Genomic DNA, 62710 nt, shown 5'->3' with positions numbered 1-62710 from the left:
GTGAGTTACAACCATCCTTTTGCACTTGGAAGAAAAATGATGTAAAACTAGATGTAGTGAAGGTTATGAACAATTCAAAGTTGAAGAAGAAGTTGTAAAATTGCTGGTTTTAGTTGTTGATTATGTATGATGTTTATGGATAAATTGTAATAGTGAAAAAGGTAGACCATATTTGATACTTTTTGTCAATGGAGATTCTTAAATTAAGTTTTCATTATTAATTTAATTGTTGATAGAAAATTATAAAACAGGGCATAATTAGGACATTTTAATTTCTGGGCTATTAAAATTTTATATGAGATAAGATGACGCTTTTTTAAAGCGTCATACTTGACTTGAATAAACAGAAGATGACACTTCTCAAAAGCGTCAAGGTTGATGTTAAAAAAACATGGCATTTTTTTTTTAGTGTCAATGTATAAAATGCTATACGATGACACTTATTATGAGTGTCAATGTTGCTCCTACAAATAAAAAAGCTATAAGATGACACTTATATTGAGTGTCAATGTTGCTTCTACTTATACAATGACGCTTTATTAAGTGTCAACGTTGCTCCTACAAATAAAAAGTTATAAGATGACACTTATATTGAGTGTCAATGTTGCTTCTACCTATACAATGACGCTTCATTGAGTGTCAATATTGACATGAATGAAATTATTAACATATGATGACACTTATAAAGCGTCAATGTTTCAAATAATGACACTTATTATGAGCGTCATGGTTGATGTGCAAAGAAGATGACGCTTCTAAAAAGTGTCAACGTATGCGATTTAAAAAGATGACAGTCTAAAATATGATGCTTTTAAAAGCGTCATCTTATATCTATCTTGACACCTAAAAAGCGTCATCTTTTGACATTTTCCTTGTAGTGTGTTTTCACTTAGAGAGTCACACAACTTGCAATAGGCAAAGATTAAATCCAAATGGATTTTGAAGAAAACAATTAAGAATTTGAAAACTTCAATTACTAGCTAGTTCATATAATAATTGCAATAATATTAGTAGGTATGCTTATGTGAGAAGAAACAAATGTTCATTGATGATGGAAGGTTCTTTCTCACATTTGCTAAAAATGTTGTTTGAAAACAAACAAAAATAATCCATAGTCTATTGCTAAAATGTCTGTAAAATATATAAGAATGGTGTTGGTAGATTTTTATTCTCTAATATAATACATAAAGCCAAAATATAAATTTAATATCAAGCATCTTGTGTTTGCCCAAGAATGAGGCCTTCCAAACAATTGACTTAGCAATCAATTCCTAAGCACTCTGAGCAACCAAAGGTCCAGAACGCCTGCAACATGGGCTGACTTTTGTTTTTTTAATAATTATTGGGGTCTCACATCTCTGGAAGAGAATGGATTTGAGAGCTTAGGTTAGGAGGAAGGTGAGCTATAATATTGGATCTAAAAATGTAGAAACTCGATTCTGCATACTTGTTAATTTTGAAATGCATCCAGAAGTGATTATTACCAGTACTGCAATTTTAAGTTCAATCATTAATTGCATTTACCAGTTCTTGTATATAATGTGAGTATACAGAAAGTAAAGGGTAGGGTCGAAAACTGATCTGTGATCCAATATCATAACAGAGGTAATGAGAACCACAAGAACCCATCACAACCTTTCAGTATTTTCTAGAATGAACATCAGAAACTTTTTTCCCTCTTTCTGGCTTTTTCTCCTTTTCGGGTACTTTGTTTTTAGACCCAGAACTACCAAGAACTTGCGAATCACTGCCCTTATGGAGAAAAAAAAAATCCCTAAATCTTATAAACCCCAAGAAAAAAAATCCAGATTTTCTCAAAAACCGAACAGAGTAACCAAGAAGAAGCATGCTTGAAAACTAAAAGCCCTACGGAAATTTCATGATAAATTTGACAAGAGCGAAGCTAGGGTGGCGAATCGCACCTGGGATTTGCGTCCATGAGAGGCATTTGATAGAAAAAAAAAAAAAAAAGAGCGAATCGCACCTTGGTATCGTGCTGTTAGAGAGACTCGTAGTAGACGTGTTGGAGGTTGCAGACGTGTCGGAGGAAATATCACAGGGACAACACGGAGAACACCAAATTGAAAACACGGAGAGATGCCGTTTTTTCTTTGTTCTCTGAACAGTAGGAAAAACAAGGGAAACAACTTTTTGTTGTTTTTTGAAAAGGGAGATTAGAAAACACGGAGAACAATGGGAATCAAGACAACAGCCACTTGCCAAACTTGTTTTTTGTGTTTTTTGTTTTGAATAATAGAAAACATTTCTCATAACAGATCCTTATTTTTATAAAATATTAAAAAATTGTTTTTTATTTTTTAATTTAAAAGTAGTTTTTGAAAGCAAGTTTTAGAAAATATAATCAAATAGGCTGTTAGTGATGAACATTTCAACAATAGTCTGGTCATTGTGGATTGTTTTTTATCATCAACAATACCGCACTTATTATTGCCAAAATAAACTGATGAAGAAACCTTTTTGTGTAAGCTTCCTCCCAATCAAAAAGGTTTTGAGTTAAATTAGGTACAAAAGCAAAGTCTCTAAAGCAGGGATTTTCTTACAACCATCCCAAGCCCAGCCCAATAAATTCATTGGGTTGTAAGTTGTAATCCATAATAGATTGTCGTAGGGACAGAAAAATAATAAAATAGATAAGTTTATTAAAATAATGGCTGCCCTTGATTTTTTTTTATTTTTTATTTTTAGGAGCTAATTCATGAGGTTGGGTAGTTAAACAAAAAAATTTAAATAAGAGGATAATAATTGATAATTGGATAGATAACTCCAACAATTAATGATGTGTTTACTCCATTTCTCGTAATAAAATCAAAAGTTTGATTCCTACTTCAACCATTACGCTTACTTGGTAGATGGTGAAATGGGGTGCATATTTATTATAGACTTAAATATTTAGAAATAAATACCTATAATAATTTAAATATTATAATTTGATCTTTTAAATATTGAAATATTTTTTAAGTCATTCAACTTATCTTAGAATTTGATATATTTAAGTATTTTTAAACCCATTAAAATTATGAACATAAAGATAAATGAGTTATTAAAAAAATAATCTTGAAATATTATTTAGAAAAATAAAAACAAAGTCATAATAATATAATCATTAAACTAAGTTATATAAAAAACAATAAAAATAGATTTTTTTTATAAGGCTATCACGATAAATGCATACATTTCTTTTTTATTTCCTACTATGAAGACGGGCATTTTATTTAGAAATTGAGCTATCAAGATTTTTCTTAACTCGAAAAACCCACTTGCAACCAATGAGATTATGTTGAGACACAAGTAGGTTCAATAAGAGAATGGGGTAAAGAAATGGTAGAAATAAAAAGGGTTTTAGGTTTGAAAATATTATTTTAAGAACATGTAACCATGGGGTGAGTATGAGTAGGAGGATAATAACATATCTGTTGTGGTACACTCTGATGAATGAGAGGTGGGCGAGGTTTAGTGGAAAAGGGCTCTTTATGAACAAGAGCATCACTAGGGGAAGGAGTAGAATCTGACAATGATAAAGATGGCAAAGAGAGAGATGGGCAAGAGAGAATGTGGGAGCCTATAGGCAATGAAGAGAATGACCCAAGGGATTTGTGAATAAGGGAAGAAGAAGAATCAATGAGGAGAGGTTGAGAAGATAAGGGTTGAGAGAGATTAAGAATCACAATGGAAAATAAAGGTGTGGGGTTGACTGGTTGGTACCAATTCTGAACATTGTTCATTGTTAATATGGACAAGTTTTGGTCAAACAAAGAATAAGGAAAGATATTTTCAAGAAAATCAACATGTCGAGATATGTACAAACGTTTCGTGGAAGGATCAAAGCAACAATAGGCACTTCGATTCTTTGAGTAACCAAGAAAAACACATGGTTTCGACCTTGGGTCAAGTTTATGTTTAATGTATGGCTTCAACCAAGGATAACAAAGGGACTCAAAAACCCTCAACTTTGACTAATTCGGGGAGCAACCAAACAATTTTGCAAAAGGAGTGTGAAAAGATAATGTGAAAGTGGGCATGTGGTTGATAAGGTATGCAATAGTCATGAAGGCATAAGACCAAAATTGAAAAGGGAGAGAGGCTTGTGTCAGGAGTGTGAGACCAATTTCTCTAACGTGGTGATGACGACATTCAAAGAATCCATTATGTTCAGGTGTATATGGAGGCATGATAAAATGACTTATACCATGAGATTCAATTTTTATTTTTATTTTTAAGAGTAATAAACTCACCTCCACCATAGGAAATGATTGGTTTTTGAAAATATTTTTCAACTACCAATTTAAACTTTTTGAACACAATGGGAACATCTAATTTGAATTTAGTTGGAAACAACCATAAATATTTTGTGAAATGGTCAATGAACACAACATAATAACGAAAACCATCAAATGATTGAATAGGAGATGACCCCCAAACATCTGAATATATTAATTCAAGAGGTACATGACTTGTCAAAGTAGAAACATAAAAAGGAATTTTATGCAACTTATTACATTTGCAAGCATTACAAGCAACTTCACCATGTAAGGAAGAAGACAAAGGTAACTTATCAGATGAGACAATTTGTTGGAGAATTTTGATGAAGGGATGGCCAAGACGATTGTGTCATTAGTTTAAAGAGGTTTCAAGATGGCAAACGCAAGGATAGTTGTCGATGAAGTCACACGTGATGGTCATTCATAGACTCCATCTCGATTACACCCTATCACTAGTGGTGCCCCGTTTGAAGATCTTTCACCACAAAAGAAAAAGATAGAAACTCAACTAAGATATGGTTAGATTGACAAAATTTAAAAACAGATACTAAATTCTTTTTCATTGATGGAACACAAAGGACATTAGAAAGGGTAAAAGGTTGAGAGAAATTAGAATAGGGAGAAAAAGTGTGGTAAAACCAGTGTGAGTTATGTGCAAACTAGTACCATTACCGATCACTATGTCGTCACTACCATGATATTCTGAGTGAAGAAACATATTTTGCAAGTCAGAAGTGACACGATGAGATGCACCAAAATCCATCAACCATCCTATATTAGAGCCATTTGATTGTGCTACAAAGTGAGCTCTTAGTTGGAAAGAAAAGAAAGGTGGTTGATAGTTGAGTAGAGGTCATGAAAACTGTTGAAAAAATTATTGCAATTGTGGCTACAATGACGATGGAAAGACACAAAACCTTAGGCAATGCTTAGCTGTATGACCCTATTCATCACATAGATGACAATACCCTTTATAAGGCTTTGGGTTAGAGTTTCTATTTGGATTTTGACTTTATTTAGTATTGCTATTACCGCCAGTGTTGTAAAAACTACCTTACTTATAGGGGATGTAGTTGCTTCAATTATTGGGATTCTATTTGGTTGCTATATATGCAGTGATGTTGTTTTGTTTTGTTTCAAGACTTCTCTTTTGAGATAACCTGCATGAGCAAGTAGTTTGTCATGAAGTTCCTTAAAGGTAATAGAGGTCTCACATGCTCTCACAGCAACAACAATCTCCTTGAATTCACTATTGAGACCATCAAGAATGTGTATAATGAGGAAGGTTTCACCAATCGGGGCATCAACAAGTGCTAGAGCATCATCATAATCTTTTGATTGTTGCATGTACCGAGTAATAGTGAGAGTGTCATGTGAAAGATGAGTAAGATTTTCCTTTAGATGATGGATCCGAGTATGGGATGGTTTGGCATATGTAGTGGCAAGTTTCTTCTAGGCTGCTTGGGATGATTCAGACAGTGTAATGAACAGTGTAATGAAAGGAGAAATATATTCAGAAACAAAACCCAAAATTGCATTAAAAATGAGCTAGTCTTGACGAATCCAAAATAGGTAAGCAGGGTTAGGAATTTTAGTATTATTCTTAGTTATGGTTTTTTATGGACAAGGGGTTGATCCATCAATATAAACTTTGAGATTAAGACCAACAACCAATGAGTTGAATTGTGCTCTCCAAGTAGTATAGTTGTTGGAATCATTAGAAGTAGAAATGTGATATTTAATTAACAGGTTATGTACAAGGACAGGTCAACTGTAGTGTCAGATGTTACAGAGATAGATCAAAAAAAATATGAGTTTGTCAACTTAGATGAATTGACTGAAAGTACTGTCCAAAAAGGGGGTAAAGAAGATAAGGAGAATGTAAATTCACAGGTAGATCTAAGTACACTTGTAATTAAAGTTCGCAGATCTTCTAGGAACATTAGACCTCCACAACGTTATTCACTTATTTTAAATTATCTCCTATTGACTTATGGTGGTGAGCCAAAGTGCTATGATGATGCCTTGCAAGATGAGAATTCAAGCAAGTGGGAGTTAGCCATGAAGGATGAGATGGATTCCTTGTTAGGGAATTAGACATGGGAACTGACTGAATTGCCAGTAGGAAAGAAGGCTTTGCACAACAAGTGGGTATACAGAATAAAGAATGAGCATGATGGTAGTAAACATTACAAGGCTAGATTAGTTGTTAAAGGGTTCCAGCAGAAACAGGGCATTTACTACATAGAGATATTTTCTCCAATTGTGAATATGTCAACAATCAGACTTGTCTGGGAATGGTGGCTGCAGAAAACTTACATTTTGAGCAGTTAGATGTGAAGTCAGCATTCCTTCATGATGACTTGGAGGAAGACCTTTACATAATTCAACCAAAAAAGTTCATTGTTCAAGAACAAGATAATCCAGTCTGCAAATTGAGAAAGAGTTTGTATGACCTTAAACAAGCTCCTAGACAGTGGTACAAGAAGTTTGACAGTTTTATGCATAGAATTGGGTTCAAGAGATGTGAAGCTGATCACTATTGCTATGTTAAGTCTTTTGACAATTCTTACATCATATTACTGTTATATGTGGATGATATGCTTATTGCAAGGTCCGGCATTGAGAAGATTAATAATCTGAAGAAGCAATTGTCCAAACAGTTTGCAATGAAGGATTTGGGAGCTGTAAAGCAAATCCTTGGTATGAGAGTCATTAGAGACAAGGCTAATGATACATTGAAGCTTTCATAGTCAGAGTATGTGAAGAAAGTTCTCAGCAGGTTCAACATGAATGAACCTAAACCAGTGAGCACACCCTTAGGTAGTCATTTCAAACTAAGCAAAGAACGATCACCGAAGACAGAAGAAGAAATGGACCATATGAGCAAGGTGCCCTATGCCTCAGCTATTGAAAGCTTGATGTATGCTATGGTGTGTACAAGGCCAGACATTGCACATGCAGTGGGAGTTGTGAGCAGATTCATGAGTAGGCCTAGAAAGCAGCATTGGGAGGCAGTCAAGTGGATTCTAAGATATCTAAAGGGTTCATTAGATACATGTCTTTGCTTCACAGGTGCAAGTTTGAAATTGTAGGGTTATGTAGATGTTGATTTTGCTGGTGATATTGATAGTAGAAAGAGTACTACTGGGTTTGTTTTTACTCTAGGTGGTACAGCTATATCATGGGCTTCAAATTTACAGAAGATTGTTACTTTGTCTACTATAGAAGCTAAGTATGGTGCAGCAACTGAAGCTGGAAAGGAGATGATTTGGCTACATGGTTTCTTAGATGAATTGGGTAAGAAGCAGGAGATGGGCATTCTACATAGTGACAGTCAGAGTGCAATTTTTCTTGCCAAAAATTCGGCTTTTCATTCAAAGTTGAAGCATATACAAACAAAATACCACTTTATATGTTACCTTGTTGAAGATAAACTGGAAATACTTGAGAAGATTTGTGGATCTAAGAACCCAGCAGACATGTTGACTAAGGGTGTCACTATTAAGAAGTTGAAGTTGTGCGTAGCTTCAATTGGTCTTCTAGCTTGAGGACAGGAGGATGAGTTGCAGGGATGAGGGATTATTTCTTAGAGGATACCAGTTTGATGTTGGTGATTGAACTAGTCTCCAAGTGGGAGATTTGTCGGGCTTTTGTGGAGCCTAGTTTTGTTTCATCCGATTTGACAACCTGACTTAAATAATATTGCGTGGTTTTTTAATGGGAGATTTACTGAGGCTTAGTCCATGGAGTGAAGGCTTAGGCCAATAGGCCCAAGCCGAAGCGCTCATGGATAAGCCTCCTTGGGGTTTGGGGGCAGCACCCTCGGAAAAACTTTTGGGCCTGTTTAGCCCATTGTGGAACCGTCTTTTGTAATTAGGGTTTTTTAGTGTGGTGTTATTGTCGAGTTTTATACAGAGAGAAAATATAATAGCTGAAAGGAGTACTCTATATTCTTCCCTGATAATAGTGATATCCCTGCAACTCCGTGGACTTTGGCAAATTGTCGAACCACGTAAATAATGTCTTGTGCGTGTGATTGTTTTTCTTTGACGTGTGTTTTTCTCTATTTTTTTGTTTCTCATAGGTTGGGAATTCAGCTTAATTCCTTTTAACATACACATCTATGTTATTCATTTAATATTTTATTTCCTTTGTTTTTTTTTATGTTTTCATTCTTTTCTTTCTTTTATAATATTAACTCCAGATAATATCAGAACAATTTTATAATATTGGCTCTTGATAATATCAAAACAATTTCTTTCTGTTTGCACTCTTAGATCATTACCTCTTCAATCTCTTATTTTTGATCAATTTTAGTGATCAAAATTTTTTCCAATATTAAAATACAGGTACACGTATATGTTATTAATTTAATATTTAATTTCTTTTACTTTTTTATATATTTTTCTTCTTTTTTTTCTTTTCCAATATTAACTCTTGATAATGTCAAAACAATTTTATAATATTAACTCTAGATAATATGAAAACAATTTCTTTCTTTTTGCATTCTTAGGTCACTACCTCTTTATTCTCTATCTTAGCGATCAAAATTTTCCCCAATATTATAATACATTTTCACATATATGTTATTCATCTAATATTTAATTTCTTTTGCGTTTTTTTTTTTACATATTTTTCTTCTTCTTTTTTTTTTTCCTAATACCAACTCTAAATAATATCAAAACAATTTTATAATATTAGTTCCTTATAATATCAAAACAATTTCTATCTCTTTACGCTCTCACGTCATTACTTCTTTATTCCCTTATCTTAGTGATAAACATATGCACATATATGTTATTCATTTAATATTTAATTTCTTTTTTTTCTTTTTATTTCTTTTCTGATAATAATTCCAAATAATATCAAATTAATTTCTTTCTTTTTGCACTCTTAGGTCACTATCTCTTCATTTCTTTATCTTAGCGATTAAAATTTTACCCAATATTATAATACATATGCACGTATATGTTATTCATTTAATATTTAATTTCTTTTATTCTTTTCATGTTTTTATTCTTCTTCATTTCTAATATTAACTTCAAATAATATCAAAACAATTTTAACATTTTATCAATTATCTCACATTACATATTTAATTTATTTTAATCCCAAGATCCACATATGTATAATTTTATAATTTCCTTAATAAATTTTCTTTTATTTTTATTTATTCATGTTTCAAGCATTTATATTTGTAAATACCTTAGTTTCAATTTACCACTCATTAATTTTATTTAGTTTCTAAAATACTATATGACAACTCTATACATTTAATAATTTAATTGAATCTTATATTACAATAAAAATATATTTCTCAATACTTTCTTATTTAATACTCTATTTTTCAAAAGAAAACTTATTTTTTGGGAGGCCTTTTTGGAAATACTTGGGTTTTCAAAACCCAAGATTTGAAAATATGATATTCCCCATTAATGTGGAAAATAATATGGTTTTTGTGCACTCTAGGGTTAGGGCAAAATGAGAGTAAGAAGTTTTGGGAAGATGGGCATCGAGTTCGAGTGGTGAGAAAGTGAAGAGAGAGATATAGATGTAACCAAAATTTTAGAGATACATATTTTTTGTTTTTTTTTTTTAAAACAACTCGTTAATGTGGCAACTAACATGGAGATTGGGTGAGGGCATTTTGGGCAAAAAAAAGAGAGTTAGCACAGAGTGCACAAAAATCATATTATTTTCCACATTAATGGGGAATATCATATTCCCAAATCTTGGGTTTTCAAAACCCAATTATTTCCAAATAAGCCTCCCAAAACATAAGTTTCTCTTTTTCAAATATCTTAATTTTAACTAATAATCCACTAACTATAGGTTACTTAATCACTTAACTTATAATAATTAGATTCTTAATTATTCATAATGACATTAACTTAATCTACTTCATTTGTCAACTATACCTTAATTAAATCAATCGTTCAAAAGTTAAATCCACTAAATAATAATATTTTCATTTAATTAATTTTCCCTTGTGTATACATTTGTAAATTCATATATCATAATTTAATCGTAATTTAATTTCAATTCAATTCTTTTTCATGTTTTGAAATTCTATAAAGTTTAATTTCAATTATAAAAACTAAATTTATTCGTTATAATGTTAAATTCAATTTCTTTTAAAAATTTATTATAACAATTCGATATATATAAATTTTACTAAATTTTTCTCATTGAGGTTTTTTTTTTTTATTACCCAATAATAAAATTAATTCTCTACAATATACTTTATATTGAAAATTTTAAAATCTAATCTTAATTATTTGAAAGTTCATTTTTTTTCCAAAATTAAATTTAATTCCTAAAATTCATACTCTTTGATGTGGCAATTTTTTTTTTAAATTATTGAATTTTGAACAACTTTTTTAAAATCTCTCCTAATTAAATATTGACACTGGATTTTGTGCAATGAAAACGCAAGTATTACAATATATGAATTATTTTTCCATAATTCTTCTTTATATAAATTTAACAAGAAATTTGCTTGTATATAAAAATGAGCATTTTATTTTATTGAACATATTTCATAAGTATTGATAATTTCCTTTTGGAGAGATTATTTGTGTTAAAAAATTGCTTTTATTTATTTATTTATCTCCATCATAAGTCGCTACTATAAGACAATAAAAATTTTCATTTCTTTTTTTCTTCATATTCTCTTAATAAATATAATAAAGACATGCTTGGTATGAGGGAATAAAAAGTGGGAACTGACATGTAAACTTTCTCATCTATTTTCATATTTGGATAATCTAAATGATAACAAAAATATAATCAAGAATGATTCTAATAGGAATGAAGTTCTACTTATAAATGAAATTTCAACGATCTTTTATAGGAGGTATTTTTATTTCCTTAATGTAAGAAATGAAATAAAACATCTTAACATTACTATTTTATCCCTATATTCCATTAAGTGTGTAAGACTTTTTATGGTTTATTTTTAATGAATGAGTAAATATTATTTTTCTTAAATATTATCATTTAGCATATATAAACTCAAAAGATATTCATTTAAAATGAAAATAAAAAAATTATTTTAAAATATGTGTAAGAGTATTTTTGTCAATTTTTTCTTCATTCACATTCCCATTATTAACAAATATTAAAATAGAACAAAATAATTTTACGTGCCTAGATGCATTCAAATACAAAAATTAAAATCACCAAATTCATTCATATTGAATAAGAAATAAAAATAAAAATAAAACATTAATTCTCATTCTTTATTCTCACTTAACAAACATAGCATAAATGTATTGAATAATTTTTTTTTTCCTGCATCACCATCACTATATATCTATGTTATCTTCTTTACAAATTGGAAAATCCACTTTTCCACTCAATAGATGCTTTTGTTAAGATTAAATACCACATAATATATCAGAACACTTGATATCCTCTATTACCATGTAACTAAAGAAAACATAAAAATAAAATATCATTATTTTTATGGGATGTGATTGATATTTCCTATATTTAGCTTTTATATGTTATTAAGAAATACAAATATTCAAGGTGATCCTTGTTTCCTCGTTCGATATACATTTTATTTAATATACATTTCCTCAATATAAAATATAATAATCCTTATAGTGGATATCAAATTTACGTATACTATGAATCATAAATTCCTTTTTTACGTCTATTTTCTTCCTTTTTTTCATTTATTTTCTTCGATTTTTCGTTTGTTATATGAATTACTTTGAAAAACGGTAGGTAAAGGAATTAAAATTTTAATTTTAAAATTAAAAATTACACAATTTAAATAATATTAGTATATTTAACAACACAATATAGTTAGTATTTTTATTTATAAAATTTTAAATATTTTAATAATAATAAAAATGAAACATTTATATATTAAAATATAGATAGTGGAAAAATCTTTAAATAATTCTAAAAATAAACATGAGAGATATTTTACGTTTTATATTATATATTAAAAATGATACATATTAAAATTATTATATTTTTATCATTTACTTAAATTTTTTTGTTTTGCAAAATACGTGCCGAAAAAAAAATTATAAAAGATGAAAGAGAATGAATAAAAAAGAATTTATGATCCATATAATTGTATTATTTTCAATTTTCATTCCACAATCAAATAACATTTGTTAAACCAAAGTTTTGTTAATCTTGATTTTGATGATAACAAATAAGGTTTAAAACTAATGAATTTTCCTGAGCGTGTTTAGGCAAGAAGATATCTAAAGAAGTAATCAAATTGTTTCATATTGGGTGCATTAGGTTCATCTTGCATTTTACTTATACTAAAGCACTTAACATTTCCAAGTGTTAAATTGTTTTCAATTCCTTTATGAATTGGATGAAAAATTGAATTGAGAAAAAACATAAGTTTTATTAGGGTTAAAATCTTTTTAAAGGTTTTTCAAAGGTTGAGGAGTTATTAGCCAAGATTTCTTAGTCTTAACTAGTCTTAAAAATGTGTTTACAATGCAATCAATTAAGGCAAGGATGATCGGTTGAGTAGGTTAGGCTTGACCAATTGAGGTGTATATTCACACACTCTCTTCTAGTAGTATGTATTCAATTAGATAAAGATTGGTTAAGGACCGGTTGAGGATTGGTTAAGTCGATTGGGCAACAGTAACCTCGATGCTAGTAGCCAGTTTGACATGTTGGTTGGCCTTAAAATGTGTCTAACCAATAATTTATGCTCTCAACTTTTTGATATTATTTCAGCCTCAAGGGAGTGCTTTTATAGTGCACTTACTTTCAAACTTGCATTTCATATTAGTTCACCATCAAACCTAGTTTCTTTTGTATTCCATTATGACAAATTGTAAATTAGGAGTTTTATTCTTATTAAATCTTTTCTTGTATACCTTATGAGGTGGGCCTAAGAGTGGGGTATTACCTGGAGGAAAAATTTAAGTGCAAGGTATTACTTAGGGTTTGTCAAGTATGGGATATCACTAGGGGGGTTCAACAGTAAGACATCTCTTGAGGAAAATTGTAAGTGTCTATTGCAGTCAATTAATCCAAGTGTAAAGTTTGAAGGCTTGGTTTGGAAACCTTGTTATAGTCGAACCTTAATCTTGGGATTGAAGTTAAAAAAGACATTTGGTAAAGCAAAAGGGCTTATAGTTCAAAGGGAAGATATAAAGAGTGAGAAAATGTGAGATGTTTTGGGATCTAATAGTTTATCTATTTTATTCTCTATAATATTTTTTTATCATATAATGGAATGTTCTCTCTCATCCATTGGAAGCATAGTTGGATGAACCATATTAAAATTTTATGTATTTTTGTGTGTGGTTTGCTTTCTTTTTGTGTTCTTTGATTATTATGTTTGTATCATAGCTTCTGCATGCACAACAAAGTGGTATTAGAGCCTTGATTGAAGATAATTAGAAAAGTCTTGGTTGAAGATGGCTAAAAGAGTCTTAGTTGAAGATGTTTTAAAAAAATATTAGCTAAAGATGTCTAAAAGAGCTTTGGTTGAGGAATGTTTGAAAGAACTTTATTTTAAAGATTCCAAGAAAAGCAAAGAGAATAAAGCACAAAAGAGAATTAAAAAAAGAATTGTAGTTGAAGGTGAAGTCAATTTTCTTCTTATTAATGATATAATTGTTGGGATAGAGCTTTAGACAGCATAATGTGATGTAACAAATGGTTGATTCATTAATAAATTTATTTATATATCTAGTTCCTTTTTTTTTTTATCCTTTTTTGCATTAAGAGGTTATTTGAGCATACACAGTCATATCACTTACATTATATATGACTTGGGTGCATTAAGAGTTGCATAGAGGATACAAGTCATTGGTTTCTTGTAAGATGATTAGTTGTTCACAATCGATTCATAGATTTGGGTAATCTAGTAGATATTATAATGTAACATCTCTTAATTGGATAGATGACTTGTCTTGGTCGTTAGGATAGGTTTCTTGTGTGAGTACACTAATGTGTATGGTTATACATTGAATAAGACCTATGGTAAATCATGATATAAGGCTATCGATTATCATGATTTACTAGGCTACTTTATTGCATAGACTCTCAACCTTAAAATACTATTGAGTTTGTGTCAAAATCAACATGAAGCTTTGACCTATGGGTGAGACCTTAATGTGGTCATATATTTGTAGTAACCTGCCCTAATAGGGGCCCATTAAGAGATAATAAGCCCGCTCCAAATGGGAATCTAGAGTGGAATCACCATCCCAAGAAATAAATGAAGTATAAAAGAATGAAACACAACTAGATAACCCTAATAAAACAACAATTAGATACAATTATGGCGGAAGCAAGGTTTGTAAGATAAGCCACACAATTAAGAATAACTAAAATTGAGCTAAAATACATAATGGAAATAGACTAGACATCTGACAAGTTTAATAAGGAAAGAACTAAAGTTAAATGCCTTCTAAAGTCAATTTTATCTCCTCAATAAGAATAAAAGAGTCCTCACTTGAAAAAAAATTAATTAATTATATGAGGTGAACATAAGGTCCAGTGAATAGTCATGATACACAAGTGTTCGAATGGTTAGTCCACATTAAATACAGTTCTAAAACATATATATCTATAATAACTTTGGTAATTAGAAATTATCATAGAATAATCATAATAACATTTAAAGAACGTGTGAGATGTAAAATATGTAATCGGTTTCGACATATCTTTGGTCAATCGATTGGCTATACACAAGCCTACTACCTATGAACCCCCACATCCACATGGTGTTTAAGGTCTCACTATCTTAGATCATGATACCAAAGAGCTCATTTCTTGGTCATCCCATTAGGGGCACAACAAAGCATACTTTGTTGCTTCAGACTCTAGCCCCTAGCTTGACATTGGAACCTATAATCCCATTTTGAGCCTCGCCTCCCCCCCACATAAGTGGTGTAGAGTTCCAAATCAAAACTATACAAAACACTTTGTTGGGATTGCACCACTAAAAGTGAGACATGATGTAACAAAATTAGACTTGGCCATCCACTTGCTATCTTTTTTTATGGATTAACATTGATTTTAGATTCAACCCATATCTTTTATATTGTATATGACTTAGATGCATTAGGAGTTGCATAGAGGATACAAATCATGAGTTTTTTTGTTAATAGATAAGTTATCCATAGTCAATTCATGGATTTGGGCAATCCAACAGAGATTGTAGTACACTACTTCTAAATTTGAGAGATGATTTGTCTTGCTATCAGGATTAGTTTCTCATGGTGAGTGCACTAGCATATGTGATCGATGTAAATAGGATAAGCCTTATAGTGAATCATGACATAAGATTATCGATTGTCATGATTTACTAAGCTACTATATTGCATGGACCTCAACCTTGAAAGGATATTGAGTTTGTGCCAAAAGCAACATGAGGCATTGACCTGTGGGTGAGACTCTAAAATGGTCATATATCCCTAAGGATTAGGTCACTGTTGATGGTGACTAGTGGCAACAAATATTCTTAATAGAGACATCATGATATCTCATGAGTTTGTAACAACGTGTACCTTTGGGTGATTCAAAAGACATATGATCGTGAAATTTATGCCCATGATAATTCCTTTAGGCTACATTTGATTGACGGGATAAGATAGGATAAGATATGTATGTCATAGGCCAATAGAATATGACAATTTTTTTTATAGACATATCCTATGAACATGATATTTTAAGGTAATATATCTAATGAGATATGTTGCATTATATTATATTTATATTTAGTTTGTGAAATGAATAAAAAAAATAATATGAAATAAATATTATTTTCAGTATTTAAAATATAAATTATATCACATGCCACTATTTTCTATTTAAAAATTGAAATTTCTCTTATATTTAACAATATTCATGATTAAAACATTAAAACTTTACAAATAAAAAAATTGTATATTATGTTATTCAATATATAAAAATAATTTATATATTATATATTAATATTAGTTTATAAGTTTTGTTTTTTTAGTTTTTCTTTTTTAACCATAAATTTAATTTATAATATTTTTTTTATTTTACAAAATGAGCATATAAAAAAATAAATAAAAAAAATACATTTATGATACATGAAAAAGAGGGTGGATACTATATCATACTACTTATCCTATCCCATGGTTAGTTGAACATAGGATATGATAAGTGATGAGATAATTTATCCTATCCCATCACCAACCAAATATAGGATATGATATAATATCTCATCTCTTATCCTATCTCATGTTATATTTGTTTAAGCAAACTTGACGGTAGTGAAATTTGACATATACACTTTGGAGTTAGAGTATATTAGTCGATAACATTATAAGTGAGATTTGTAACTCAAGAATTGGAGATGTAATCTTTACATATGACAATATTACCATATTAGATTATGAAGATTAGTTCATGGAGAGTCTACACATAGTGGATAGTAAGTCATAGGTCAAAGCTTCGTCTTGTTGTTATTTTTATTTCTATAGGATACTAGAGTGCGGTGGATTCTTTATAGTGAAATGTTAAACTAACTTCAGAATTGAATTGAATTCTAAAGGAGCCAGTACTTCTATGGGTTCAAATAGTCCCCGCTTTGAGCTCATGTACCATTATAGTACGATTTATGAGTGTTGAATTGATTATAGGTTTACTCATATGCATAAGGGTGTTTTGATAGTTATGCAAGGTTGGACAAAAAATAGTAAACAAGTTTTTTATATTAGACTAATTGATTAATTAGATGATCATATGTAGTTAATTAATAAACTAAGACCTGTTTTGGGTTGAATTAAGTGATTCAAGCTTATATGAATATAAGTCAAATAAGTTTAATAAGGGAAACTTAAGTTTAATTTTATTATATCATGTTTTGCTTTTAAGAGTTCTATTCCAATAACATAACCTAAAAAACTGCAAGAATATTAACACTCTTTTTCCTTTTGCTAGATTTTTCTTATAAAATATGTTTAGTTGGTCGGATATAGTATAGAATAAGATAAAAAAGATATATTATATCTTATTTCATGTTTGGTTGATGATGTGATAAGATAAGTTATCCTATCACTTATCATATCTTATATTCAATCAAACATGGAATAGGGTAAAGTGGTGGGATATATTGTCTACCTTCTTTTCTTTTCTTTTCTTTTCTTTTTATCCCTTTCACATGGGATATGTTAATCCCATTGTAGGATATGTATCAAAAATTTATATTTTTTTATTTTTAATATACTTAATTTACAAAATATTTTTTTATTTTAAATTAAATTTATGATTAAAAACAAAAAACTAAAAAAAATATTTATAAAATAATATTAATATATGATACATAAATTAATTTTACATATTAAATAATATAATATAAAAAAATTATTTGTAAAGCTTAAATATTTTAATAATGAATACTACTAAACATAATAAAATTTTCATTTTTTTAAATAAAAAAATTGAATGTGATATAATTTTTATTTTGAACATTGAAAATAATATATATTTCATATTATTTTTTATTCTTTTGAGAAAATAAATATAAATATAAATATAAATATAAATATAATATATACAATTGGGTATGTTACCTTAAATATCCCATTAAAAATCATATCTTAGGATATACATATCCTATTTAATTGAATATGATATTCTAAGATATACATATCGTGTCCTATCCTATCTGGCCGACTAAATGTAGTCATAGGGTCTTTTACCAGTAAGGCTTTAATAAGACATTATTATGATGAACATCTAAAAGGAGAGTGTCTGTTAATACAAATGATGGATGCCACTACATTAAATTATTGTATTATGCCCTTATTAAGTCATCACATATTAAGTCCTCAGTTAATATTTATCTTTAAGATGAGTAACTAAAAATATTAAAATTTTCATTTTTGTAAGGTTATAAAAGGTTTTTGGAAAGAAAAACAGATTTCCCAACTGAGAAGAGTTTCTCTCTACTCTTTCTATAATTCTTTCGATTCTCTTTTTCACATTTTCAGTAAGTGGAGGTTGGAGGTTGTTTTTACAAATGTGAAGATTAAATCGTCGCAAAAAAAAGTCTGAGCCCATCTGCTGACTTTACGGAAAATGGTCGTTATAATCTCAGTGAGATCGATCGCACCAGATCCCACCCTCTCTCTTACATTTCAAGCGCAGAATCTCTGCCCTTCACCTGGCTCGCTGTTCTTCCAATGGATCTTTCTCTCTCTTCGTTTGCTCTCTCTTCCATTCCACCTCCATTGAAATCCTGCAATCTCACTTCACTCTCCAATTTCCCCAATTACAGTTTCAAATCCAGGAATTTTTCCCTCACGCCGTTGATTTCGCGCCAAAATCGGCGGATCAGAGCTCAATATTCATGTAATTCCGGCGGTGGCGGTGGAGGTGGAGGTGATGATGATGGTTTTGTTGTGGATGAAGTTCCGCACTTGACGAATTTTCTGCCTGATTTGCCGGTAATTCGAGCTATTATTGTTGTGATCCTTAGAAAGTAAATGTGAATTAAGTAACATCCCTTTGTTTTTGGATAAAGGATTGATTTGGAAAACTAGGAATCTGTTCGGAACCAAGGAAAGGGAAGGAGAAGAACTGGATTAATTTTCTTTCTTTTTGTTTGGAGTTGCGAAAGAATTGAAGTAAGGAAGCATTTTTCTATTGGCTTCCTTTATGCTCAGCATTGTGGAGGATAAGGTTGAATAGGGATAGATAGCGGAATTCAAACATTTATGCTAATTCCTCTCCTTTCCATTCTGACTATCATTGGTTCCAAACGGTAGTATCAAAGAAAGAAAGCTGGCACTCTGAAATTACAAGGGGAACAAATAGGCAATAGAAAGGACTATCAAATTGTTTTGTTTGGTTTGTCATGGGAGTGTACTGTTTAAAAACTTACACCTGTGCAAATTCTTCAAGCTCTCTATAAAACGGAATTTGAGAAAGAATAAATTTGCTTAGCTCATGCTTTTTATTTATTTATTTATTTTTTAATTTTTGTAATTTTTTTTTTCAAACTTTTTTTTTTCATTCCCCTCTCTCCCCCCCCACCCACCCACCCAGCCACACACACTTATTGTGATCCAAATCTGAGGCCTGCTTTTCCTCCAAATCCATTGTGAATGTCATTAAAAGCTGTTCTTTAAGCTGTGTTCTGGGTGAAAAATATTGATACATATTGTATCAATATGTTTAATGATAAGGCAATTTGGGGAAATGAGATTGTGACAGCCCAGTATACACATATTTTATCTATGACTTGTGTTGGGTATTCACTGCCTGGCTAGGAATAAACGAGAGAATATATTCTTGAAAGGACAGACAATCAATTCTCTCTTTGAATAGGCCTACTACTACTTAGGGAAGACAAAATCCAAGTATTATGATATATTGTGATTTCTAGAATATAAAAAAAATTAGGATCTTAGGAAATTGTGAAAAAGGTCTAGACTGTCTGTATCATACTTTAAAGTAGAATAAATATTCTATTTATATTGTTCAATCAATTCCAATATTAAATATTAGGAGTCACAATGTGAAGAACTCTTATTGTGTTTGTTTACAATGCACAATTATCTATAGAAAAAAAACAATGACCTGCATAGGATGCTTCCTGTCTTAGTTGATTTAATTCATTCTATGATTGGCTAAAAGAAAATATTAATTAATTATAGCATGAGCTAGAAGATTTTAGAGACTTTGAACATAGTCTTGAGAACTTTTTGTCAAATCAAATATGCTAGGCACTTGCTGATAGTCTACAAAACTCTAAGTGACCTTTCCAAATGAGGAACTCTGAGACTGAAGGACAGTTTAGAGGGCTCTTAGTGATCATTGGAACTGAGGAACCTAGAGAATTGATGCATACTCTGGAGAGCTCTTTGTGACCCTGTCACTACTGTTACCATCTCCTATGCTTCCTTTAATTGCCTCATTCTTACCTAAGCTAAGAATCCTCTTTTCATCCTCTCACCTCACTATTGAATGGCAACACCGCCACTGTAACATTAGGCTGTCATCTTAAATGGTGGCTCTCAACATTGATAGATTGCTTTAGTCTCCCATATAAATGACCCTAAAGCAGAGATAGAACAAAGAAAGGCAATAAGGATAAGGTTTCCCAGGCAATCACACTTTGGAAAAATACACCCAACAAGCTCTTTATTTATTTATTTATTTATTCTATTCCTTATGTTTGCTTAAAGGACAGCTCATTCAATTTTTTTTCTTTTTTGTTTTCTTTTTCCCTTTTTAATAAAATGCTGTTTTCTATGGAAAAACTACACCCTCATTAACTGCAATTTCTAAACAAGAGCTTGAAACTGCAATTTCTTAATGATCATCCGTTAACTTTGGAAGGAGATAATCATGATGCTTTTCTAAACAAAATGAACCATTAGTTTCATCTAAATAAAAAGGCCAAACACTTATTTAGTTTGGTGCTGCAAGTGCATGAACATGTCATGCTGCAACAGTTTGAATCATTACTCGCCACAGTAGCAATACCATTGAACAGTAATGCTGCAATAACATTACGTCACTTGACTTTTATCCTACTTTAAACACAAGAACTATGAATAACCAAAGTCTAGCAATAATAAACCTCAAAAGAAGGATGCTGAAAACAATTTATGACCTTCAAACCCATTTAGGTGCCATTTCAGTTCCACTCTATCTTGAAACTACCATATGAGGGTTTAGAACTTAGAATCAAGGAGTTTAGTCATTTTTTGCTGGCATTTATTCCCATCTGCTGGCCATCTTGAGAACTTCCTGGTTTTTTCTTCAGTAATCAACCTTTTAAGGGTATTTCAACCCTATTTTAGTTATGTATATGCCATTTTTTACTTTGTATGCTTGGAGTTGTAGTCCTAAATACATGTATCTTTTTTCTATTATGAGATTGAATTATCTAAATCAGGATTCTGAACTAAGTATGAAACATCCTATGGAAGTTGATACAGGCAGTAAATGAATTATTTTTACACCTTTTATAAAATTTGTTGAGAAGAGAAAAAATGTAAATGAATTGACTTTACACCTTTCATAAAATTGTTGAGCAGAGAAAAAAAGTTGTTATTAATGATGCGGGGTTCTACCATCTCTTTCTTTCTTCCTTTTTATTTTTTTTTTTTTTTTATAATTAACTTTTATCATCAAACTATTCATGAATAAAGTTGGAGAGACCAAAAATATAGTTTAATGCTAAATATGTTCTTTATTTCTTCTTTGTCTCTCATTTTCCTGTTCCATATTGACATCCTAAAGTCTTGAATGACAAGGGAACATGGCATATCATCTTTACTTGAATAAATGGGACATGGAAAACAATGTTTTTGTTGTGTGCAATTGTACAAATATTCAAAGAACCATAATAAATGAGGGAATACCTGTTTTTGAATATCTAAATAACCCAATCCATATACAGGAATAACAAGGCAAAAGATTGTGTCTAGTGCTACTTGCTGTATCAAAACCATTAAGCATAGATAGGAATAACAAAGCAAAAGATTATGTCTAGTACTGCTTGTTGGGTCAAAACTATTGACTTAGTGAGCTTCATAAGTTTTGAGTAACCAAATTTCCTAAAAGCTTAAACTATTAGAATTTGGACCCACAATGTATATCAATGCTATAACCTCCTTCGTGCAGTTCTATAATGTGTGTGAGATCCATAGATAGAAGTAGCAGTAGACAAATCATAAGTAGTAGTAGACAAATCACAAATTTGTGATTGCAAATAACTAAACAAATAAATAGATGGGAGGACTTGAATGTGAACGCTTTGGTTAATCATAGCTTTGATACCATGTTGAAGAAAGCAAATTCCCAAAAATTTTATGCTATTAGGATTTGGACTCGTAATTTACATCATGCTCCAACAAATGAGGAAATGGGAGCTTGGGAAAGAAAATAGTAAAAAGCTGTATGTGCCTAAAAATGAAAATTTGAAAGGAACGTAACCGATTCAATTAAATAATATTTTTGATGGAGTGGTGCATAGTTAGGAACATATAAAATCAAAGAGAGAAAGGAATGAGAGTAACAATGTTTTATCTCAGCATTGGAGGGAAGCAAATGACTGCAACTTTCTTCAATTTTACCATGTGTGTGGAGTAAAAAACCTAAGTGGATAGCAAGGGAGGTATACTAGTCATATATTCTGGAGCATTTAAAACAGTGATACATGATAATGAGTTTGAGAGGCTATGAGGAGCTATGAGGACTATGATAGCAGATGCTTTGCATGAAACTTTGAGGAGGAAAATGAATAAAAGCTCTCATAGATGAGGAAATTACAGTTTTTAAGACTGCAGTGCTTCCCATTAAGGGAGTAAAGTTCATTGTGTGTAGCAAAATCCACTGGATGAAATTTGCATCACAAGTTTTTCAGAGCTGCATTGTTACATATTTCCTTATCTGTCACCAGCAAGTGAAATTTTCTATGCTCATCAAGATTCCTAGAATGTATCAAGAAAAATATGAGACTCCAAATTTCAGCTTTCATGGACTCATTATTAACCCCCACCACCCCGCACCCCACCACGAAAATAAAAGCAGGCTCTCTCCTCAGTGTGCCTTCATCCTCAACGATCAAATTGGTAGAACTATTATATTTCACTGCTGTAATCTGACTGGCAGTTGCCAATGGTGTAGCATCACCACCTATTGTGTCTGGAGATCCTGGAATGAAGAGAAAAAACATTCATGTTTCTGATATTAGACATCTTATCCACTCCAAATCCACTGAGAATAATGGCCAACCACTTGTATGCAGCCAAGGATACATGTGCTTGAAGCTCTGCAGGAAATAAGCAAGGGTTACTTTTAAAGGTTTTGAACAGCTTATTTGACTGCTTTAACACAAATGGCTACTTAGCAGTACCAGATGTTGCCAAAAAAAGTAGTCAAATGGCTACTTCTTCAAATCCTGGAAGGCAGGTTTGTACAAGTGATAAAACACTAGAAATGAGAAACACAAAAAGGGACAGGCAAAGTCTGAACCAAGAACATGCAATAGCTACCAGCTTAATCCTCCACAAGCAAGCTTTTGTTTGGGAGTACATTAATTTCAGGCGCTAACAGACATCAGCATGATTCAAACAGACTGCATCTGATACTTGAACTCTTCAACAGCCAAAGACTTTGAATCAGCAGCAAAATATTGTTGGAATGTCTCAAGGTATCAGAACATCAGCCAAAAGGCATCAACCTGTGGCTATCAACAACATTGCTAAAGTGACCATAACAGCTAGCATGAATGTTAATAAAGAACAGAATGGAATAGGCCAACAGGTGGAGTTCCAGCCATAACTGGAGGCCCAAAATGTCAACAAGGAACTTTGGAATTATCTTTAATCAAACTCTTGTCACAATGATTCTTAGTTAAATCACACCATAAAGAATGTATCCCTTATGGAAGAATCCCATGTACAAAGTAGTATCCCCTCATTGATTTCTTCTGTATGTATGTTGACATTATCTGTATTTGCAATCTTCAATTAGTTCTTCTTTATCCTAGTGCTTTGATCCTTAGATATTGATATTTTATGTATTTAGGATTTGATTTCTAGAGTTTAAAGAAAAAGTGAGAAGGAAAGAGAAAAGATTATATAGGGTAACTCTCACTGACCCAAGATCTTTATTCCAATTACTTAGCATAGTTGTATGTGCAGAGTAGCCCTTAGTAAAGAATTGAAGAAAAAACGCAGATAATGATCTCCATTTTGAAACTTGGTGGACGAAGTTGACCTTCCATGACTACTTTCTTGTTTTTAGGGAATATGAATGGGAAATTCCAATATAAAAGCAGTCTGTGGATCACTAAATGCGTTTTTGGGCAATTTGGATGAGTTAATTGTTTATATATTACAACATAAAAAAAATTTTGGACCTATTAATTTTTCCTTTTTTCTTCACATCCTAATTATAGTCCTTTCACTCATGAGTTGTGCCAGTTATATTGTCTACTTAAAGTGCTGGTTAAAAGCTAATGAAACTTGAAATCTATATTCCTTTCGGTTTTCTTTCCCTGTGCGAACGACTAATGGACTGATGATGCCTCGAGTTGTCTGTTCCAAATCCTATGCGTAGCAGTTTATCAAAAAGGGTCTTTCACACTTTGTTTAACTTTTTGATTCTGGGTATTGTATGTGTCTTTTTAGCTTCTAAAGATCTGGGTAATTTCTGACTTATATTTTCATTCATTTTTTTCTTGTTTTCTTCAGTCATACCCAAACCCATTGCAACAGAACCTAGCTTATGCAATAGTCAAGTAAGCACCCTTATTCATTCATAATGTCTTTTATAACTTCATATCATTATCACATGACTATTTTTGTTAAGATTTTCTTATGGTCCTTTTATACTTCATTTATTGATCAGAATACATTAAAATTTTCTGTTTGTTAGGAAAAATTTTGTTAGCCCAGAAGACGTGGTAGCACAAAAAGTAGGTGACTTTTGTTTTTTGTTTCTTTTATGTTTATCTTTTTGTGTTCCTCCTTTACTACTTACTATGTTTTTTCTTCAGATTGTTGTTCAAAAGGGAAGTCCTAGAGGAGTTCATTTTCGGCGAGCAGGGCCTCGAGAAAAGGTGTATTTTCTTGTCCAATCATGCACTAAGAATGCTTTTGGAATCATGGAAATATAAATATGCAGTCTTTCCGATCTCAGGTTTATTTCAAGTCAGAGGAAGTACGTGCTTGTATAGTGACATGTGGAGGATTGTGCCCTGGAATCAACACAGTGATTCGGGAGATAGTATGTGGCTTGAATTATATGTATGGTGTTCATGATATACTTGGGATTGAGGTTGGTTAATCGTGAACTCTATTTCCTTCCTCAAGTATTATTTTTTTAAATGATATTATAGTCATTAAACTTCTTTCTTAATGTGATTTTATTAAAAAAAAAATGTTGTAATTACATAAATAGTTCTAAAATACTAGAAGAGTGCCATACACAAATAAAGAAAAACGTTGAAATTTTATAAATAAGATAAAAATGAAATCTCATAGATACGATGAAGCTGGAATCTTATAATGATTAGCCCATTATTTTAGTAAAATTTCTGATTTTTCTGATTGAGTCATCAAGTTTTCTGATTCAAGGGTGCTTTGTACAATTTGAGGGTTGGTTTATCCATTCTTTATTCATCCTGCTTGGAATCCTGCCAATCTACATAATTTGGCAAACTTTTCAAGGGGAAGATTATTAATATATTATGAATTGTTTAATATATTTCAGTACTTAGTTTGGAAGCAATAATCATATATTCACATTTCTATCTTGAGGTTTGTCATTTGTTGGATTATTATAGTAATAAATCAATGCATAACCCATAAATGAGTATTCATTTAAAAGATAAATAAAATAAATAGTATTAATTCATGAAGACATAAATGGGAATGCAAAGAAAAAACATGTAAAAACACATTTTTTTTGGTTTTTTTTTTCATTTTTACTCCTAATCAACCAATCCCTATCCAAATAGAAGTTACATATATCCTGCCTCCCTCCTTTTTCACTAGAAAAAGCAAAAAGAAGATAAAAATGCTTATTTTCACTCTTAGAAGAGTTGATAAATCCCTCCTCTCTCCCTCCCTCCTTCCCTCCCTCTCCTTTTATTTTGATTTGATATTGGTTTTCTGTTGATATGGTTGAAGTATCATTTAACTCAAAAGTTTAAGCTGTTACTAGTGAGTTTAAAATTTATAGAAAGGTGACTCAAACTTCAGTTAATAGCTTCAACATCCCACTTCACATGTGGCCTTTTCTCACACTTGGATTCAATAAATGAATGGGGGAATAAGCAAGGTGTGAGGTTTAAACCCAAGAACTCCTGAGACCAAGGTTTTGATACCACATTAACCCAGAAGTTAACCCAAAATAAGCTGTTAGGTATTGGACCAAAAATGCATATCAATCCAGCTAATAGTCTAAGTGGACATTTTCTTTATTGCTAATTAGTTCTGGTCAGTTGCATTTGAATAAGCGTGCATATAAATTGAATTCTAGTATATTTTTTTTATGTTTTGATTGGATTATCACCAATTGTTAGTTCGGTATTTGTGCTTATTGGATCATGTGTTATTTAATGTTTGATTTTAGGAATTGATGCTTTTTCCTTTCCATTCCTGTTTAGTTTGTAATTATTATGAGAACACTTCTATTAGAACTGATTTTCTTATATTAGTAGTTTTCTCTTGATTACTTAGTTTGAAGTAGTTGCCATTAATATTGCTTGCATATTTTTATTTAGAACTTCTTCCTCTTCACAATTTCATTAAACATGGAAACTTCCTAGAGCAATCTAGTTAGTAGCTTATTTAGCAAAAGTAAATCACATCTCTAATGGAAAGTGACAATGCACCTAGGAAACTAGAAGGGCTAATGAATTTGCTTGCTATTCATTACAAGTATTGGTTCCTTTGTTGGAGATATCCTTCTTCTAAGGGCTCGCTTTCCATGAATCTATGAATTTAAGGGAAGATCGTTGTTAAGAGTACTATATTTTCTTTTTCTTTAATGGTCACTTTTCTTCTTTTTCTTGGAATCTTAATTTCCATTACAACCTCATTGATTTGGAGATTAGGGACTATGAAAGACTCATCTCATCCCACACTTGTGTACACTTGTCTCCATCTGCCCCAAATGTGAGAGTCTCCTAGTCATTGATGTTAGGCCACCTGTGCACTTCACCTACACTAGGCGTAAGAATAATGCTGGAATTGCAAGCAGTAGCTGATGTGGAAGGAATGATTGCAAATTCAGTTAGAAAGGAGGTGTTGGGTATTTGGTTGAGATTTTCTGTTAGGACCAGAGGGGTGAAGGGAATAAAAGGTGAGGGGGATTTGGGGGAGGGGATGGAAAAAATGATATAGAATTGGGCTTGCCCATTTGGGAGAGAACTAAGCCTCTCGAAAGCTTGGATATCCCATTTCAGACATTAATATAGAAATACCAGTCATTCCTCTATTTTTTTCTCTGCGTTTTCTGGTTAATTTCTTGCTTTGTGCGTATCAAATTGGTATCAGAGCGGTAACGAACTTGAGAAAATGGCTAGTAAAAACATGGCTCAGCGTATGGATTCTATGGAGGAGGTAATTGCAGCAGTGCAGGGAGAATTTCGGCGTGAAGTGGGTACGCTAAAGGAGGAGATGCAGAATCTGAATCACAGATTCGAGCAATTCATCAAATTGCAAGAAGACGCTGTACGGGCTGGAGGAATTTCGTCTGGGGGAAATAGGGCAGACAGACCTTTTATGGGGGAGGTTTAGGGGTCAGATGGCAGCCCTGGTTCCGCCGGATTTCGCCATGAATCCCGATTTCGGAAGCTCGAAATGCCTCCGTTTGTCGGAACGAATCCGGATGGATGGATTCTCAAGGCGGAGCGATATTTTGCATTTAATCGGCTAACAAATGAAGAGAAACTTGAGGCTGCAATTATGGCTTTTGAAGGTGATGCACTGCTTTGGTATCAGTGGGAAAATAGGAAAAGATCCATCGTTCTTTGGGAAGAGATGAAGATGCTTCTCTTGAAGCAGTTTCGAACAACCAGGCCGGCAGTCTTCACGAGCAATGGTTAGCCCTGGTTCAAGACGGAAGTGTACACGATTATTGCCGGAGATTCATCGAGTTGTCGGCGCCATTAGAGAACATTTCTGATGAAGTAGCTCTGGGTAATTTCATTAATGGGCTGAAGCCAAAATCAGAGTGGAGGTGAGGATTCTGGAACCCAGCAATTTGGGCCGGGCCATGGACTTGGCCCAAAGGATTGAGGAGAAATTGTGGATCACTAAAGCCCATAAACCCTTTAGTGGGGTTACAAGAGCAGGAACAGGGACTTCACGGGGCAGTATTGTGCCCTCTGAAGCCTCCCGATCAATTTTTAGGGCAAATCCTTCGGAAGCCAAGATCGCCGGGGAAGTGAGGAGACTTTCTGATTCGGAGCTACAAAAGAAACGAGAGAAGGGATTGTGCTTTCGGTGTGATGAAAAATGGGGACCCGGGCATCGCTGCAAGAAGAAAGAACTAAGTGTTCTTCTCATACATGACGCCGATGAAGAAGAATCGAGTCAGATGGACGTTACGGAAGAGGCAGTGGCTGATTTGGAGGCGGTTGAACTTAATCAAGTGGCGGAAGTTTCGCTCAGCTCTGTTGTGGGATTAACTACCCCAAAAACTATGAAATTAAAGGGAATGGTGGGTGAGCAGGAGGTGGTGGTCTTGATCGATCCAGGTGCAACCCATAATTTTATATCTTTAGATTTGGTTAAAAGAATACAGTTGCCTATTGATGACAGTGAGGAATATGGGTTTACTATGGGGACCGGAACTGCTGTCCGTGGGAGAGGATTATGCAGAGGGGTAGCTCTTCATCTACAGGGGATTGATGTTGTAGAAGAATTTTTACCACTAGGGTTGGGAAGTGCTGATGTGATTTTGGGAATCAAATGGCTTGAGACCTTGGGTATGACACATACCAACTGGAAAACTCAAGTAATGAAGTTTAGGCTGGGTAATGAATCTGTTACTCTACGTGGGGATCCTTCACTGGGGAAGACACTAGTGTCTCTAAAGGCTATGATGCGAACCATCAAGCATGAGGGCACTGGAATTTAGTGGAGTTGAATCAGTTAGAAGGCTTGGGTGAAGAAAAGTCCGATGTGCCACCATTTCTACATCAGATTTTGGCAGATTATGCAGAAGTTTTTGACATGCCCATGGGATTACCCCCTATTAGAGGACATGAACATTCCATTGTACTCAAAGACGACAGCCAACCGATTAGTGTTCGTCCGTATCGCTATCCTCATGCCCAAAAAGACGAAATTGAAAGATTAATCAAGGAAATGCTTGCAACTGGAATAATCCAAGTCAGTAACAGTCCCTTTTCAAGTCCAGTTCTGCTTGTTAAGAAGAAGGATGGGTCTTGGCGATTTTGTGTGGATTATAGGGCATTGAATAAGGTAACAGTACCAGATAAGTATCCAATTCCAGTAATAGATGAGTTACTAGATGAGTTACACGGTGCAAAAATTTTCTCTAAGTTAGATTTGAAGTCGGGTTATCATCAAATCAGAGTTAGTAGCCAAGATGTTCACAAAACAGCTTTTCGGACTCACGATGGGCATTACGAATTCCTCGTCATGCCCTTTGGGCTCATGAATGCCCCTGCTACTTTCCAATCCTCGATGAATGATGTCTTCCGGCCCTACCTTAGGAAGTTTGTCTTGGTATTTTTCGACGACATCCTGATTTACAGTCCTTCTGAGGAGTCTCACCAGCAACACCTAAAACAAGCTCTAGAGATTCTGCAAGCTAACCGCCTCTTCGTCAACCAAAAAAAGTGTGAATTCGGGAAAACTGAGGTGGCTTACTTGGGCCATATCATTTCTGGACAGGGGGTAGCAGCAGATCCTAGCAAGATTCAAGCCATGCTCTCTTGGCCAACCCCCACCACTTTGAAAGCTCTAAGGGGATTTTTGGGATTGACAGGGTATTATCGGAAGTTTGTGGCTGGGTATGCCCGCATTGCTTTGCCATTGACTGATCAATTAAAGAAGGATAAATTTGGGTGGAATTCGGAAGCCGCTGCAGCCTTTGAAACACTTAAGCAAGCCATGACCTCAGCCCCTGTTTTAGCGTTGCCCGATTTCACCAAACCCTTTATCATAGAGACAGATGCCTCTGGATTTGGTTTGGGTGCTGTTCTTCTCCAGGACCAGCAGCCAGTAGCTTATTATAGCCAAGTTCTTGGTTCTCGAGCTCGCCTTAAGTCTATATATGAGAAGGAATTGATGGCCATTGTATTTGCTGTTTTGAGGTGGCGGCCATATCTACGTGGAAGACGGTTCATTGTGAGGACAGATCAGCTGAGTTTGAAGTTCCTTTTGGAGCAGCGAATAGTTGGGGAAGAATACCAAAAGTGGGTTACTAAACTCATGGGGTATGACTTCGAAATACAATACCGTAGTGGGGCAAGCAACCGAGTAGCAGATGCTCTCTCCCGTGTATCTGATCAAGTAGAGTGTACTACCTTAGTAGTACCTCAGTGCAGCATTGGGACACGTTGCGGACAGAATTGGCAGAGGATGATTTTCTGAAGAAATTAAAGGACAACATCACTTCGGGCACTCAGTCTCATGTTGGGTTTACTGTGGAACAAGGGTATTGTTTTACAAGAATCGTCTCGTTATTCCACGGACATCTAAGCTCATTTCTACTCTAATTGGAGAGTTTCATACCACTCCAGTTGGGGGCCATTCAGGGGAAACAAAAACTTATCACCGCCTTGCAGCTGAGTTATATTGGGTTGGTATGCGTAAGGACATAGCCAAGTTTGTTCGGGAATGCTTGGTTTGTCAGCAGCACAAGTATTTGGCCACCACACCTGCTGGGTTCCTGCAGCCCATTCCTCTTCCGGCGCAGGTTTGGGATGAGATCACACTTGATTTCATCGAAGGGCTACCTCGTTCAGAAGGTTTGGATGCAATCTTGGTAGTGGTGGATCGACTTAGTAAATATGCTCATTTTATCGGCTTAAGACACCCATTTACAGCCGTCTCGGTCGCTACCATTTTCACTCGTGAAATTGTGAGGCTTCATGGCATTCCTCAATCCATTATTTCTGATCGGGATAGAGTATTCTTGAGCAATTTCTGGAATGAGTTGTTTAAGTTGCAAGGGACTTCTCTTAAGCGTAGCACTGCCTATCATCCACAAACTGATGGCCAAACGGAGGTTGTTAATCGATGTCTAGAAACTTATTTGCGCTGTTTTGCTTCTGATAAGCCACGTAGTTGGGCTCGATGGTTGGCTTGGGCTGAATATTGGTACAATACTTCATTTCACTCCTCCACTTGTTGTACCCCTTTCCGTGCTTTGTATGGTCGCGATCCACCCCCTCTCATCCGTTATGAACGAGGCACTGCATTGGTGTCTACTGTAGATCAGCTTTTGGATGATCGAGATGCTGTCTTGGATGATTTGCGCATGCATTTGTTACGGGCACAACAGCGGATGAAGCTGCAAGCTGATACCAAGCGTCATCATGCAGAATTTCAGGATGGTGACTTAGTTTTTTTGAAGCTGAAACCATATCGGCAGCGTTCTCTTGCGCAGCGAAAGTTCGAAAAATTGGCTGCTCGATATTATGGTCCTTTCAAGGTTCTGCAGCGTATTGGCAAGGTGGCTTATAAGCTGGAGCTTCCCCCAACAGCAGCAATCCATCCTGTTTTCCATGTCTCTCAGTTGCGACCTGCACATGGAGTCTCCTCTTCTTCACCAGTTTTACCTCCACAATTAACTCCTGAACTTGAACTTGTTGTGGAACCGGATTTATTGCTAGATGTTCGTCCGAAAGCTCAAGGCCAGCCGGGTGAAGTTGAAGTGCTGTTGAAATGGAAGTCTTTGCCAGAATATGAAGCCACTTGGGAAGATTTTCATTTGATTCACCAACAATTTCCTGCTTTCCACCTTGAGGACAAGGTGAAAGTTTGGGGGGGAGGTAATGTTAGGCCACCTGTGCACTTCACCTACACTAGGCGTAAGAATAATGTTGGAATTGCAAGCAGTAGCTGATGTGGAAGGAATGATTGCAAATTCAGTTAGAAAGGAGGTGTTGGGTATTTGGTTGAGATTTTCTGTTAGGACCAGAGGGGTGAAGGGAATAAAAGGTGAGGGGGGATTTGGGGGGAGGGGATGGAAAAAATGATATAGAATTGGGCTTGCCCATTTGGGAGAGAACTAAGCCTCTCGAAAGCTTGGATATCCCATTTCAGACATTAATATAGAAATACCAGTCATTCCTCTATTTTTTTCTCTGCGTTTTCTGGTTAATTTCTTGCTTTGTGCGTATCAATTGACCTCTTTAAGATTATTCCTAGTCAAATCTTTCTTCATGGTTTTGTCTAATACATCAGATATAGTTCCTTTCTCTCTAGCTAAATTTATATGGAAACCTAAAGTCCCATCTAAAGTTAAGGTTTTTTCTTCGTTAATTGAACACAAGAAGGTAAATATCAATGACATGCTACAATTGAGAAAACCTTTCAAATCCCTTAGTCTTAATTGGTACGTTTTATGTGAGGGGAGTGGAGAGTCGATTGATCATCTCTTTCTTTATTGCCCGATAACTTTGGGGCTTTGGCACAGTCTATCCAGACAAGTCAAGATTGATTAGGTCTTACCCAAAAGCATATGTGATTTGTTGATCATTTCATATAAGGATTTGGGAAGCTCCATTAAAGGTAAGACCCTTTGGCAAATTTCTTGTTTCACATGCTTTAGATTGTGTGGTGAGATGGAAATGTTAGAATTTTTTAGGACAAATGGAGGACATCAGAGATGTGGTAGGATTCATTTCACTTCTATTCCTCTTTCTGGGTCTTTTGCATCAACGTTTTTAAAGACACACCTCTCAATATTATTAAGCTCAATTGTTATTCAGTGTGTAGATCAAAAGGGTTTGGACAACATTGAGAGGGGCTTAGTTAGGACTTGAGGAGATGACATCTATGTATATTGTTATGTGGTCTAAACTTTTTTGTATAGGCTTCTTGTATGGTGGAGGAGTTCATTCATATTTTGATAAGGTTTTTTAATTGTGGGGTGGAATTCTTATCTTTCTCATGTTCTTATTATTCATAATTAATACATCTTTTATTTTGGACTAAAAAAAAGTCTTTTTTTTTCTTTTTTAAATTAGGAAACAAACATTTTGTTAAATCTTAATAAGAAATAAGAGACATGGGAAGTAAATTAGTATTAGTTGCAATTGAGAGCGATTTTGATGAGGATGAATGTCCAAGATATACATCAAGAAAGTGAATTAGTATTAGTTGTGATTAAAGTAGGTTAGTATTGCTTGAAATTAAATTAGGATTAGTATTTGTTGGAGTTAAATTATGAGTAGCTAATGAGGTCAGAGGAGAATTAGAATTATAGTTATAATAGGTTATTAGAATCCTAATAGACTTTGGATTTCTTAGAGAAGCCTATAAATAAGGCTAATTGATGTAAACCAAAGTAATTGATTGATGATTAATAATATTATGTTTTTTTGCATACTTTACTATTTTCAATGGTGAGATTACATTGATTTTCTTCTAGGTAAGACTCTTAGAAGGCATTAGTGTGACTTTGAGGTTTCTATCCCTTTTACTTCTTATCTTCCTTCTCTACATTTTATTTTTATTTTTATTTTTATTTTTATTTTTCTCGATCATAAATTTTATCCCTTATTCCTCTCCCTAACCCTAAAAGATAAAAACTCTAGCCTACCTATTTGATTGTAGGCAACCATTATAGGGTTATACTTCATCAATTATGCTATTAGAGCAAAAGGACTTGGCTTGAAGACGTATGTAATTGAGGAGTGGAGCAACTTATGAAAGCATGAGTTCAAGGAACACTTCTAACAATCAAGATGCCACTACTACACACTTAGAGGAAATTTTGGTCACACAACAATCCCATCAAGATACTATAATACAACTAAATAGCAAACTTGATGAGATCATGAAGTTATTAGAAAAGAGTTAAGAAAAATGACCAATTGATGATGAGACTACAAGCCATCAATTTAGACAATCACCTACTAGACCATGTGAAGAACAAAACAATTTTATGATAGGGAATCAAAGAAGGGCAAACTGTTTAAGCAAGATGATGATATGACAAAGAAGGAACACCTTAAAGTCATTGAATTTTATGGTAAAATTAAATCAAGCAACTTTTCTTGATTGGATTATGTCAATGCGATATTACTTTGATTGGTATGCTATGCTTAAAAATAGAAAAGTTCGTTTTGTGAAGGCAAAGTTGAAAGGAGTAGCATGTCTATGGTGGCATAATATTGAAAATTGGCTTTATAGAATTGGATAACTCTGCCTATAGACACATGGGATGAAATGAAGTTGAAGATGAATGAGCACTTTCTCTCAATTGACTATGAAGAACTCATGTACACAAAATTGTTTTCCCTCAAAGGAGGTACTAAGTCAGTTGAAGAATATACGGAAGAATTCCATGAGTTGAGAATTTAGAATCAAGTGCAGGAAAGTGAGGCTCAACTTGCAGCCCATTATATAATTGGACTTCAAATGAAGATTCAACTTGAGATGGTAGCACACACTAATTCCGTGGATGATGGTTATCAATTAGCTCTTCAAATAGAAGAAAGGCTCAAGTTTTGGGCTTTTAGATGTCTAAGTTCACAAATTGGGAGCTCTTTCTCCAATTGGACAGCAAACAAGCCTTTAAGCACAACAAACTTCAAAACTTCTAATCATGCGAGTGGTGGGAGCAACAATCAACAGGCTTCGAATGTGCCTAATAGAGATGCTAATAAGTGTAAAATTTCAATGAGTATTGCAGATAACAAGGTAGACTTAACTTCTTTATGCTTCAAGTGTGGTGGCCATGGTCATTATGCTGTTGTGTGCCCAAGCAAAGGTTTACACTTTTGTATTGAAGAAGTAGAATCTGAATTTTGGAGCTATCAAAAGAAAGATGAGACTCGCAATGAATATGAACTTAGTGAAGAATGCAATTACTATGATGGTATGATGGGAGGCTATATTTTAGTAGTGCAACCTTTATTAGCTGTCCCAAAGGTGAAAATAGAAGATCGATGATGTACTAGCATTTTACATACATGTATCTCTTGCTAAAGGAGGTTATGTACCACGATCATTGATGAAGCTAACAATTTGAACATAGCTTTGCAAGTGCTTGTTGAGAAACTAAATCATAAAAGAGAGAAACATCCTAATCTATTTTTAGAAGCATGGGTTAATGACATCTCCATTTTGGTAAGTTTTTGTTGCTTAGTCACATTCCTTTTTGGTAAGGACTTTGAATAGTCGGTACGATGTGAAGTGTTACCAATAAAGTGAGTCACAGTTTGCTTGGAAGACCTTAATAGAAGGGTTCAACATGATGCCTAAAAAAATACATATTTCATACACAATGGGCATGAGAAGATCCTTCCTCTAATGAAAGAAGTTTTGCCAGTTAAGGAGCTAGAGAAGGCATGACAAAAAAAAGTGCTTACCATTTTTTTTTTTTTTGATAGATAAAAAGGAAGTATATTAAACGAAAGGAGGAAACACCAAAAACAGTGCCCTCAAAGTATACAGGGAGTATACACACCACCTTCCCTTACTTAGAGCCTAACCAGTCTAAAAAACTTACAAGAGAAGAAGGGCTCATAACTAAAGAAACCCTGACCTAAAACCAAAGATTACATACAAAAGAATATTTCAACCTTTGAAGTGAAAACTCCTCATTCCCAAAAGCTAAACAATTCCTTTCCTTTCAGACTGATCAAAAAATTACATAAGGGAGCCATTTGCCAAGCCTTCTTACGAACTTTCCCCACAAACACTCCATGCCACCCAAGAAGAGTTTTCTTCACTGTACACGAAAGAGTCCAAGATACACCAAAAAGGGAGAAAAGAAGATTCCATAGGACCCGCATCTTCACACAATGAAGTAAATGGTGATCCATCGTTTCTACTTTAGATAGACATAGAAAGCACCTATTTGCCAAGGAGAACCCCCTCCTTTGAAGTTGCTCCAAAGTTAAGACTTTACCCTAGGAAGCCTCCCAAGCGAAGAATGCTACCTTAGGAGGCACTCTCACCCTCCAAATACTATTACTAGGGAATATAGAAGAACCTCCAAGCTCCAAAATAGAATAAAGAAAAAAAAAAGTGCTTACCATGCATCAATTTGAAAAGGAAAACATGGAAAGTAAAATTGTTTTTGCTCTAATGGTTGGAGAAGTGGATGAATTTAAAGAGAAAGATAAGGAATATTTAATAGAAGTACAAAATATCCTTAATGATTTTTCTAACTTGTGGCTAGTAGAATTACTCGATAAACTTCCTCTTATGCATGACATACAACATACCACAAACTTGTTGATGACACATAATTATTTTGAGGACTATCAACTTGTTTCACAACATTGGAAAGTCTTTTGAAGTTTGGTGCTTGTCTTGCATGAAATTGAACAAGTTCAAGAGATCTTAAGATCCTATCATATTATGTTACGGAGCCGACGAAATAAGAAAGGGTGGAAGGCATTACTTAGTATTTTTAATTGATTGAGGAAAATCAGTAAAACTCAAGGTCAAGTTTTTTTTTTCAAGTTAGAGGGAATGAATGAGGATGAATCTCTAAGATATATATCAAGAAAGTGAATTAGTATTAGTTGCAATTAAAATAGCTTAGTATTACTTAGAATTGAATTAGGATTAGTATTTGTTGGAGTTAAATTATGAGTAGCTAATAAGGTTATAGGAGAATTAGAATTAGAGTCATAATAGGTTATTAGAATCCTAGTAGACTTTGGATTTCTTAGATAAGCCTATAAATAAGGTTAATTGGTATAAACTAAAGTAATTGATTGATGATTAATAATAAACAAGTTGTTTTTTAGAATAAATTTGAGGTGCTTTTAGGGGGTTATACACACACGCGCGCGCGCACACACACGCACACACACACACACACTCATATATATATATATATATATATATATATATATATAATGAGTGTGCTGAGTAATAATTGAAAATATGGAGATTTTTTTGAAAATTTTGTATTGTGTATAAGTGTATGCCATCTTTCATGGAGAATAAGCTGAGAAAATTATTTTTGAAATTTGAGTCCCCAAACATAGTTTTATTCCTAAAAACCATTAAGAACTATTTTTGAAAACATTGGCAAATAGGTCCAAAGTTTATTGTGCTTCAAAGTGATGGTAGCTACCAGAATGTTATGTGATTAATTTGTAGTTAGTGTTCTAGTAAATATAATGTCTTTGTTACTCAATTCACCATCTTTTCCATTAACATTTATCAGTTTTCCACACCATTATGCTCTTGATAAATTTCAGGGAGGATACAGAGGCTTTTACTCCAAAAATACCATTCAGTTGACACCTAAAGTTGTCAACGATATCCATAAACGTGGTGGCACCTTTCTTCGTACTTCCCGAGGGGGTCATGATACCAACAAGATAGTTGATAATATTCAGGACCGGGGTATAAATCAGGTGGATATCTGTTTCCCTTTTTCCTACCACCTAGGTTGCTGAAGTTTGGTAGTTTATTAGAAAATCTGATCTCTTTTAGGGATCCAGGTGTACATTATTGGAGGTGATGGTACTCAAAAAGGAGCAGCATTAATTTACAAGGTGTTTGAGTCCTCTGGCATGTATCTGTTTTTCCATCCATTACTCTTATAAATCCAGCTATCATATTCCAGCCTGTTTTTGTCTAGGAAGTAGAGAAGCGTGGTCTTCAAGTGGCAGTTGCAGGAATCCCTAAGACAATTGACAATGACATTGCTGTAAGTTCTGTTTCATACTTTTTTTTTTCTTAAACCAGAAGTGAGATTATTCATACTTTGAACTTTTATGATGTATTCATGCTGCTTACTGAAACAGGTAATGTCGAATGAATATCAGAAGCCTTTTGTTTAGGAGTCCTGTTCTTTGTGAACAGTTGCGTAACTTTTGTTTTTTATAGTCCTTACTGACTGAAAGCAAAGAAAGTTAATTTAGTTGATTTCATGGATCAGTTGCAAACTTGCAACAGAAAATAGGGACACAGGAGGATTTATACTTGCCATAAGTAGAAAAGTACCTCTAAACACACACATGAAAACAAGATACTGATAAAAAAATGACTTTTTTTTCAACACTTCCCCTCAATATGTTGCATGAACATTCCACATGGCCAAGTTGCCTAGAATATGATGAAAAGTCCTACTTATTATCTCTCTGGTGAAGATATTGTCTGGTTGATCTCCAGTTTTCACAGGAGGTACAGATAAGACACTATTTTGTTTCTTCCTTGATGAAAAGGTGTTTCACTTCAGTGCATTTTTGATTCACTAAATTATAGACAATTGGTCTAGCTGCTTCATTGTCATAATGTTAGTTCATGATCTCTTTGGAATCAAATCCCAACTCTTGTGCCATAATCTGCAATCTTGAATGTTCAGAAATCCAAGCACCTCATACTCTTAAATAACTCTTAATTCATGCAACATCAAATTCATCAAGTATGACGAAAACTTGCATTATTCTCCTTTTTCTCCATTCTGCAGTGTCTGTACAATCCATGACATCTCTCCACTATGCAGCTGCACTAGTTTTTGTTTTCAAAATCTAATTATTTTCTAATGAGCATTAGCAAGCCATTGAAGAACTTTGTTTCATGACCCTCCTTCAACCTTGCGACTTCGGTTTTCTTTGCCTTCTCTGCTTCATTCGTCATTCCCAGCTCTTCCACCAATAACGGCATTCTCTCTCCTTTGCATTCCACTCCATAATATTTTTTATGAACTCCTTAACTTTCTGATTCCTATATTCCCAAACAGTGTTATTCTGCTTCCATTTTGTGCACCAGTTTTCTACTTGCTGTCTCATGAATGTCTAAAATTTCCTACTGAATAAACTTGCCAATCCTACTATTCATCATTACCTCTATTAACAGGATTTCATTTTCTTTTTCTGAAGGAAAATTAACTCTTCCTGTTTCTCTCGATCATTCAACCCCCAAAATTCCAATTCAAGATTTCAAGCTTAATTAAACCGTACTAATATGGGCCCCCCATTCCCCTTCCTTCCCCCTCCCCCCTAAGGGCACTACTACCTGGTAACACAAGTGGAAAATGATACAAATTTTACTGGGTTTTGGTTAGATATAAATGTGTTAGTGTCATAATTATGTCAACCCATATAACCCACTAATGAAGGAGTCGTGTTTTGGTTTGGTTAGTTGATCCATCTAACATATTTATTTAATTCATGTAAAAAATGATGTGATTTTTATAACCTTTTTGATCTATATAAATTTATTAATTTTATATATTTAAAAATTTATTAAATGGGTCCCATTTAGGTTGAGTAAAATTTCCATACTTTTTACCTCAAACTTATATGAGCTTGCCGCAACATCACCTAGTGTGAACCCTACCTCTCCCAACTGTACTGTTCCTGCTTCCACTCATATTATAGAAAGTAATATCATATTTTTTTCTTCATGTGCTTTCATAGGACACCCATGGGAGACATGCTGAAATCCTGAATCCTACTAAGAACTGATTCCTAAAGCGTCTGGGTCATTATCCCCCATCTTAATTCTCTGTTTAATTTCCTGTCTGAATAGTTTTCTTTCAAATGTTAACAGCATTGTCACCAAGCTCCTTCTCCCTTTCCCTTTCAAATGTTAACATCACTATTACCAAGCCCCTTGTCTACCTTCTTCTAGTTGTTGTCCCACATCCAGACTCAGTTAAATGGATTAATGACTAACTTCAACATTCTCTTTTCCGTGCGCTCCATTGATATCCATCTCCCTCAATGACATTGGAGAATTCACCCCTTGCTCAATCCCTTAGTTTCTATCTTATGCTCCTACTTCCTTGCCAATCCAACTTGAAGAGCAAATCCTTTCATAGCTTCACCATGACCTAACTCAATTTAGACGACTCGGTAATGGTAGCATCAGGAGGTCCTCTTGAAAATTTGTCCACATCCCTTGACTTAGAATCACCTGAAATGCTTTCATGTCCAACTCATTGCCACTTGAGTGAGGCCCAAGTTCCTAGCTGCTTCCCATCTACCGCAGCAGAATTTCCCTCCAGTCTGCTGATCCATCAGAGCCTTGGATTACCTTGTAGAACATGGGATCCACACTAATTCCCTTTGTCTTGTTTCTGATAGGGTCTCTTGTCCTCCATAAGTGGCCACAAGCTCCAGGCAAAGCATTTTACCCCTCCACCACTGACCCTATGGGTCTGTTAAAGACTCCTTTGTGTAAATCCAGAAGGCCACAAATCACAAATTGAACCCAGAGCTATGTACATCTTCTACTCATATTTATGTGAACTATTAGGTGAAGTCTATGTTCTCCAAATTCTGTTATCAATATACTTTCCTTTTAATTTTCTAATATGATAATAACTTCTTGTTTCAGGTGATAGACAAGTCTTTTGGTTTTGATACTGCTGTTGAGGAAGCTCAGAGAGCAATCAATGCTGCACATGTGGAAGTTGAAAGTGTAGAAAATGGAGTTGGAATTGTAAAACTTATGGGCCGATATAGCGGTTAGAGAGTTAGCATTATATACTGAAGGACATATCTATAGTTCTAGGATCTTCAATATCTTCTTTTCTTATTCTGTGTTTAATGTTTGTTAACATTTCCTGCAGGGTTCATTGCCATGTTTGCAACTTTGGCGAGCAGAGATGTGGTAAGACATCGGCCCTATATCACAGTCTGTAATCATGATTTGATCACTACGATCTATGAAACAAAATTTAATCTCTTTTGGAATGTATCACACTTCATATAGATGTAGTGTTCTAAACCACTTGCTGAGAATATAGGACTATTTACTAACAGTAATAGAGAAGAACACAAGTTTATATCCCATTTTGGCCTATGAAATGGCAAAAAATGAGTTATATTTCAGTCATCCAGTTGGATTGAATTTCAAATAAGGAGCACCCTTTTCAAATTGTTTAGGCTGGTTGCTACCATGCCCTGTTAAACTATGCTGACACTTGAAATTCTTGGACTATTGGTAAACACTAGTTTGGAGATGGCATGAGAAAGCACATAATCAGTTGGTTAAACTGAGATTGTTGTTTTTGAAAAAAGAAATCAGAATAATCAGTTGCATCATTATTACTGGTTCTGGAAAAACTTTGAGAAGCATGATGTTTGTGGGGAGAATTGGGGAACTGGAAATGTTCACAGTAAGAAATGAAAACTTCTCTTGCTAAAATTGATGAAAATTGGCATCTTTGACTGAGTTTGGTATTGATAGATTCACCTGAGATTTGCATACTTAGAACCCTATTCCCATTGATATATCATTCTAACTGGTTTTCCAGAATCCAGATATGTGCTTACAGATTCCTTGTAAAGTTTCTAGTTGTTTCCAAATATGTACTTAACAGGTTCCTTATAAAGTTTCTAGTTGTTTGTATTTATTAGAAGTAATAATTAAGGGATTCTATAAGAATAAAATAGTTGCATGTTGTGAGATCCCTAAGGTTGATCCATCTTCAAACAAAATGCAGCAAGAAATGGGAGTAAGTTTGAAAGAGTCTTTATTTCGTCTTCCATTTCTGCAGTCAATGAGGTTGTGGATTTGTTTCCTGCTGGTTATAGATTGGCATCTTTATAAACCAAGGGTTCATTCCTGCTTTCATCCCTTTTTTGTGTACCTATTTTGTTACTTATTTAATAAAAATAAAGAGGTAAAAAGAGGATCTGAGGATTAGGGATATGCTTTCTTGGTGTCATAAACTCCCGTTACTAATACCATGACAAATTTCAAGATCTATTAATATTTTGGGATTGTGACAGGATTGTTGCTTGATTCCAGAGTCTCCATTCTATCTTGAAGGCCAGGGTGGGCTTTTTGAATTTATTGAACAGCGGCTCAAAGAAAATGGGCACGTAGTTATTGTGTTGGCAGAAGGAGCAGGGCAGGAATACATTGCTCAGAGCATGCATGCAGTTAGTGAGAAAGATGCCTCAGGGAACAGGCTACTTCTAGATGTTGGTCTTTGGCTATCTCAAAAGATCAAGGTATAGTAATGATATTTCCCTTCCTTGGTTCATGATCTTAATGTTTACTAAACTATGATATCAGTTCTGTTTGAAATCTTATCGAACTATCTGTGACTCCCTCATTCAAACTATGAACATGGGGGTTTGCAATATTCTTTGATCATTCACAGTAATTTACTGTAGCATGGCGGTCATCTAGTAGGCTTGGGCCTTAAAAGCTGATATTGCAGTTGATATAGATGTATTTAGGAACCTTTCTGGAATATCTCTCTCTAGTTTTGCTGCATATGTCTTTCAAATTTCCTGGAAATCTTTGTGTTAGTTATGTACATCTTTGAGTTTCCAGAAAAATTGGTTCTAACTGACAAGATATGAGAGATTGAGTATATTTGTTAAAGGACATTTTCTTCTGGGCCACTTTCATTGATGTCTAGAATTAATTATTCTTGGTCTTGGTTTCTTGTAACATTATATTTTTTTTCTGATTGCATTTTGAAATTCAGGAGAATTACCAATATAAACTGGAAAATGTTGGCAAGGAACAAACTCATTTTCATTTTCCAAAATTTTCAGTATCATCCAGCTCTTATTTTTGATAAAATTCATCTGCTCTTTCCCCTGCATGTGCAAGAACATGAAAGTAAAGGTACTTCTGTTGACAAATTGCCAAAACCAATTATGTCAATCTCTGTCACATTTCCCCCTCTCTGCCCACCTGTCATGGTGAGTTCTTGAAGTGATTTCCAGAAAGTTCTGTATCTATATTTCAATAATGCACATAAACAAATAAGGGAGGAAAAAAAAAAGTGAAATGGAATAAGGATGATATGTTCCTATATTATTTTCTGTAAGACAGTAAGAAGACATGTTATTATTCCATGTGGACACTTGAAATAGAATCTTGTGCCTTGCTTGATTACCAGTGTTCAAACAGTTCTTGTTGCTACATCTATTATTTTGGTTTGAGTTCAGTCTTTTCTAGAACTTTTGTAGGAGTGGCTAATTTGTTTCTATGGTCTTTTTTCCACTATTATTTCATTTTTATTCATTACATGCTAATGTCACAGGATCATTTCACAAAGGTACAGAAGATGGCAATAAATATGAAATATATAGGTATTTCTCAAGTAGTGGTATGGTCATTGGTTTCTTTTCTGTTTCTCACTGGAACATCATGTGAATTCTATCTCACAAGTATATTTTTCAGCATATTCATTAATTTGTGACTTAGAAAAGTCAGAAGAATAAGTTAGCAAACTTGACTCAATTTGATTGAGCACAAAAGTTGGGATTAGAAAATTTGAATTGAATGGGGAAAAGAAATTTTAAAATTGTTCCTTGACAACTTTTTTTTTTTTTTTTTTGGAAAAATTTGAGAGTTTTAGACTCATATGGATTAAGGTTGGTGGTTCTTCTATTGAAAATTTGTGATTTTGGAATAATACTTTACTTTTTAGACAAAAGTTCTATTAGGCATGCATGAGTTTGCATATGCTTAATTTCTTTTGAATATATATGCCTTAACCATATGTGTCAAGAATTATTTATGATGCACATACTAGTGGTTGAGAAATAAACTTAGTCATGATTATGGTAGTTAAAGTGTATAGATGGTTTAGCGTACCTAGAGGGCTGAGGCAAAGGGATCTCAGGTTCTGTTTACTTTTCCTGTTGATGGGTAAAATCATCTCAAAGTTGAAGGGCTTGGCCTAGTTTGAGGTTTTTGGGTTTGTACCAAATGTTACTAAGTCAAACTTGTGGAATCATTGGAGGGGAAATTTGGAACCCTATCGTTCTCCTTTATTTTTTATTTTAATTTTTTAATTTTTTAAAATGACATTTCAGGCATTAAGATTGTAATGGATAAGAGTACCCTTTTGAGGCATAGAGGGAACTCTCTTGGTTAGAATTGAATTGTTTGATGGAAGAGAAAGAAAAAAGGGGAAGAAAGTGAGGTTCATAGATGGATCAAATCAGTTTCCTCATGTTCTAAGCCAAAAAGAAAACAAAAATATAAAATACAGTAGTTTTCTTGCAGCTAGATCCATACCCTCCATGTAACCTCAATATGGTTTTTCACATCCTCATGAATAGTGTGGAGATGATTGATCATATCCTGACTCTCACACTAACTCTCCCTTAGGAGATGCTATAGATTCAAAACACTATAAGAATTTTGGCTATATACTACTTCAAAAGGACTCATTTGTGTAGCACTATTCTTTGATCTATGAAAAGCTAACTCAATTTGTGGAAGATTTTCTCCCTAAGAGATAATTGGGTGCATAAATCTTGCCTGTGAATAAAGATTGAGATTGCACAGGAATATTAAGTTCTTCCAAAAGTTGACCAATGCACTTAGGCGTGACAACCTCATTAGTAGTCTCAAGTTGGATGGGAATGGCTTTCTGAGCTTACTGATTTGCGGTATGTGGCTTTTTTGAGCGACTTTACTCTAATCCTAGGAATTTGAGTCCTGGAGTAGGGGGAATTCAAACTCCTAAAGTCTTTTGATAAGGAGATTCTAGAGGGAGTTTTTAGGGAGGAAGTGATGATGACTACGTTAGAGCTTGGTAATGACAAAGCACCATGCCGAGATAGCTTTTCCATGGCTTTCTAGGAGAAGTGTTGATCTATAGTGAGAAGATGTTTTGTACTTCTTGTTGGACTATTACAACCTTGAGACAGTTTGAAAAAGGCTTAAATGCTACTTTCTTGGTGCTAGTCCCAAAACAAGGCAGGATGGAGGATATAAGAGTTAAGGACTATAAAGCTTGGTAGGTGGATTATATAAGCTTTTGGCTAAAGTTAGCTAATAGGCTATAGAGAAGGTTGATCTTTGATTCTCATAATGCTTTTGCAAGGGGAAACAAATGTTCAATGCTATGTTGATTACTAATGAGGCTACTACTTTGAGGTTGACATGTAGAAGGGTGTGTGTGAACCATAGATTAGACATTGAGAAAGCTTATGATCAGGTGGTTGATTGCTTTACATTCCCCTCCAACCTAGAAAAGCAAGTGCTTCGATGGGTTCCATCTACAACGCCTCTGATGGATAAGTTAGTAAATGTGCAACTAGGGGAATATTGGGTGATAAAGGAACCGAAGATCTCTAGACTGTCAGTTGGTATTTCTTAAGTGACAAGCGGGCTTCACAACCTCCTTGATGAGATGGATATCTTATTTTCCATAAAGGCTACTTGCAACTATCTTTGACCATTGTTGGGTTAATTTAGTTGACTTAAATCATTGTCAAATTATCAACAAACTTTGCACTATTGATTACTTGCCTTACACGTGGATAGTGGGGATTACCTTTAAAAATTGTTGCATATGTCCTATGAAATCTACAAGGAGACATAACGTAGGTCTGGAAGTATGTTTTGTTGGTACTCCCCTTAGGCTAACAACTTCAAGTGGGATCAACATGGTTACTACCTATCTTCAATACACCCAAGTACACCCATTTGATCAAAGTCGAAGTACATGGGTTCCATTTGTAAAGAACATCTCTTTTCAATCATCAAATCATCTAGTCAACTTTTTCTAATTCGTCTTAACATGATCTAAAGAATATGGAGCTTTATGCAACTTGCCATATGGTGGAGATGTCTTTGCAAATGGGCATGAACCTTGGATAGAGTTTGACTCATTATATGTAGTCAAGAGCATTGACTTACAATGCAAGCCTAAATCACTTTTAAGGGATTGTAGAAACTGGTGCTTTGACTTCCCTTGTAAGGTTTCAATAGCATCACATATACTATTGTCCTCTACCCCAAAGTATGCAACAATTTTTTAAGTGTAATTTTAACCATCCACATGTAGGATGAGTAACTGATTGTATGTTGGTAAATAGCAATTCGACCATAGTTGGAATCAACTCAATTGACCTAATCAAGTTAATCCTATTGACCTAATCATGATCAAAGACAGTTATAATTAGCCTAAATGGTGAATAAGAGATTCATCCCATCAAGGAGGTGCTGGAGCCCACTTGTCACCTAAGAAATACTAAGTGATGATCTAGAGATCTTTGAATCATCTATCTTTCAACATTCCCTCAATGTTCTGTTGATTCCACATCTATTGACTTATTCATCAGAGGAGTTGTTGTAGGATCCATTGGATGGCTTGCTCTTATAGGTTGGAGGATGGTAAACATGAAATCAGTTATCATTTGATAAGGAGCTTCCATGTTAGTGCTAGCTTAATTCCACTACAACATTTGATTTCTGAACAACAATTAGCGTTGTTTGTGAAAATTGTATAGAGAAGCCATTGACCTATGGCATAAACTTAATCTGCTTTTTTCCATGATAGAAGAGAGGATCTATGCACTACAAGGGAAAATAGAGATGTAAAAACCAAGGACTAATGTTGATGCGATATCTACTCCAACTTATTAAACAACTCTAATAGGAGAATGAGATCCTAAAGCCTTGGTTGGATAAGCACTTGACCTTTGTGAATTCCCTTTCAATCCTATCGGAGGGGCTAGAACCATTGCTTGCGGCTCTAAATGCTTTAGCCAGACCACAATCTTCAACCTTTGCTTAGTTCCATTAATGCTTGCAAAGTTTGTATACTCCTTTTATAACCTCTGCAAGGTGTTGACAGTCTAGTATTGTTGCTTTGCCAAGCCAAGGGCAAAGGTCAACACTCTTTAATTTGAGGATCTAGATTAGAAAGACCGTACTATAGTTTGTTCAAAGATTGTCACCAAGTGATGTAGCTTGAAGGAAATAATGAAATAATGGCCATCATGACCTACTGATAGGCATTATAGCCTAGGCTTTGATTGAGAAGGCTTTTAGCTAAGACACGCTCACCTTGTTTAAAAAAACTCATCCACAATGCCAACATGTATGTCTTTGGAAGAGGACCTATTCACCAACACCCTGAAGTAAATATCACATACAAATATGAATGCAACAACACTTCCCAATAGATTTCAAATGCAAGTCACAAGCAAATGCAGCAACATTCCCCAAACAGTTCACAATTGCAATTTTCTCATTGATTCAAGCTCCCAATATTAGCTTATTGTTCTTCTAATCAACTATATCCACAAACATCAAATGTAAAGCTAAACTAAAAATTAATCAAGAATTAGAACAAGAGAAAAAGAGACAAGACACCAGGATTTGCGTGGAAAACCTTTGAAGAGATAAAAAACCATGGACCTACAACCAATCGAAATGTCCACTATGAAGAACAAAAATTGAATACAAGGTTTTATCTAGATCATGCCTACCACTCCTTCCCGGACCCCTTGACTAGCACCTTTCCACATTCAGTTTCACACCTTCTAGGTCAAACTTAGAGCCCACACCAAGCTTAATCTCGGCCTCTTTTTGAATCCACACAAGAAGAAAATAGGTTTTCACCTAGGCCCAATCAATTGAGTAAATGAGAGATGAATGAATTGAAGAATCAACCCATTTTTTTTCTTTTGAAGAAAATATGTTGGAAAACCGCTGAAAAAATAGGAAGAAAATGGAATTTTCTTGGCAACCAAACACCCCAAATTTGGAAAGAAATGAGGGCAAAAGGGGAATGGCTGCTAGGTCTCTGGTTTTCTCTCTGTAGAACGGGAAGCAAGTTTTGGGTTTTTAAATGAAAGAAGCCCTTGATCCAATGGATGAGATTTCATCAAGAAAGTGCAACTTGGATTGATCTTGGAATAGGACATTTTGAACACTTGGTAAAAAAAAATGCTTTCAAGTGGCCACAACTCATTAGGGAGGGACTCGAAAGGAAGAGATAGCAACTGCTATCATGAATACCACTAGGATAAAGACCACGTTGCTGAATGGTGTAAGAACTTGCGATATTACATGGAGTCTCTAGTGAAGGTTGATGACTTCGACATCATATGGCCTAACACTGGAGTTAAAAAATGTTGGTGCCACAAAAGACATGACCTTTCCAATAATAGGTTTTTTGTGATAAGGACTAAAACAAGCCCAATTCTTCTAATCCATGTCATTCATGGGGGCCTCGTTAACAAACATTATGACTTTGAGGGTTAAGTGAATAAGATGCTAAAAAATAAAAAAAAGTGAAACCGTCATTGTCACTTAGTTGTGGTGCCATCTACCCTTGTTGCTAGTATCCCTCTAACCAATACATAGTCCTATCATGTTTACCACCATAGCTTTAAAAGGGACACTTCCTAGGCACAAGGCAGTGCGAGACGGAGCTCTAGCTCCTCGCCTTACTCTAGGCGTAGCCTGTTGAAGAAGGCGTTGTCTAGGCGTGGAAGGCACACACCTTCAACCAAGTGCAAAGCTCCAAAAAGGAGTCCTTCTCTATTTCTTCTTCTTCTTCTTCTTCTTCTTCTTCTCCTCGATCATGATCCACTTCTAGCCCTAATCTAGGCATTTTTTTTTTGTTTTTATTTCACCAGCAAAATGCAACGTTTTGGACTGGTTTATTTTTAAAGAAAAAATAGGGTCTAAAATGACTTCATTTTGCACCCTGTTTTTTCTTTAAAAATAAACCAGTTCAAAACGCTGCATTTTGTTGGTAAAATAAAAACAAAAAAAATGCCCAGATTAAGGCTGGAAGTGGATTGTGAGAACGTGAGAGAAGGAGAAGAAATATTTTTTTTTTTCATAGCCCAAAATGAGCTTTTAAAAAACACAAAAGCCTAAAATTAAGGCTTAATAGAGAGTAGATATTGAGAAGAGGACAAAAACAAGAACCAAGGAAGAAGAAGAGGAGAAGAAGAAGAGAGGTGCGTGCTTGGTGGTTGGCATTGGCGCAACTTCTATTTGTCACTAAGTCTCTTTTGGGCATTTAAATTTGTATTTTCATATTTTTATTTAATTAATTTATTTATTTATCCATTATTTAATTATTATGATAATGAAATTGTGAAAGATGGAAACTACTTATTTATCTAATTGATATTTTCTTATTTTTATATTTTTATTTAATTAATTTATTTATCTATTTTTTATTTATTATGATAATAAAATTGTGAAAGATGGAAACTACTTATTTATCTAATTTTTTTTATTTATCTATTTATTTATGATAATGAATTATCTATTTATTATGGTTATGAAATGAATACATTATGTAATATTTTTATTTTATTTATTTATCTATTTATTATGATAAATAAAACAATCATGATGCTTAGTTTTTATCCTTAAAGCTATTTATTTTATGTTTTTTTATTGATTAGATTGAAATTTTGGATAATATTTGATGATATATGCACTTAGGACAAATAAACAGTTATTAAATTTAATTGTATTATATAAGATTATATATGTAAAATAAGGTGTGCCTTACTTCACTAAAGTCAACGCCTTAAGTGCGCTTGGTGCCTCAGGCTCTAGGAGAACTTTGCGTCTTGGTGCACCTTGAGCCTTTTAAAACTATGTTTACCACAATAGATGTGGTCTTGCTATCGTACTCACATGGTGATGTTGTAGTCTTAACCTTATTAATAAATGAGTTTAAAGTCTATAGGATGATAGCTTGGAAGCTCTGTTGACTTGGTCCACCTAATCACTTACCATCAAATAAAACACATTTGAAGGTAGGCTATAGAGCTTGACCTTGTGGATGAGAAGTGGTAGGCAACATTAATATGCTTAACTAGCTGCCACCAATGAGCTAAGGCCTAGTATAACCACTGTGACACTTCCACAAGGATAACCTCATGCTCTAGAGAGTGTCTCCAATTGTTTTTTGTATTTGACCTTTTATGATGCTTTTTAAACAACCATAATGGGAAGATGAAATGAAAGAGCATCTATTTTGAAAAAATGCTAAATGTAAAAGTTAAGGTGAAAGGCGAGAGTCCTTGGACAATACTAGCCCATCGATTTGAGGTCAATAGACCTATTGTGCCATAGTCTCAAACTAACAGCAACCTAGCCATGCCTATTAGTCTTAAGACTCTTGTCCATTATCAACAAATACAAACAGAAAGTATACACAATAAAAATAAGTAACGAAATACACATGTAAGTGGCAATAACATTAGCTTAAGGGAGAGATGGCCATCCACATCTCACAAAAAGGAAACAAGAAGTGTATAAAAGCCACCCAAAAAGCAATAGGGCACCTTACAACCAAAATTGTTAAAAACAATAGTAGTCATTTACCTTGGCTAAATAAGTTGTCCCAAAAACTAAAGCAAAAGAGAATAAGTATCAATAAACTAGTTTTTGGTTGTGCACCTACTCTCGACCATTGTTGATGAATTGAACTTTACTGTCTTCTTGCTACTAAGGAACACTTTCATCTTAGGACAACTTGCTCGAATCTTAAAGCTAGAGAGACAAGATCTTCAACAACAAGAAAAAGTAAGGTTGGCAACAACAACATTAGAGGTTGGGGCTAATGGTGTAGAATCATTCGTTGAAGGGCACTATCAGAGGCAGATAGTGTTGCATTAATGATCTGTTACTTCATGATGTTATGCTTGGACAAGGTTAGTACTTGTCATAGTACTTGTGGTTGATCCCTTTTTATAGGCGCCTTAGACTTGATCATGGACCTAAGCCTTATACCCCTCCTTCATCTTGAGGATTTTACTAGTCTTCAAAGTAACCATCATGGCCTCCTCCCTCTTGTTCCTCAGATAGTTCCTAGTGCAGCTATTAATGGCATTTAGGGCTTACTCTCCTCCTCTTGCACACTTTCAATCTACATTCTAGCTTCGCTACCTTCTACTTTCGGTCAGTACACTTCTTTTGAAACCTAGAGCATTAGGTTTGTTACTCCTTAATGATGTCGAGCTTTCTCTTAAGTTGCACTATAAAAACTCCACCTAGAAGGTAGAAAAGAGAAGAAAGGAAAAATGGTGGAGGGTGAGCATTGCAAACTAAAAAAAAGACAAACGAAGTGTAAAAACATAGTAAACACATACATGAGCTTAGGTTTATGCTAAAAAGAATTCTACCTACAAGGTAGAAAAGAGAAGGAAAGAAAAAGGGCGAGGTGAGTATAGTGGACAAACAAAAAACAAGAAAAAACAAAAAAAGGGTAAAAATGCAATAAACACTTATATAAGCTTGGATCTTTGCACCACCAATGCAATAAGTGTTTAGGTAAGTAAGACATGTGATGGAATGTCGGGTCCCTATGGTGAGTAAGTAGTGGCTCACACAAGACATTGTGTGCCTTGTTGGATAAACTGATCAATAGGTGATAGGATTTTATGTACTTTTTGGAGTGGGTGTTAGCACCACCTCTTGTTGTTCTTAGTTAATCCATGCAAAAAAAGAATGCTTGGTCTCTATCCTTCTCTTCACCCCCATCTCTAAGGTGACCATCTCCTCGTCTTTATTGTCTTTTTCAAAGATCTACCATGAATCCTTAGGGTGGCCCATGGTTGACACAATTTGCTTCTTGGGGTGACAACCCTTCTTTGGTCTAACACTCTTCCCTCTTGGCCAACCTTTGTTGGGTGGCCTTAGTTTCTAAAATTCATGCCTCCAAGTACCTTAGAAGATCAAGCACGTTAAGCTCCAACCCTAGCCCAAGAGAGTTGGGCTTCCTTTGGCGAATTGCGTGTTGAACAAATGGCTCCAAGTGTTTCATCGGATTAGTTAAATTCTCTATGAAAAAGAGAATGGTGTGATTTATCTTCTAAAGGCATACGAAAGACATAGATAATGTGGTTGAAATCTATTATGTTAATATGTGGTCCATTCTCCCTCTTTCCTTGACCTAAGGCTTGGCTAGGTGGTGAGGGACAAGTCTATCTTAGACCGGCTCCTCAAGACCAATCTCACTGCTAATAGATGTAGATGAGATGTTCCCAATTTTTGTTGTTATCTAAGTAGTTTTTCTTGTTTCTTGAGAACTTGTGTGTTTTCAGCTTAAATTTGTACCTAATGGGTCTTTCTAAATCCGAAGATTGAATCCATATTGGCATTTGACAATTATGTAGCCTATGAGGACCTAGTATAAATTTGAATGGTAGAGCATTGGGTGGACCTTAGCAAAGTAGAAGAACTGAGGAAGTATGGATGGCCTAGGGAGCAATCTCAAACCTCAAAGGAACCATTGGTGTCTCCCACCTTCTCTGCCACAAGAAACTAGACACCCATACTTCTTGAAATGAAGTAGGTTCCTGTAGTGTTTTCCATTTTGGAAGATTTGGTAGGCACCTCCATCTCAAGGCTTCGTAGAACTTGTTTGACAATACTTCCTCTCTTGAACCTATTAATTCTCAAAGGGCTCGGCCATCAACCACAAACTCTCCACCCTAGAAAGTTGGCAAACCACAAGTCTATCTTGGCATCATATAGGTTAGGATCTAGGCATAAGCTAGGATCCATGATCCTCAATCAAACCCTACAACAATGAAAGCTAACTAGAATATGGGGGTTTTGAAACCTAAGGATGTAGCTGAGGATCAAGGATGTGCCTGAAGTAGGCCCAAGAGGCATGAGTCCAGGTTGAGAACTCAGGATGACAAAGAGTAGTGAATTGAAACCCTAACAAAAGAAAGTGAGAAGCAGTTGCTCCAAGTACAAATCAGAACAGAGCTACTGCACAAAGAAAAATTGTATGATAGAAATGCAAGAAGTTTATAGAAGAAAGGATGAAAAGGTTGTTACCTGGACAAGAATGGTGATCTAGATCCATAGCAGAATGAGAATGATGAGGCACTTGTAGTAGCTGATATGCTGCTGATGTGACAGTTGATGCTGCTGATGTGGCACTTCAGGTCTGCTCCACAAAGGCCTCCTAGAAATGCTGCTTTTATATCTTGTCACCTCTTTCAGAGAGATGACTTCTTTTATATCTTTTCTCCTCTTTTCACAAGGGATGGCTCAGTACTTGTTTTCCATGTTGGCTGATGCATATTGCTTTGTAGTTAAAAAGCAACAAATTGTAGATGTAGAAGAATCCAGAATAATTCAATTATCCAGATCTGATTAGTTAGGAATTATCTTATTTATTTTATTTCTTTTATTATTTGAATCAGGTTGTTGTTATTTGGATCAGGTTGTTAGATCTAGTTGTCTTAGGATTTGGAAAAATTCTCCAGATTGTTAGGGTTGTTTATTTTTCAGTTTCCTAGAATAAAGGTCATGGTTGGATAACCTAGTCTATATATCAGGATGTTATCTCTTTATTTTCTGATATGATAATTAAGCAAGCAGTGTTTGTACGTTCTTTTTCACTTCTGGTTACATGGTATTAGAGTTGGATTGCTGTTGAAATAGAACTATGGTAGGAGCAAGTAGGGGTGATGGTTCTGAAGTTTCAACAAAAACTTCTCAATCGACCCCTAAAATTGCTTGCACTACTTTTTATGAGAGCTCCTCCTTACAAATAACAGCCCACAAGCTCAATGGAAAGAATTTTCTCTAGTGGTCTTGGTCTGTTCAAATGGTTATTTGAGTAAGGGAAAGAATTGGTTACATCAATGGAGCTGCAAAAAAACTGAAAGAGAATGATCCAACTTATCATACATGGGATGCTCAAAATTTTATGGCGATGGCTTGGCTTGTTAACTCAATGGTATTGGGCAATCTTACCTCTATTATGCAAACCACGACGGAGCTGTGGGATGCCTTAAACCGGTCATACTCGGATGTTGAAAATTCTGCTATAATGTTCGAGCTAAGGAACAAGGCTCGAAATCTCAAGCAAGGAGATCTTGATGTAACGGAATATTTTAATGCCTTACCAAGATTATGCAATGAACTAGATCTGTCCAGTAATGAAGAATGAAGTTGTTTGGATGATGCTACAAAATACTGAAAGATGATTGATATAGAAAGAATTTATGATTTCTTGGCTGGACTTCATAAGAAGTTAAATGAGGTACGTAGACATCTTGCAATCAGAACACTTCTGACAGAAGAAGAGAAGAAAGTAGGAAACATGTCATGCTCAGAGGAGAATCTCCAGACACAGCGGAAAATGCAGCATTAGCTGTAGGAAGATCCAAGAATTCAAACAGAGGAGAACCACACAATAATTGGAGAGGAAATCTTTGGTGTGATCACTGTTAGAGATCGAATCATAACAAGGAAAATTGTTGGCGTTTGCATGGTAAACCTCCAAACTGGAGAGACAATAGAGGAAATAGATGTGATCCTAAAGGATTCTAGGCAATGACAGACACTGCAACGTCTTGATGGCAAGGAGATAACAACAGCAGCCTTAACCTCACAAAAGAACAAATCGAACAGCCATACAAGCTGTTAACTCCTGCAAAATCCACTAGCACTTCTGTTGGCCCAGAAAGGTACATTCTTGACAGCCTTTAGTAGGGTCGGTGAGAAACAGTTGCAAGGACTGGTACCATAAAAATTAGCCCAAATATTGTTTTAAAAAATTTTCTTCATTTCCAAAGTCTATTTATGAAGCCCTAAAAATTCCAAAGTGGAAAAAGGTGGTTATAGAAGAAATGTAGGCTCTTGAAAAGAACAGAACATGGGAGCTAGTACAAAAACCAGAAGGAAAGAATCTAATAGGGTATAAATGAGTTTTCACAGTAAAGGACAAAGCTGATGGGTCTATTAAGTGTTATAAGGCAAGACTAGTGGTAAAAGGATTCACCTAAACATATGGGATTGACTACTAGGGGACTTTTGCTTTAGTTACAAAGTTAAACATGATGAGAGTTACTATCCTTCGCTACTAGTTTGGATTAGCAACTCCAATAATTAGACGTAAAAAACACATTCTTCAATGGAGATCTAAAGGAAGAAGTCTACATGGACCTACCACTTGGTTTCAATGAAGCTAGAAGAAATTGGACAGTGTGCAAACTAAGGAAATCTCTCTATGGATTAAAACAGTCCTATAGCATGGTTTGACAAGTTTGCTAAAGCTATTCGACAATAGGGGTATAAACTAGCTCAATCCAATTACACTTTATTTTATAGACACAACGATGATAAGATCACTATTCTTATTGTCTGTGTTAATGACATGATATTGACTGAAGATGATCAAGCAGAAATGAAGAAATTAAAAAAAAAACCCTAGCAAAAAGATTTGGGATTCTTAAGATACTTCCTAGGTATGGAGGTAGCCAAAGGTAAGAAGGCTACATCAATTTCACATAGGAAGTATACTCTAGATCTCTTAAAGGAAACATGAATGATGGGATGTAGACCAGTTGAAACTCCAATGGATTCAAACCTAAAACTAAGAGAACAATTGGATGGCAACCTAGTAGATAAGGGAAGTTATCAATGTTTAGTAGGAAAGCTCACTTATCTATCCCATATTAGACCTGATATTGCTTTCGTAGTAAGTGTAGTAAGTTAGTTTATGCACAATCCGCAAGAGCACATCGATGTTGTATATAGAATCTTGAAATACCTAAAGGGAATTTCAGGGAAAGGATTATTTTTCAAAAGAAATGAAGTCAAGGGTATAGAAGCATTCACAGATGCAAATTGGGCAAGATCTATCAATGATAGAAAATCAACTTCTAGATATTTGTACTTTTGTTTAGAGAAACTCAGTGACATGAAGCAAAAAGCAATTGGTTGTTGCCAGGGGTAGTGCAGAAACAGAATTTAGAACAGTGGTACAAGGGATTTGTGAGCTACTATGGTTGAAGCTACTATTAGAAGAGCTAAATATAGCAAAGGATCAACTACTGAAGATTTATTGTGACAATAAAGCAGCCATAAACATTTCCCATAATCCTGTTTATCATGATCGTACTAAACATATTAAAGTAGATTGACACTTTATCAAAGAAAAAATAGAGAATGAATTATTTGCATGACATATGTTCCTACAACCGAGCAACTTGCTGATTTCCTAACCTAGGGTCTTGCAAAAGCTACCTTTTGAAAAATTAGGAGACTAGCCATTGATATTTTCAGACCAGTTTGAGGGGGAGTGTAGAAGAATCCGGAATAAGTCAAATTATCCAGATCTGATTAGTTAGGAAATATCTTATTTATTTTATTTCTTTTATTATTTGAATCAGGTTGTTATTATTTGGATCAGATTGTTAGATCAGGTTGTTTTAGAATTTGGAAAAATCGTCCAGATTGTTAGGGTTATTTATTTTTCAATTTCCTAGAATAAAGGACATGGTTGGATAACCTAGTCTATATATTAAGATGTAATCTCTTTATTTTCTGATATGATAATTAAGCAAGCAGTGTTTGTACTCTCTTTTTCACTTCCAGTTACAGTAGATATGGGTCCTCATTACCTGTGTATCTGTTTTTATGGTTAATGAACATTTTGCTTAAGGTTTTCTTTGTTTTAACTACTCTGTACACTAAATAATTGCATAAAGGTTTTGTTCAACATTAGCTAAGTATTTTTTATTAGGTTTTTATTGTTGATATTGCTAACTGTTTATTCTTTTAATAGGATTTTGTCTAAAAAAATTTCAAAGATTATATTTTTATTTATTATCTTGTCTCTACAGATCCAACATACATGATCCGAGCTATTCCAAGTAATGCATCAGACAATATCTACTGCACCCTCCTTGCACATAGTGCTGTACATGGGGCCATGGCAGGGTTCACTGGCTTCACGATTGGACCTGTAAGCAGCCGACATGCTTATATTCCAATTGACGTAAGCACTGCTCCTATTTACAGGCCTGTGCTACTTTTGTGATTATATGTGTGTTTCAAGTTGAAATCTCGTATCAACCAATTGAAAAAGATTCAACGAAACTGCCCTTTTTCTCTGCAGTTCAAAATGAAATCAAAATTCAAAAGAAATAAAAGAAGGGTAAAAACCAGTTAAATGATAGAACTGAATGCTTTTCCTTAAATTTTTACGTCATAGGGAGGAACAAGAGGAATAAAAACTTAGAAAGCACTAGGGGGTAGTTTGGGATATGTTTTGCTTGTCTTTATGGTCTACCACTGTGATTCAAAGCTTTAGGAAGTGAAGGAAAAGTGTGCTGCCTAAAAGAAAGCTTTCTACGAAGCAATAATCTCCAAGAACTTGGTTTGGGGGGTTTAGTGATTTAGCTAAAGTTAACTCGATTGTACATTGTTTGCCAAGCATAACAGTGGTGAGAAAACATCCCTACTAATATACTAAACACTTGGATATATTTAACAGAGTTGCTACTTTTATTAGAAAAACTTTTTGATTCTCATCTTCTAAATTCCCCATCAGCCAATATTTTTGTCAGTCTTGCCTATGTAATGGTTTTAAATGTCATAATGTGGTATCGCAGCGCGTAACTGAGACTACAAAGACCATCAAGTTGACGGATCGTATGTGGGCGAGACTTCTTTCATCAACGAACCAACCTAGTTTCTTAAAAGGGAGCCCAGTGATGCAACAAAGAGTTGATAAAGAGACCATTGAAATGATTGACAACATGAAGATTACCTCTATATAGATTCCACATTTGTAAGCAATGGAATTCCCAAATTCAATGGATCAACACTTGATCTTGTTTATCTCCACGATGAAAGCTTTTTGGGCTCGCAGCGGTGAAGAGGACAAATACAGTGAGTGCCTAACTCAGTAGCTTTCTTTATGTAGATGATTTGTTTATTCACTAGCTTTGATCACGTTTACTTCTCTGTTGTATGCCTTATTTCTGGTTGCGCCTACAATATGTTTATATTCGTTATTAGATTCAATCAATACCAATATATTCGTAGTGTTTATATGAACTCACGCAGCAGTAGCTGTTCATTGACCTGTTACCTGCAATGCCTAAGGAAATTTGAGGCCACTACAGTACCGAGTTGGTACAACAAGAAACTGCCACGCATAAACTTTAGGTTCCATTCTATGTAGTCAAGTCCGGTCCTATTACTTTATACGCTGGTCTCATTTTTTTTGCATGTCTTATTTGTTTACACATGATCCCTTTTATCTGTACTTCAATTCTATTTAGATTTTATTATATACTTTTATTATAATCCCACATTTGTGAATCTCTTAATTTTTTTACCAGCTTTTGGACCTCATTTAATACTTTCCCCCCCACTGAAACCTGACTACGCCATACACACACACACGTGCGTGGACCACACGGGTTAATCTTTCCTTGATTTCCTTGAATATGGTATGAAATCACCCAACAGATGTTAAATTATTGGGACATTATGTTTTGTACTCACAACTATTTTGATATTTCATTTTTAGTTCCTATACATGGCTCTTTGTGAATCCATAAGACTTCAGTGTTTTCCCATTTCTTTGTTTTCAGCCATTCTTTGAATTCTTAGCTCTTATTCATTGAATTCATAGTCAGACGAAATAGAAGGACTTCTATTAGAATCCCCATTTAAATTCACTATAGTAAGTCAAATTAGAAATATCTTTAGTTCATATAGAACTAGTCTCATATATCATATACACACCCAACTATTCGATGAGACTCTAGAATCATTCTTTGAAAGATCCACAAGAAATGAGAATCCTTCTATAGAATAACTTTTTTTTTTTTTTAATCTAATATATTTATTCTAGGTAAGTATGATATAAATTTTACAATTCCCTAATATCCTAATCTTTTTTTATGTTACTCTATATCAGTATTTCAAGTTTAACAATTTCTCTTCCTTTCCATTAGGAAATAATGCTCTTGTAGATCATATTTTTAGTTGTAGTATATATATGAATTAATTGGTTAAAATGAATGAAATAATCCTTATATTTGTGAATTTAACTTTTCTCAATTTTTTTTTTTGAAGGGTAACATATTTTTGACATATATACCCTTAATTATTTCAAGTATTCACATGTATGTTTTAAAAGAAAATACTATTTTTACAAGGAAAAAATGAGGACATTTTTGTAAAAATGATACCTAAAATGGATAAAGGGTTAAAATTTCAAAATTGGATTTTCAATCACCGTTAATTAAATAACCCTATAAAAATCATATAAAAAATGATTTGAATAATATTTCAAATGATATATTATATTATAGAACTTATTTTAAAAAAAAAAAAAAATCAATGTTTAGATGTGTTCTATGATAAAAAATTTAAACAATCATGTATATAATTGAGATATTTACCTAATTATATATCAAGGTGGACGAGTAGAAAAATGGTTCTTTGCACATTTTAACTGTCACAAGTCTCAGGTTCAACTCCCCAACAAACAAATGGATTCCAAGCCTGGAATAAATATACAGGTGTCCTTAACAGGCTACAAATGACCAGGTGGGCTTGCAAGGAAGGAGATTGGGCTTGTGGCATATAAAGCCCATTGTGATGTTGGTCAACCAATAGTTGACCGGTTCGCTGGGAACTAGCGGTTCGTCCGGCTGTCAGACTGACAAGCCGGACGGACCATCGATTCAATTGTTAAAAGGTCCAATACTTTGGACCAGATCGAAAAGACTGTCAGTTGAATTGGTTGGACCAGCCGATTCAGTCTATAGTTTTCAAAACATTGAAAAAAAAAAACTTCTTATATATGAATCTAAAAATTACTTTAGAAGCATTTTTAGAATCTTAAAAGTAATTTATCAAATTTTGTGACTGGCCTAATATCATTATCAAAGTCATGAAAATGCAGAAGCTCAAAGAAATGGCATACATGATACTAGTTTGAGACTTTCTCCAGTTGACACTTGTTTGGTCAAAAAGCCCTTAATTGCTTGATATTTTGGAGGTCGAGAGGGTAACCATAGACTATGACAAGGAACAGATACAAGAAGATTAACTCAAGGCCTACAAGATATGGCACAAGTTTACATCACTTGAGACAATCTAACGAATAAGCATCCGTTATACCCATATGCTTCTGATGTTTATCCTCAAACAAGTTGTGTGTGGTAGGCCCAAAAGTGGAAGAGATGGAAAACAAAGTCATTGCAACTAGTTCCATGGGGTCCCATTGCAAGTATTATTCATTTCTTTTCTTTTCTTTTCTTTTCTTTTTTCTTTTTTATCTTTGATATTTCCTACTTTTTTATTATTATTATTCATTTTCAACCTTTTTTGTGATTAAATTATCTTTTATGTTTGTAATACTTTCATGATACTAGTGATATTTATGGTTTGGTTCTCAAGAAATTTAAGGGAAAATGGAGAGAAAGGAATAGAGAAAAAATGTAAAAATAAAAATGAAGAAAAATTAAAAATGGATTTAAATTTAATAAATAATTTTTATATGTTCATTTAAACTTTTTTCTTTTATTTTACCTCTATAAAAATATGAAATAATTTGAAAATTCATAAGCTAATTCCAAAAAATGAAATTAGTAAAATTACTTGGAATGCATCAATTTTGTCTTATCTTAATTTTCATACAAATCAATGTAAACTAAAAGTTAAAAAGATAATTTATCGACAAAAAATTAAGAATTAATTGTCTAAAGCATTCACTGATGCAAAGAAAGTGATGGTCATATGCAATGTTTTCAAATTCGCACCAATCATTGAATTAAAAAAGTTACCAATTCACTATTTATTGGTGGGACCAGTAATTAAACTACGGTCAAATCGATGATGTCATAAATATATTATTATATATTTAAATTTAAAAATAATTATAAAAATTTAGTCTTAGAAGAACTAGCTACACATCTCATTGATGTAGTATATATACATGTGTATGTATATATATATATATATACATATATGAAAATCTCTTAAAGATCCAAAATGCTAGAAGCAAAAATAATTCAAAACCTCGATTCTCTATTGTCCGAAATGCTATACTCTTTTACATAACAATTTAGAAAAAAAGAAGAAAAAAGTCATTACGATTTTTGTAGTACTCCACATGTTATTCTTAAGGATTGACCTATGAGAATTGTCTATGCTAAGCTAAAGTGATTTTCTTTTACCTAAATCTTAAAGTGAAAAAATAATTTTTAAGGATATAAAACAAGCCTATATTTTTTTATTCTAGAGTTTTTATTTTTTTTATATAAAGATTATTATTACTTTCTATTTTTAAAAACAAAAAACAATAAATGCATTTAAAAGACACCTTAGAATTCAAAAGTTTTTAAATGTATAGTACTAAAAAATTATTATAAATTTTAGTAACAATTTTTTTTCATCCTTAAAATTTTCTAAAAATATGAGGGAGACGAGGGAAATTAGGAAAAAAACTTGGTGCTCCTGGACTTAAATAAGAAAATTATAAGAGGTTTTAATTAAATCATTTCAAGTCTCACAATTTTTAAATTTTAAAATACTAAAAAAAAAAATGAATTTACAATTTTTACAATTTGAGCGTGGCGTGTGAATTTCAGACGTTCTCATCAATTTAGCACATGGTTCAAATTTACTTAATGTAGCAATCTCAAGATTTTAAAGCTGCAACAAAGGAATTAGGGATTTTTGGATCGATGATAACATATAAAAATAGCCTTAATAACAACTTAAAATAAAAATAATTAGTTAAAAGGGATGAAATATTCCCTATATTTATGAATTTATACATTTTCTGTTTGGAGAGTAACCAATTTTTGACACAAATGCTCTTAACTATTTCAAATATTTACCATATATTTTAAAAGAAACAATTATTTTTATAATAAAATAGTAAAGGCATTTTTGTCAAAATAAGGTAAAAAAAAAAGAAAAAAAAATGAAGGATTAGATTTTCAAAATTGATTTCCAATAACCCTTTTAATCAAATAACCTTTAAAATATTTCTTTACTTTTTGCCCAAATATACAAGTTAAATGGATCTTAACCCAATTATCAAGTTCAACCTTCCTTAAAACACAATTATATTATTATTATTATAAAGGTGCCCCACATAGAAAATATTTTACTTCGATTCCATCGTCACCACTAGAAAAGAAAAAATCATATTAATTCATAAAAAATAATGCTTCTCAATCAATCCCTTTCATGGGAAGCACTAGAAACCAAACAAAGAGTACTGATTTTTCTACCCACCTCACATTTAAAGCATATAGAAGTCCAGCTTTTTCCAATTTTAATTGAAGCTAGCTGTATCTCGTCCGGCAATATAACTTTGAGCCAATGCTTTATTTGTCATCCAAAGAGTTGTGAGCGAGGTATGGATGCATGCGACAACACAACTTTGATGGTCTGCAGTCCATATGCATTTGGGTAGCAAGGCTCCTAATATGTACATGGTCATGAAAGGGAAAAGTCATACCGCATGAGACAAAGCTTTGCAACTAGCTCAACATGCAGACACCCATCACTTTCTATCACTCTTTACAATATGTTCATAGGAGATCAAGCTGTGAAGAGTGATTGTGATATCTCTCAAACACTCATCTCTAGCTATAGCCAACATACATGTGGCTAGTTAGCATTACGCCCATATGCATATGCATTCATATCTGCACCTTAATATTTTACAATAAGGTTAGGGCTACCATTCAAACTATGACTAATGAATTGAATCAAAAGTTAGTACTGCCATTGTCAAGTGTTTGCCTTAAAAAATTGGACTTCTTAGTGTGGGAAATCAACATCTAGCTCCCTTGTTGTACATATCTTAAGTAATGAAAAGATGCATATTAATTTGGGATGTAACATATTAGTTTGTTTTTCATCTTGAATGCAATGCACTGAGAAGATAGATTCCTCCCAAAAGTCAAATTGATCATGATGTCCCAAAGCTAATTCATATTGCAGTTCATGGTTTGTTTAGGATAGATTGATTCCAGGAAAATTTAAGCGAAAATACGAGAACTAAAAAATAAAAGTAAAAATATTAAAAAAAAATTTAAAGTTAATAAATTATTTTAATATGTTTTTTTAAACAAATTTTACTTACTTTTTTCTTGTATAAGCTTTTAAATAATTAAATTATATTATTTTTTTATTTTTTTTTAGGGATAACTCAAATACGAAAAAAATAATCTTTTAATATTTTTATTTTTTAGTAATTGTTAGAAACAAAACATAATCTTAATATTCTATTTTTCTGAACTATATATGCCA

General features: G+C 33.9%; 1 protein-coding gene across 6 annotated transcripts; it reads left to right on the top strand.

The window, feature by feature from the left end:
* The first annotated feature begins 18251 nt into the window (after nucleotides 1–18251).
* LOC117933546 (ATP-dependent 6-phosphofructokinase 4, chloroplastic) lies at nucleotides 18252–57730 on the top strand. 6 transcript variants are annotated; one of them, XR_004654310.1, is made up of 15 exons: nucleotides 18265–18709; nucleotides 24476–24522; nucleotides 24660–24699; nucleotides 24781–24843; nucleotides 24924–25061; nucleotides 37162–37320; nucleotides 37408–37461; nucleotides 37548–37616; nucleotides 40253–40382; nucleotides 40488–40528; nucleotides 41653–41877; nucleotides 42927–42975; nucleotides 56260–56414; nucleotides 57031–57310; nucleotides 57491–57730. XR_004654310.1 is itself a non-coding variant. In XM_034854959.1 (14 exons), the coding sequence occupies exons 1-14, from the start codon at nucleotides 18446–18448 to the stop codon at nucleotides 57196–57198; spliced, it is 1569 nt and encodes a 522-aa protein (XP_034710850.1). In that variant the 5' UTR covers nucleotides 18260–18445; the 3' UTR covers nucleotides 57199–57415. The 6 variants fall into 6 exon arrangements, 3 of the variants coding, with proteins under 3 accessions (XP_034710851.1, XP_034710850.1, XP_034710848.1); XR_004654309.1 differs by having other exon boundaries at nucleotides 57488–57730; XR_004654308.1 differs by having other exon boundaries at nucleotides 57467–57730.
* Nucleotides 57731–62710: the final 4980 nt, after the last annotated feature.

This window comes from Vitis riparia, chromosome 16, assembly GCF_004353265.1.
Source record: "Vitis riparia cultivar Riparia Gloire de Montpellier isolate 1030 chromosome 16, EGFV_Vit.rip_1.0, whole genome shotgun sequence".
Taxonomy (NCBI): Eukaryota; Viridiplantae; Streptophyta; class Magnoliopsida; order Vitales; family Vitaceae; genus Vitis; species Vitis riparia.
This window is presented reverse-complemented; position numbering and strand designations above follow the sequence as displayed.

Coding starts and splice junctions, on each gene's coding strand:
- LOC117933546 (XM_034854957.1), top strand. CDS start 18,446: ATGGATCTTTCTCTCTCTTCGTTTGCTCTCTCTTCCATTCCACCTCCA. Junction 37,462..37,547: donor GAGCAGCATTAATTTACAAG/GTGTTTGAGTCC, acceptor GTTTTTGTCTAG/GAAGTAGAGAAGCGTGGTCT. Junction 42,976..56,259: donor AATAAATATGAAATATATAG/GTATTTCTCAAG, acceptor TTGTCTCTACAG/ATCCAACATACATGATCCGA.